The sequence below is a fragment of the Homalodisca vitripennis genome, chromosome 6 (genome assembly GCF_021130785.1).
Source record: "Homalodisca vitripennis isolate AUS2020 chromosome 6, UT_GWSS_2.1, whole genome shotgun sequence".
Lineage (NCBI taxonomy): Eukaryota > Metazoa > Arthropoda > Insecta > Hemiptera > Cicadellidae > Homalodisca > Homalodisca vitripennis.
Window position 1 is genome coordinate 66302477 of NC_060212.1, and position 60948 is coordinate 66363424.

Sequence of the window (60948 nt, forward strand, 5' to 3'; positions counted from 1 at the left end):
CCTTTTACGGGAATATTATTCAAACGTGCGAATTGGAAATTCTGTGATACAACATATCTCAAATTTCCAAACTATTACGCTTCCAATTATGGGATTTATTATACATTTTTAAACAGAAATGTGTGTTTAAAGACGCAAAATTTGATCAAATTTATTACTCATACTATGTCACTGATCTGAAGTATTTCGTACGATAATAGTTAAAATTTTATGTATTCAGTATATAACTGTGTTTGTTTCATACTATATGTTTGATTCGACACATTTAATGAATGGTTTTAAATATATAGTCAAAATCTAAATACTACTTTAGTAAGAAGGAATTAAATTATTTCTCTCTGTAAGTTAGTTGTTCTTGGAAGGAATTCAAATAATGACAAGTACCGCAATTGAAAATAAATTTATGGTGGATATTTAATTTAAAGAGTCACTACAAATAATTACATTAAGGTTTTAGCAAGTTAAACAGTAATTTATAAAATTTAATGGCATTCATTAAGCTTTAAAACATACTATAGTGAATTTTCTTCTAATTAAATTAAATTTATATAACTACGTACACACCAAATTCAGTAATATATTTAGAGAGCTCAAGTGCATACTATTGGCTATTGCTTTTCCAGGGGATACAGTTTTTCTTTCATTTCAAATCTACACAATTATCATAATAAGTGTAATAAGTATAGGATTAAAAAAATGAATCTTCAAATTTACCTTGAATTTTTAATAGCTAACTAGGGAGTTATTAGACAGCAGTAAAGAGTGCTGATTATCTATAAAATGATGATTAGCAATAATAAATAAATATAGTACACAATAAAACTATAATAAGCAATAGAACAGAAATATATTTTCTTATAGAGACGAGAGCTATACAAATACTGAGCATTATCGTGAAGTAATTTGATTTAGAAAAATATGTTTTTGCTGCTATTTTACTACTAAGATATTAATTGTTCATTTATGGCTATTAAAAGTTGTTAAATATCGCATGACTAAGTAAATTACAACAATACAACAGTAATACTAATACTAGCAGTTGATTAAAAACAAATTCAAATTACATGAAAAGATGACTTCATAGTCCTATTTTTCACATAGAAGCCATGTTCAATTCAATTACTTTAAGGCGTGTTGTTTTAGTATACCACAGTTCGTTAAATTGCTCAGTTGTGTACTGATACAACAGGAACGTTTTTTTGTATTACTTCATTAAATTTTATTTTAGTCCAAAAGCGTAAAATAAATAAATGAGAATTCGTACTTATTATTCAACACAAAACAGTCTCAAATGTTTTTAAAACAATGATGCGTGTCGATATATGGGATTTCGTTGAGTGTTAATGGACATTTATATATCGGTGTTATGGGTAGTCATTATAACAACAAGAAAATCGTAGAAAGACAACGTTTGTAAAATTACTGAGTACAATCTGTACATTTTATATGGAAATTTTAACAAGTGACATGTAATATGATTATGCAGCCTAATAAAATGAGTTAAAGAAACTTTGCATGTAACCTCAGCGAAGCCTGTTACGCGACACGTGGTGTAACGTATCTGTGTGTATATAGGCAACATCGAGTTCGATTATGGTTCTGGTCACTCCATGGGTTTTGTTGAGCGTTATTAAAAATTAGTACATCGGTCCTATGGAAAACCATTATGCAAAGAAAAAACTTCACAATAAATTAATTTCTAAAAAAACTAAGTAGGCCTACAATGACATTTTAACACGTGTATCCATAGAGTTAAACTTTTCCATGCAGTTTTAGCGAATCATGTTACGAGAAACGTGTGACGTAATCCTATTTGTACAAAACTCATATTCACAAGTAAGGTTTGCAATATTTCAAGGTTGGATAAGAGCTTATATCATATTTGACATAAAAGTAATATACATGTAATATAAAACAAATACACATTCTCAAAATATAAATTGTCATGTTCTGTCTAGTCCAATTATAGCTTTCAATTCCTAAATATAATAAATAGTTTTTAATCAAATTAACCTCTTACCACTCAACGTAAATAACACAATTTAATTATTCTTGATTAAAACATAAAGAAGTCTTACATTTTACTGACATATTATTTCCTGCGTTTTGTTCCTTTGTACTGAAACAAGAAATCTTTAAGAAAGCACAATGTCTCAGCCAAGAGCACTGTTTTGCAACAATTAAACTTCAGAACCGTATAAACAGTCGTTTTATTGCTAAACTGTTTAAGCTCAACCGAGCGTGCACTAATTATAATGAATCCTTCTTTCAAAGGCGATTAATTATAATTTAGCAGCGCAACGCCCAAAGCGATTTTCTTTAAGAAGCGATTGGTCTTCTTTTACCTCAGCATTAACTTTTAACTTTCTCTCTTCTACAGTAAACAACCCCTTATAATTTAATATAACTTTACAATTTTTAATCTTATTTACTTGTTTAATATTATTTTATACAAATTGTCTAGTCTGTACCGATATTTTTAATTGACTGTACACAGAATTTATAATAGTGATTAAGTCTTTATAAAATGTTAATGATCTATGAGAGGCGGTTCGTGACATAGGTTTACTGAAGGGGTACAATACCCTAATGGTAGAAAATGGCTCCTTTTGAATTTAAAATGTTTATGTTTTTCATGTAAAATTCTTACTTTATTTATAAAAGTTGTAATTTTAGAGAGGTATTGCTATTTTTTATTTGGGTTTTGGGTAGCTTTTGTACATAGCATCCATTGAAATCCATACAAAATGGAAGGCTGCAATTGTAATGCAAAAATTAGTTGAGATCAAGTTTTTATCAGAAAGACTTGTATAAACTCATACTAAATCTAAAATTGAAAACATTTTTCTTTGAAAAAACTAGGAAAGTTCAATCCACCGTTTCCGAGATAACAGTAACGGTGTTCGTTTTAAGGCTTCTGGTTAAACTCGGCAACCTAATCTATTTACGCACCCATTCTTACTTGTACATGGCTTTACGGCATTGAAGGAGTCTGGTAGGGCCATAAAGTTGTCCCATTATTTTTTTGAAGTCCTCATGTTGTTTATGTATGGGTTTAAAAGGTCATAGTTTGATATGTGGCTAAGTTCCTTTGTGTATATGTACACTCGATCTCAGTTCCTTATTTTTATCATTTGTATTCTTATATGTTCATCCATATTTTATCTGTGGGTCACTTTAACTAACTGATTCCACACTTCATCAATATATAACGACATTTCCATCAAAAAGCCTTAAAATACGTAGGTTTAGCATGACGAGGTGTTTCAAAAGGAGCAAAGTTTCGAGCAGTGCGCACGTGTTTAGAGACATTGGGAGATATTTTCTAGTATTTAAATAAATATATTATGTAATTTAAATATGAAAATTATAAATCAAATTATTTACTCGACATTAAGACATTTTTGTACATATATTTAGACGAATTTTATTCTTGTTTGTTTAGTTATTTTTGAATATACCTTACATGTATTTATCGTAAAAGACATAATACACTATTCCTTTTGACAAAAGTGTTAAAAACACGTGAATTAATAATGAGTTGTTACTAAATCCGTGATAAGAGTGCCTTAAAGATTACCTACGTGCATTGAGAATCCTAAGTAGTGAATAATTATTCGCAAATACAGTTTGTTTTTATAAAAAGCTTATTTAGAGAGCGGATATTGCATGAAAGGACCTCAGCCTCAGCTTTACTCTGTTTATAATGAAAGAGGAAGGATTAAACTCGTGAAAGTATTAAAGGGACAAAGTTTCAAACTGAGAATGATGCGGTAGGTTCTTTGTCACTTTTAAATTATTAGAGTTTCTTATTTTACCTGTGATATTTCAAAAAAGATTTACGTTCTTGGAAGATAAGTTTGTGCGACATTTAATATGAAAAGCTACTTGTTATCTTGAAGACTTATTATAATTCTTTTAAGAATTTAACTTCTAGAATAACATTAATGATAGCTGTTATACTTTCTTTGTTCTTGAATTATTACCAATATCACATACAAATAATAAAACAAAACTGCTATTTAATTTTATTACTATATTATTTTAAAACGAATTCTCAAATAAAAGCCCTAACAAAATATACTTGATTAAACCTTCTCTGTGGAAAACCTTTTTCATTTATAAGTTAACATAAAATATTATTTCCACCACGTTGTTGTAACTATAAATAAATATAAGGATTATTGTAGATAGGTTATGAAAATCTGTTAGGCATATGCAGCCCCAATCGTTATATTGCCAAGTGTTTAGAATCCTATTTAAACATAAATTAGAATATAGTTTAATATATCATTCTTTAAACTTTAAATACAATTCTTGCACACTAAATAAAATTAATTCCAATCGTTTAACTTCCTTAAAAAGTACAAATCTGTACTAATTGCAACAGATCTGTTATTTATATCACATGAGATATTAGTTAAAACTTGGCTCAATTGTCTGTAACACGTTTTCGACGGTCTAGACTTTTTTTTACTTTCGATGCAATTTCGACAAAAATTAAAAAGGTCTGTAATTATTTTGAAAGAAACACGTTCTGGAGTGATAAATAGGATCAGTAAATATATTTAAAGCCTTTAAAATGTAGCGGCATGATATTTATAGAGTATTAGAAAACCATTGTTGCATCACCCACCGGTGGGTCACTCCGTCAGTAAAAATTTTACATTACCCACTGGTGGGTCTTGCCGTGGCAATTGTGACTAAATTTACCGCTATGGTTGTGTATGGTTTTATTACTTTTTATACGTATGGGACAAAATTATTAATCGCAAAAGTGCTTGAAAAGTTTGGACACGACAAAAAAAGGGCATGTCTGCTAATAAATAATACCACCCAATCTCTTTCAAAGACATGAGAAATACGCCACCAATGTATACGAAAACATGCGATTAACATTGTTCTCATTGAAGATTCAATTTATACCCACACGTCAATTCAGCTACACGTCTGTAGCTTAGTAACTATGACCATTAAATAGAAACTCGCTAGTGAAGTGTTTTGCTGCACCACTGTTTATTCCAAAATCTTGGAGTTTTTCCATATGCTGTCACAATATTTAAGTGAGGATCCATCTTTATTTATTTTTTATTGATTTTATATCACTTGGTAACAAAATTAATATTGGAAGAATCTGTCGGACTTTTTAAGCGTGATTCGAGTTAACAAACTATTTAATATTCATAAAAGCTTAAAGGATTGTATCACACCATACACGTTCTTAAACCTTATTTTAATATTAATGCTTCTTCCAATCTTCATAAACAATTTAATTTATATTAATTTAAAACAAACTCTCCAATAATATACGTTTTTAATTTTTGTGACGCCTCTCGTACTCAATAAGAACATCTTCGAACCCACATAACTGAATAAAAATAAAAATTATGTGGGTCCGAAGATATTCTAATTGAGTACGAAAGGCCTCACACAAATAAAAAACTTATATTATTGGAGACTTTGTTTTAAATTAATATATAATTTCCAATAAGAAAAGAGCTTCAAGAATGTAAATTTAATTTATGTATTTAAATTTATTAATCCAGTATCCTAGACGTGATATAAATATGTTGTATGGATTCATACACTGGTAAACTGCGGATAAAGCATACGGGTTTACCAGGCGGTTATTTTCGGGTATCTACGTTGAAAAGATTCTTATGTAATTTTAGAGAATGTTAGAGTCTTTTTTTATATTTCCTTGATGTTCAATATATTAAGACTTAGTTTCACCAATATTTCAAATTAAAAATGAAGATTTGGATTGCAGAAGTTAGCTGCAATAGGAAATTGACATATTTCTAGTTTTGTTATAGCTAGATATATCGATAGCTTTTGCATTGAGACATAAGAATAAAATAAATATAAATCGTGGTCGAAAGCTAATAAATGTAGAGAAAAACTCATGCATATGACATTTCCATGTAGCTATAGCGAGTTCAATTGATATTCAACAACCTATATTTTACAATAAGTTTTAGTATTGGGAAGATAATATGGACTAATACACTCACACTTTGCATATATGGAGTGAGATCTTGGGAAAGTTGCGCAAAAAGAAAATGTTTCGTGTTTCAAGTTTAAGAAAAGGCTGTGCAAGGAATTTTCAGAGAGCTAGAATTGCTAACTCTGCTCTGCACCTATTTTCTTGAGGTGTACTACAAATCAAGATGTTATTTGGTTCCCGACAAGGATTTTCAACATTTGAAACCTTGGCAGTATTCAGCGCTTTTGATATGAATACTTTAAATATAACCTACAATTTAAATACAGGAATAATAATTTATTAAAATTTTTCTTATGGAATAAATAGTGATATTCCTTAATCTTTAATAAGGTGTAAGTGCGTCATACAAATTATGCTTCATTGTCAGTTGTGTAGCGTATAAGATGTTCTTGTTGACATTCTTAAACCTTAAATTTGATTTTTAAATTCAGTATAACTGAATAGTGTGGCATGTGACTCACTTTCTTGCTTCCAGCAATTGTCTTTTTTATGCTTAAGCAACATAATTGCTTTCCCTAACATCGGCCCTATTGTCGGCCTATTCACAATGCCATGCAATGTATTTCATTTTGTGTAATGCCGTGTAGCATAACCTTACACAAATTACAATTTTATATTATATCAGTATTCGGTACACGAAGCAAAAAAGCTAAACCAGTTAATTTAGAACACCGCCTATAATAACAAGCGAAATAGTTTTATTAAACAAGAAAGTACCAGAATGTTTAACAGATTCGCAAGAATATAACCAAAGCATGACGTTATGCAAAAGTAGGTAATCATAACTAAGTGTTAGATACTTATTTTTAATCTTATTTCCGTTTTTACCTTATTGCGAAATTGTTACCTGAAATTTAAAAAGACCATGTGTCGCGTAACAAGCATTAAAACAATGTTTAACATAACGGACAAACCGATAATACATCAAAACTACTTAACGGAATTTACTTTCCGTATTACATACTTTTTAATTTAATTTCCATATTTTTCCGTTGCAGTAAATATCTATTTATAAATGAACTGAATAGAATATAAAATGGCATAATTCAAAGATAAATTTATATTATTTAATTAATCCAATATAGATAATGAATATTCGTCCTACTAAGCGACATAAAGCTGTTTGTGTGAAGAGGCGCTACAAAATTCTGTGCTGCTGCCGATACAGTTGAAAGAGAATTAGAACTCACTCTGAATTGTTACTCAAAACAATTACGCTTTGATATACTCCTCGCTGAAAGCCACCCTGTGAAAAAATTCCAAAACCTTCAACCCGGTGATAATTTTACCTTTTTTAGTACCGGTGCTTTGCTGGAATTAATTTGAGCTACTATTTTTTACCTGTTTATAATTGTGTTTAAGCAAAATATTGCAAAACTTTAACAAACAAAATTATTTCTATTAAAAATGTATAACATATATTGCAAAATAAAAACTAAGCATATTCATTTTAGTAATAGGCTTCAGTACTGAATTAAATATTTAAAATTCAAATTGTAAGCTAAATCAGCAGCTTTAGTAATGTTTATTGGGATTTTACAAAACCATTTACTTTTGTCGTAAAATTTAAGCATTAATATCAAAACTCAGTTAATATTACTTACATAATATAAATAAATAAATGAATTGTTTCCAGCTCTTCAATTGATTTGCTAACGCTTAGCTAATATAGGGCTGTCGAAGTGAATCTATTGTACGGGTATGACTTTCAAACTTCTTTAAATATAATTTGAAATCTTTTTTACGTTGATTAATTTTATTAAATAATTACGATTTCTATCGTGTCTAATTTAATTAATCCTTTCTAACTGTACGTTTAACAAAACTCTCTATGACCCCGAACGTAATTTCGTATACGATATCAAAACGCTTAAAAGAATAAATAAAACTTTAGGAATCAAAACAGTTATAAATTTTACTCTATTTAATACCTAAGATATAACTATTCACTTTTCAAAACTATCACTGATGTATTTGTATTTTGTACGAATGTCAAAACCGCCATCTTGTATATGTTGTTAATGGGACTAGTTACATTATCTACCGTATATGCAATAATATTTCCTTGGCATGTGTAATTATTATCCTACTTTATACGTATTAGTATTGTAAAATAGTATTGCGGTAGAAATAAAGGAAATAAAAGTTTAGTAAAAAGTTACCATATATAATTATATATAGCACTCAATCATGCTTTTTTTAATAATTTTTAAAACGTACCCAATCTTAAAACGTGGTATTCGGTTTCAAGAAAATCTATGAGAATACAAGCAGCGAGGAGCGCTTCAGCAGCGGAAGATAAGTAAAGTGTTAGGTTCCCGCGTGAATGGTGACAGCAAAGAGCATGAGTGGTGATAGCTTTCAAGGCGAACGGGAAAGTTGTTCCATGATGAGTGCGATCACGCCATGCCGTGGACGAAAAGTTTCGTGAAAACCGTTGATTCACAATTTGATCTTCAGCATTGCGGTTTCTGAATCTCAGTGAAACGGATTTTTAAACTGTTTCTATGTATTTATTCTTTTATTAATTGTGATAACGTTGTGTTCTCAGGAGCTTAACTGGAAGACAGCAAATGGAAAGAATGGAAGTGTTTTTGATATCTTGGGCTGGTATCTTAAGGAAGATGATGTATGTTAGAACATTGTTACAAGCGATAAACCGAAGGTTCTTCAAATAACAACGACGTCTAAAGCTTATTTGTGGTATGGTGTCACACATTGACAGTCAAAATTAAGTTTAACGCACCCAACTTTAGCAGTAGACATTCGAAGTCGATTTCATGCAGTAAAAATAAAAGTAAATGATTCTCCTATTTTCGAAACCCTCATAAAGAGAAAAATCTAAGTATACAAACAGATTCTTTAACTCATATTAACTGACAAACCCATTTCAATCCAACACCTCGAAGTAAATGTAGATGAACAGCAATACTTATTTATTTATAAAAAACGTCAGATTCAAACAATAATATCATTGATATCTCATAATATAATTAAATGATACATTGATTTACTATAACGACATCATTTATTAAACATAATGTGTGTATTTATTGCTTGTTTAAAAACTTAGTAATAAAAAATTTCTCTTTACAACAGTAATAATAAACATATTTACACATTAAACTATCCATATAACATTAAAATGGCATTAATGTATGGAAATCCTTGATGTTATTCCTTATGTAAATTTTTACCTTATGTGTTTGTATATTTTAGATACACCGATATAAAACTAATAAATAACTTACAAACACTAAATCTGTCCAATAAACAGAGTCAACTGTTCAAAATAGATCAGGCACCCCAAGCGTTCAACTTTGTAAATAGGGCACGCTTAGCAGTATTATTCTAACCATTATTATACGACTAAATTCCCAACATTTTGTATTTTTATAATCCGTAATCCCTTGCCAAACTCATGACAACTTGTACATTGTAGTTTACTTAAGATCAGGTCAAAGATCCCAACAGAAAAACGAAATAGAGACCTATCTTTGGATAACGGATAAGCTTATAATGTATAAAAGGTAACAAGCTGCGTGTAGCTGGGTTGAATAGAAGAGCGGTTGATGGAAATCTGTATCCAAACTTTCCATCTTGCACTTTCAAGACTTGTCTTAGTGTCTGATACCGGATTGTGTTTTAGATAGTGGCAATAACAAAAATAATATACACTACTGGAAATGCCTCTAAATATTGGCATATTGCCTTTGCTTGCTTACGAATTGTTTGATAAAACATACGGTGAGACAGCTCAGTTAAGATTTCTGAGAGAATAAAACAAAAGAGTATTAGAAAGTATGACATGAATCATTTTCTCTGATACAGAATCACTGAATCCTAATTCCGTACATACTTATTGTTACATAGTATAGGAAGTAGGCCTAAGTTCAGCTAAATACATGAGTGAGTGGAAATGTCATTAGACTTAACAGATATGAGTGTGGAGACAAATACATCAATTATAATCAACCCTATTTATTGTGGACTGCTGTTTTTTTGCTATGCTGAACTAAAACTAGGTTCAGTAATACCATTGAAACTCCATCTTCAATAAAAAGCTGAACAAAAAGACTTTTGGCGCTGGTGTGAAAAGTTTTGTTGTAAATCACTTTTCTGTTGCTGTCGCCAAGAAACTTGTTATATCATTAAGGTAACAAAAAGGTTGCTCCTCTTTTCCAATTGTCTGTTAGTAAATCTTTAAAAATACGTAAGCTATTTTAAACTGTTAAATAGCTAACAAAAACACTTGTATTATAATTAGAAAAATTTACGTTATATTTATGCAAATACTTCAGCAAAATTAATCACTTATTCCTTCTGCTTGGAAAGAACAATCCCGTTTTTCTCACAAGGGCGGAGCACGGCATATAATTTACCACCATCCCCGTCGCTGTAATAAATGATCTGGCCAGGTGTATGACAATCTGTCTCACTTTTGTCGTACTTTTCTTTCCACCGTGTTTTTCCAGTGTACCTGATAACGCCTGTTTGTGAAAGCTTTTCAAGTTTTCCCAGCTGGTTTTGTTCCTGAAATTATTTTATAAGATTAATGGCTATATGTCTGTTCAGTTTGACGTAGGCTTTATAGAATTCGGTAAACTCTCCTTCGCCCATTATTTCTCTTTATAAATATGTAGCAAGTTTATCTTTTATTTGAATTAATCGTTTACTGCCACTAAACTGTTTATGACTTTTTAACTAATAATAATATTTTAATATTTTGAAAACTAAAACGTAATTTGAAAGTGTTCATGTCTGAACATAAGAATACAATGGTAATTACATGGCCAATTTCATTACACTTACATATCAAGGCTTGATTTATTGGAATATAATATAAAGGTATGAATACATTACATGACGAGTAGTCTAACAAACTGTTGCGAGCAAATATTTCAAGTATATAGCGACATGTATTACTATGTCATATTATAATGTCATAAGAATTCACCCAGTGTGTTTAAAAATTAATTTATTCTGTAAAATGTATCATCACTATAATGGTTACCTATAAAATTGATTTAATGTTCATTAATAATCAAACCACTGCATAACACGAAGTAAAATCTTTCATCATCGACCTATGTTGTCTACGTAAAAATGAAACTTCATGCAAAATTTCAAGAGATAGGTCTACTCGGGCTCGAAATATCTTATTTAAAGACATACGGAAATGGCAAATGTTAGTGATATAATTCGTTATTGTTCACACAATAACGCTTCTAGATAATATAAAACAAAGCTGTTAGCTTTTTATACTTAGTTTGAAAATGTAGTTAAATTGGTAGAATTTTGTGTTCTATACTTTCTGATAAACTTAAAGTCTGGTACTTTCTTTCACTCTCCAAACGAACTGTTTATGCCGTAGATTACTATGTACAGCCAGACAGCATAAATTAAAAGTAACAAATTTATTTATTTGATTTTATTAATTCTGAAACTAACAATTTCAGTATGAAAGATTCAATTAACATATTATGTATATATGTTATTAAACAGATGTATTAAACTTTTAACATAAGAAGCGGATTTTCCAGATAGGCTTTTAGGTCACGAAATCATTGTAATACTTAACTGAGAAAAATCTTTCTGATATACACGGAATGTCCTATTATCGCTAATGAAAAAGAAAGTAAGAGCCTTAAGAATGTAAACGATTCAATTTATGGATCCACTATTGGTAATATGAATGCCTTAATTTATTCAAGATGAACTAGTTCGTAGCACAATATACAGAATGGATTCAATGCTTAGCATTAGCCTTCATCTTGGATTGAATCGGATTGAACTAGATTTCGTTGTGGATTTATAGCCGAGAGGTTAAGGAATGCATTTTTTAGATTTTTCAATGAATGTTTTAATAAAAATATTAGTATAATAAATATTAAATGCCTCTGGCCACAGTAAACAGTTTTCATCGCCCGAGAGAAATAAAAGTGACACACAAAGACACTTGCCTCACGACTTACTTAGAAATTATGAATATTTCACTGCAATAAAACATAAAAGGGAGTTGAATTTGTGTGCAATCCCTACAAGAACGATATTTAGTTTTGTTCAATTTACTATAACGATGAAATTTTGCACACACACTCTTTATTGACTACATAGAAAAAGAAAACCATTTTCTATTATCAACCACCCATATGTGCTAAAACAGAATTTGAACATCTATAAAGACTATATCTTTATTCTTAAATACTCTGCTGTCCTATAAAGATTCCTCGACAGACTACCAGTACCCAAAATACGTGACACCGGAAGGACTGAAGTAGTCACTTTTTAGTTGAAGAAGACACTTAAGACCAAATTAATGTATAATCATTAACTAGGGAACTATGTAAACACTAATTTGGTACTGGAAGTAAATTTAAATGACCGATTAAATGACCGAAAGTAAACCGATTTTGGCCTAGGTAAACGTTAAGCCATAAGTAAAACTAATATATATTCTATTAATGAGGCAAAAAACTAACAATACTACGATACTAGAAGTAGATTCAAATGACCGCAAGTAATAACTTGTTGACCGAAGTAGACATTTAAGGCCAAATTCCTTAACCGGCAAACGCTGCAATAGCGTCGGAAATACCTTTTGCCGGAAGTAGTATGTAATGTCCGCCACTACGGTACTTGAAATAAATTCCAATAAACGGAAATATACATAACGGACTGAGCGAAGTATCCTTGAGTTACTTGACCGATGAACGCTATTTTAACAAGTTTGTAAAATAATTGATCCGATCCAGAGAAGCTTCTTCTCACACTAAATATGAAATAAGTGCCAGTACAAATTTTATATACATGTTGAAACTCTCGGCAATGAAAAATGAAATGATACGTACAATAAAATGTTTGAATTTTTATTTGCATTTATTATATTTTGTATTTATTATAGATCCCTAACGTATTTCATCATATCTGCTTCAACTAAGATTACTACGGACTTGGTACTCCTCCCATCTAGCTTTAAATATTTAAAGAATTACTGAAATTTTTGGAGCTATTCATTTACATCTTATGGAATGTTCTAGAGAAATTTGTATATATTAATGGTACTCAGAAAAATCTCTGACTTAATAACCTCAAAGTATTGCTCTGAATTCAAATTTTAAATATTATAATATTTATCAGGAGATTGAATTGCTCCAATGACCATCAATCATTTTCAGGAGTGTTTATTATTTATTATAAACGATATGTCTGTTATTCAATAGTATAAAGCAGATAACTGCTAATATACTAATATAAGTGGTGGCATACAAAATTAGTGTTTCCGTCATAACGACACATGCATGTATGCTACATTTAAAACGAGACGTGAATGTCAAAATACAAGAGTCTTCACTAGAAAAGTCAATACTGCAGTGGCTGTGTAAACATACATCTATATCCAGTGTGTACTTTAACAAACAGAACACGTTTGTTTACTCAATGTGCAAACACAAACAAGTAAAAACGTTTTCTGCCAAAAAACACATAAGGACATTTTTGATGTGACTCTGGATTTATATCAGTCAAACTTTGATATCAGCTGATGCCGTTTTATACCTATGTATTATTAAACTACGAGTTTAATAGTTCGTGCGTTTTGTAGGTATAATACGTGATTTTTGATTCTGCAGATATTTTAATGTTAATGCATCTAATATTCGTTTCTAGAAGATAGTTAGTACATGTTGTGGATATTTTGCCATATTTTTTATTAATTCCACTTTAATATTTACGATATTTTCCAGTTATAGAAGTACGAGCTTATTACGTCATCAAAAATGCGACCACTTCAATTTTTCTAAAACCTACTACTACTAACACATATTATATTGGATTTCAGAATGAAAACTAAAATTATTAATGTATTATAGAAGGCAATTAAAACTTGTAAAATGTATTTTACTAATATTTTAAACAAGACCTGAACAGTAAAATAATGTTTACACTACAATTCTCAATTTTATTGAAAGCACTTCAATGTAAATACTTTGTACGAACACTATACACATATTTTTAATTAAGCATTTTTAGCTACTACCTTGAGAAAAATACTAAATATATCTTAGCTATATCTTATTTTGACACCCGAATATTATATGTACCGATAATAATAAGTACAAAAATTATAAAAATATAAGTAAGAAAATGAGTACGAAAAAACCTTAGAATAGTGGTTTAAAGTTAATGTTAGGTTTGTTAAAATGTATAAGGAGTTTCATCCATGCGTCTTGTATTGTGATTGGCACTATTGAAACCAATAAATAAATCACATTCAATATATACATTGCTGACCTTATTTTCTGTAGAAAGTTTTATTATGGTATAATGAAGTTTGCTTCATACTCTGGTTTTGAAATTCTCGTCTTTATCCCTATTTAACCGTGTTAAAAATAAATAGTGCTAACGGAAACAAAAGAATTACTGTACTCTAACTATTGTAGGCTTCCTCCAATATAGCTCTTTACCTGGCTGTTTTTGTATTACTGTCATTTTGTGTATGGATTGACCGTATTACCTCATTGCTTCCTAGTACTCTTTACTGTTAAATAGAACCTGGGAACGAATGCACAAGTTGCTCAAAAAAGGGTTACATTTAAAACGGGTTATTGATTTTTAAGTGTACTGAAAAGTTAAACATAAAGTATTGAAAATACCAGAACTTTCAAGTAAACCCTGTTATACAACAATCATCAAATTTGTTAATGTTTTATAATTTTGTGTTTTGACAGAACAGCAAAATTTGTTAAAGAATTATCAATATGTAAAATTGATTTCCATTTTGAATTAATTTACATACATGCATTTTCGTATTTTCATAGTTGGGTTTTTATTACTCAGCTGTCGCTTCACTTTTTGGTTAAACATCGTCAACACAGACATTATGTTGTATGTACATATATTGTAGGATGCAATAATACACTCGTTTACGAATGTTTATAGTATTTATACATTTAAAGTGTTATGTTGTATCAATGCACTGCGATTTACAAAAATGCATCTGATCCCCTCGTACACCTCAAATTCGCTCACTGTGGCTACTTCTTTCTAAAAATAACATTTGATAATAACAGGGCATAATTTTTTATTCACTCTTGATACCATCTCTGATTAATTTCGAATACAGCTTTTAAGAAAAACAGGAATATCTTTTATTTTGTATTTCAATATTTCTCTAAACAATATTAGGCCTAAAATATTTCTTAAAATGGTTTTAGAACTTTGTCAAATTGAATTCAGAAATAGATAGAAGTTACTAAGGGTAATTTGTAACAATGTAAATGTAGTGGAATACGTTTTAAAGTGTCTATGTGTCTATATTGTAGTATTTATAATTCAAATTACAATAAAATTATACTGTCCTACTATGGGCGTGAATAATTTTGAAAGATAATAGGCAGGTAGATATCAAAATAATAATGACAAAAGAGTATTAAAAAAAACTGGGTTAGTGTATTGTATATAAAGATCGTCAAGATGTTCAAATCATCCGTCAAAGAATCAAGTGTCAAATGAAATGAAATACTCGGTGAAATGGAGCGTGTTGACGCAACAAAGGACTGTTATCTGACCAAGCGCTTCCAGTCGATTGTTGACCTTCGGAACCATCAATGTGCTGCTGTATGGTTTTCGCTAACATCGATTACATTCAATTAAATATTAACGGGTGAAAAAATTGAATTTACCGCAAACTTACTTTATCTTAAATAATTCAATGCTTACTTTATACAAAGAAACTATAAAAATGATTTGTCATCTACTGGGAGATAACTTGTCCTAGAAAAATATAAACAATATTGTTTCTGTATCTATAATCTTACTAAAGAAATTTTAATAAACTGCGATATACTTTAATTTTTATTCAATAAATACTTTAATGGAATATACAATCTTGATTGCAACTTAGTAAAATAAATACTTCAAATTACTAAACTTTAAAAACTATAAATAAAATAAAACCATATATAAAAAAATAAGTGTATACGTGGAATAAAATTATTGGATAATGTTTATGAAATGGGCCATTTGTCGTTGAAAATGGAAATGGCCATTCGTATATTTCGTAATTTAACGTTACATACTTAGTATATTTCTTGAAATACATCCTTATTGTATTAGAAGATTTGAAAATAATGTAAAATAAAATTAATATTTTACGAATCCCAGCTGGTGTAAACCAGCTAAGTGATTTAAAATTATAAATTTAATTATAAAACTGACTATAATGTTTTCAAGCAGGAAAATGTATTTGTTAAATAAATATTAATTAAATAGTTTTTATTTGTTTGATATCGTACTTTGCCCAACAGAGATTTTTGAAAAGCAATCGAGCAAACACAATTTAGTAATCATCAGCACGAATAATAATGTATTTTATACGAAAGAGCAAACCACCAAAGATATGTTCCTCACTAAACATAGTAGTGATAAATCCAGTTATTTGTGTTACCTGAAGAAATAAAGTTGCGAAATATGATTTTAGGAACAATGTTGTGATTGATGGAATGGCGAGTAAGTCACACCTGCATGGCTACATTTGTTACCTCTGCGCTGCTATTCCTTGAGTCACAAACATTCTGAGTTCTTTCGGGTCAAACTCTTAAAATTTTGGATTGTATCCAAACCTTCAGCTTGATATAGTGGAAAGGGTTTGGAGTTCACGTTCCTTTTTATGTAGTCCATACATTACAATTCATTAACAATCGAGCTACATGTAGCCTATGTGTAGGAGTTCAGCGTTCCCTCCTACACCCATTATGTAACACGTTGGTGTATGTGACATAATCTAAAAAGCGATTAAATGTTTAGGACAAGTTAACAAGTAATAGTATTTTAGATAATGCTATGCGATTACTGTTTAGAAACACAAGTGACGTATATATGCATGTTTTCCATTTGTAAAAGATTTTAAAATATTTTCACATTAATTTTTTATAAAAATTATGTAGACATTAAAATATCACACCTTTTGCTGTAAATTATGTAGAGTCTGACCTTAAAATAAAATACTTAACTAAAATTCAGTTTATTTTATTTCTGTAATGTTTTAAAGTTTTTTTTTTTTTTTTAAAGCACGTTAAGTTTATGTTTACCGTAACATACAATGCCATAGATCATTTCTATGAGATAGAAATTGTATGTCAGCTATATTTTTAATGAAGACACAATATTGAAATATCTAGTGGGTAAATATGTATTTGAACCATTCCTTTAATTGATATAATTTAAACATGATTAATATAATCAAACATTTCCTAATTGTCAAATTTGTTGCAATTGTTGTTATTCGTGTTGACTGTCATCAATTTACTCGCTATCATTTTATAAAGGTATCTCTAGTTTATACATAACCATACTATTGAATATTAGAGTTTTGCAATTTTTTTAGAAGACAATCTTGAGTATCACTTCCTAATTTTAACAATTTAAAAGTTCTTGTTAAGCCCTTACTCCAAATATGTATAAAACATACAAATTGTAAGGATTAATGGTGAAAGAGTGATAAAACACTTTAAAACAATTTTTAAACACACTAATGGCCATTTAACCACAGTTTTTAATTCTTATATTTTACGAGGACTTTGGTGAACAAAATTTATTCTTATTTCTTATTATATCAAGAATTTGTTATTAAAAACAGAAGGCTATTTACTTATCAGATCTTAGTCATCAAAACTACAAATGATAACGCTTATCATATTTCGGCATGTCAAAACCAATGTCTAACACACACTGTTCATTAATAAGAAACGTATTTGCTAAGAACCTATACTTAAAACAAAATTTATTGCAGTATAAAATGTTTATTGTAAATACGCGGAAACTACAGAAAATATTTTAGTACATAATAGGAAAGCAATTCAATGGGTCTTTCTACGAACTCACCATGTCTTTGTCTTCATGAAAAATATGGACATGACCTTTTCCACAATGTAGTCAAAGGTCCTTTCGAATTTCCCGCAAATCCACCTAATTGCATTAACTGTACAATCAGCGATGTGAGGGGAACGGCTTTCACTCGTGTCGACAGAGACCGACAGGTGGAAGTGACGGGATAACTCTTTGCGGTGAGCATCGTGTCATAGTCTGGCCGTGACCTTCACCTTCACCTTGACCACGACCTTGACTAGTTCATCACTTTCGCTGTTACTCGCATAGTCTGGCGGACTCACGGCTTTAGATAACGTTTGTAAGAAAGCGTAAGGTCAGTTCCTCATAAAAAATTACCCAGTTTCCGGTCCGCTGGGATCGGGATGGAAATGCCAACCGTATTAACCGCGAAGAGCGGCTCATGACTTTCTATTCCTTTTCATGATATTACTTGTATTAATAGAGGTTTCATTTATTTTTAACTATCTAAAAATGTTTCCACAGAGCTGTATTTGTGTTGAGGGGTTCTATACCTCTAAGTTAAATTTTTATTTTACGTTGATTTAATAAATCTATTTGTATTTCCTGTTAAAATTTATAATGATATTAGAAGTAAAACATAGTATAACACTTTTCAAAAAAAAAAAAAAAACTCACAGGAATGGTGAATTAAAATATAATTATTTTGAAAATTCTCATATCCTGAAAATGTTTACGTAATTAGTGTATACCTTTTTTCAGAAAGGTTTCAAGCTACACCTTTCAATTTTACTAGTTATTTAGTAAAAAAGATGTAGTCTAGTAATATTTTTAGAATATTTATTTATTAAAAAACCTGTTTTTAATTAAAAAATATGTTTAGACGGTATTTATATTTTGGAGAGACAAACAACTCAGGGGAAAAAATGACGCCTGTTGGTAAAATAAAAGCATCAAACTAATTCTATTTGTAGCTCCTGAAAAAGATCATCAAAGTTTGCCCTAAATTAACGTATAAGGATACTTCTAAGAAATGATTAATTTAGATATAATCTTATCATTATTTCAAATTAATCGATAGTTTGGAAAAGACCCTAATACCAATGGAATAATGAATGTCTTATTCAAAATTAAAATAAAACAACTGATTTAACGATTTAGGTTAGTAAATGATCACCTTTATTTAAAGTGCACAACGTGTTGAGTCTTGATATTAAAATCATGAGATATTTCTACCTTACTGTTTAGAGCTATTTTTAGTCAAAATATGTGTGTTTTCTTGTTAATACATAAAGAATTAACTAGTAATAAGAATTTTTGAATGTGACGCAAACTGAAAAATTCTTAATGGGCTGCACGTTTGAGAACTATGATAATTTGATCTCTGCTCAGTAGTGACAAATTTATTAAAGGAACTAAAATCTGCAAATAAAAGATTTTACGCTAAAGTATTGTATGCATTTATGAATTCAATTTGCATATAAGCAAGATGCATGATGTACGATACTTGGGTACCCTTAAATTGTTTCACTTTATAATTTACAGTGACAAATATCCAATCCATTTAATAAAAAATGTTGCTAAATGAATTATTTTGTTTTTAAAACTTGAGTATTTACTTGTAATCAAGAATATTTTAAAGTATTCAAGACAGAGATTATTTCTTCGTATAATTGTGTTCTTTCATTTTCATGTTTGCATTGTTGCGGGACAGTGTAAGCATATATTTGACTATTCGTACCACCTCCCAATTTCGAGAAATTCGAGAACTTGAACTTGGTTATAGTTATTACTAAAGTGTGAATAAATATTAGAATTTACTTACGTTATATATAATCCCAGACTACACACTTTAAATGATAGAGTTGTAATTGAAACAACAACCAACAATCTCTCTCTCTCTCTCTCTCTCTCTCTCTCTCTCTCTCTCTCTCTCTCTCTCTCTCTCTCTCTCTCTCTCTCTCTCTCTCTCTCTCTCTCTCTCTCTCTCTCTCTTTGTTGATTGAGTTGTTGTTGTTGAGTTGTAGTTGTTGTGATTGAGTTGAATGCAATTAAGGATACATCCTACATTGTTAAACATAGCCTTTAGCATATGATTACAATATTAAAAGAAAGCAAGAAAGGTTCGTCCGAAATCATAAAAATGTATAGTTTGTTTATAGTAACAGTAACACTTGGTAGAATGGTTCGTAGTCAGTAGTTTATAATATATGAATGACATATTATGAATCCTAAATATAGCACCAAATATGAATCGTTGTAATCTGCAAAGATTTGATGATTTATCTTGTTGTTTACAACCTTCATATTGCTATTTCATCATATTCTCTCGATTTATACACTTAATCTTTTTACTTTCTATTTTGTATTTATATTATCTTATCGCTTGTGTCAGATATTGCGTAATTTATTGTAAAATGGTTTGTCCATTAATAAATAAATAAATAAGATTTCAGCTTCTTCATAGCTGGGCAGTTACGCAATCCTTAACTGTGAAGTTACGCCAGTGAAGGTTTACACCGCCAATGACAATCACTGGACCGTCAGTGGACAATCGGATATTAACGACTGGTTTTCAAGGCTAATAAAAATAGAACCTTCATTGACTGAGCGTTAGTGAAGCTTAACATTCAAGGAACCGGAAAATGTCTTATCTGTTTGTCTGTCGGATAATGTCTTTGTTTGTCCGCACGATAAATAAAAATACTAACTGACTGTTTTTTCGCGTTCTTTTATACATTGGTAACATCAAAGTTGGTGATGGTGCACCTCACTTCATATGACTTGGCCGAGAGTTAGTGGACATTTTTGTATTTGTCTCATAGGTTACCACGAGCTAACCAATAGCAGAATAAATAAATTTGTCAACATACTGTAAAAAAATATGTTATTGTAACATGTGACACAATAACACATGTATCGTAACAACCATAATAAAATAAGGTATACCTTATAGAAAGCCTGTTAATCAACACGTGGTGTGGTGTACTATTACCTTATCTTAAGGGCAAACTAAAGTGTGGCTAGAGTTTTTCCCGCTAAGAACAATATCAATCTCAATGCACCTTACGGTCTGATTGATGATCGAAGCTTTGTAAGGGATTTCATTTTAAAAATATAATTAGTACGATATTTAAACGCTTTTTAGTTTTTTTGTAAAGTGTTTATGTTTTAAGTATTTAAAAAGTATTTTTTTATGAATAACTTAAAAATTAAAAATAACTAAGAAGTGATTATAAACTTCTTGGTTACATAATTAAAATGAGACAACTTCAATAAGTCTACGAATAAATACAAGGTCGTAACGTTCAATGAGGTGTAAAATTGCTCTTATGGAGCTGCAACCAAGATGGCTACTGGTGTAGTCGGCTCCTAATATATTTAACCCTTTTAGTGCCACAGGTCTGTGTTATCTGCAAATATAATGGTTCGTACTAGTTCTAGGATGATTCGCACTGGTGCTCACAAGGATAAATAGATTATCCCTTCAAAATATTTCTTTCAAAATTCTAATGGTATTGTATACACAGACAAAAAATTGTTCAAGTTTGCTTTCAAAAAACTAAAAGAAAAGTTAACAAACTCATATCATATTTAAATTATAATTTATAATTTGTTTAATAAAACAAAATGGTAAATTTCCATGCGATGATGTACAAACACAGCACGTACATTACAGAGTGATTTATGAAAATAAAGTCACTACTGGGCAGGAAGTAAACAGATAACAGGAAAGCAATTTATTGGAGCGCCTGGTGAGTTACGAGCACAGCAAGTGAAACGTGCAGGGGTTGTCTTCTGCCACAAAGTATACATTACTTCCTTCACGGTGTACTTCAGGGCTCTTTCTTAGCTATGTTTTCTATCAAAATGTAAATACATATATTAAAAATTAATAAATAAAATATATGTTGTCTATAATATAGAATTTAAATTATCGATCGTAAATATTTATATGTTTTACGTTTATAACAGCCAGTGTAATTCATCAATCAGACAATTTGACCTTACTTAAAACAAATCAACAGTGAATGCCTTTGCAATGGTAGTAGCATATGGCTTAGAGTTTAGATACTGGTAAGAAGAAAAGGTTTGGGATGTTTTGGTATCTTACAAAGGCCTTCAAACAGTGTCAGATATCGAAGACTCCACTCTACACTGAAACATATGTGAGTGCGAGCTCTACCACTAAAATGGGTTCAATCCTATTTATCCGGCATCAGTAAGTGTGTAGGGATTAGGGAAGTGAGGTCCAGGTGCCTGACTGTTTTATCACGAGTCCCTCAGGGGCCTACACCGCCCTGGTTTTGTGCCCAATATGATCTGTTCTCTATAGTATATACTCAACCACTTTGACTTCTGATTCTACTATGTATATTGAGGATATTGTAATCGGTTTTGATTGTATGATATGTGATACCCTGGTAGTGACGACAAAATTGCACTCCCTCAATCTTATCAATATCCCAAATCTTATCAATATCTTCAAAACATAAATTTATGACAAATTTAGAAAAATTATTTTATGTACACTTTTTAAAAGCTCATTTTCTATTTAAATGGATGAAAAACCTCTCAAAACGTTAACAAACATTAAATATTTAGGAATCATAACTCGTCAAAACAGAAATTGGACTGGAATAGTGTCTTTGGGAGAATATCATAATAGTTCTTCCTAATGAGATGAATATCTTAGCAAAAAACCTTTAATTATTGAATTTATATTACACATCCTACATGCAAACAATATTGTGATATAAATTTGTCATTTGGGACCAATACGCTAAGGCGCAAATAATAGAATGTTTAAAATAGTGATATAAGTATAATTTAAAGAAGAGGGGTCTATCATACAGGTAGGCTATCATCCATATATATTTTTGAGGTGATTAGTTTTACCAGGTTTTCCGGGAGGATTTATTGCAGGCTGAATAAATCACCTTCAGTGGCACAGAATATAAGTGCAATGTTACTGAATTAATAATTAAGTTTCCTGATTAAATAAAACCCGGGACCGCCCAGTTATGGGTGTCTATTACATGGTTAACTAAAAAAAATCTTTTAAGTTTCATCAATTTTAATATACTACTATGATGCAAATGTATCTAAATATTTTAATTTAATTTTAACATCACGCTTATTAAACGCAAGTTGTGACAATTAAACTAGTAAAATATTGGAGCTTGAGTTTTATATTTTGATTGCAGGTGTCTGTGCTGTGTACATGTCTTTGCGCCCGGATAGCTGCCACCCCTCCCCCTGGCTACGTCAAGCCCCCAGACACAGACGAGGTGAGTACGCTCCTGTATTATCTCAACCTGCACGCCATCAATTTTGTAACTTGCAGCTTGCAAGTTGCAGCTTGCATTGTACACACCATCAAGGCCATAGCGTGCGTGCGTGCGTCACGCTCCGGTTCACGTGGGATTAGCTGTCAGCCCCCTAGCCGTCTGTTGATGGAGTGGGTATGAATGTGCGGCTAGCGTGGTGTGGTAGGGGCGCCGACAGCCATCTCCGGGTTTAATATTGAACGATTCCTTAACGATGTAGGATTAGTTCCATTATATAATTTGTCTTCTAATACAGATTCAGAAATAATTGTTACAATCTTCAAAACAAAAATATAAATAAAACTGGTTGTTTATTGCAGGCCTAATTTTGCTGCAATATAGAGAAAATGTATCTAGTTTTATTTTTATTTCTCCATACTCAAGTTAATATTTTTTACAAGGGAATCTGGTGTAATTTATTAAGTTAAAAGTAATGTTGTATAATTCTCTTCACTTTTATAGTACCGGTAAATATTTATGACATAAAAGAAGAGTCTATTATTGACATAATATTGACTACTTTAGTAGTATTGTGATCATAATGATGGAAATAAATAAATCTTTATCAATGTGAATAATATCAATTTTGGTGTTGCAGTTCTGAGAATTCCGTAGTTACTGAACAAAAGGTTTTATTTGAAGAGCTTATAAAAAGGACACAAAGGGAAGCTTTACAAAAAGTTTCTATCACTCTATTTTTGTATCGCATTTAATATATGGTCAAAATAAAAATTTAAAATTGTATAAATAGAAAAAGAACTTTTTAATCACTTTTATTACAATTTTAGTTAATAGCCAATCTCTGCCATAACCAAGGCTCCTCTCTATTTATCTTAAGAATTTCAAAGAAAATTACATTAAACTCTTCAGTTTTTACATTTTATCGAATATTTATATGAATTTACAGTGATTACTACAATTATAATAACATAAATTTTACAAAATAGCCTTTTTGTGTGCTTTTGCCAGATAATTTAAATGTTGAAAAATACTCACCAGTGCATAAATGCCAAAAAAAGAAGCCACTATTAATTATACTCTTGCTTGCTTAAAAATAGTCGTGAACCTTTTCCCCAACACTTTAACAACCAATAGGAAGCTATAAAATGCAAAAAGAAAAATAAAAAGGCAGTAAAATGTTTTGTACACAATATTTTTTGTGGTGCTATGTTTGGAATTGAATTAGTATGGATGTTTTAGTACGTATAAAACCAGACATGTTATCGCAAACTTCAAAGTTAATTATATATTAAAATTTTGTATTCATTCACTGTATATGAACCTTATATATATATACATGTAAAAACTGTATGTCATTCACCCCGATTCTAATTCATTCCAATTTTGTTCCCATTACTGGCTTTTGTCCCAAAATCTAAAGCTATGAAAAACATAGTTCGTAGATGAGACAGTTTTTGTCTAATGATTACAATTAGTGCATAGCATGAAATACAATATAAGTAACAATGATTATAATTGTTACAACATACAGCCAATAAGCAACTCGTTGAAAAATATTCCAATCTCCTTGGAATTTACATTTAAAAAGTAGTACATTGAGGCCCTGAAGACGGAGAATAAAACTATGTTTGTAAGTTGCGTACTAGTGAAATGAAACAACCTTCTCTGCAACATTCCGTTTTATTTTATAGAACAGCTCCTTATGATTTATTTAAATCCTGAAATATTGAAGGCCAGTGTGGACCAAAATCATTCTTAATGGCTCCACTGAACGTCACACTGTTCTTGAGATAATGTGCCGAAATACACGAAACAAATAGCTACCAAAATCTTGTCTATCCATCCCGATATGCTAATAGTATTTGTGAATATTTTAAGTCCGTAAAATTAAATGCATGCATATTTAGCGCACAGCTGACTCGTTCTTTGCTTGTATCTTTGATATTAATTTTTCAAAGGTATGAAAACTTATAAAACAATGCGGTTCAGCTGTGCAAAGGGGTAAAACTATTGTTACTCTATTTTTTTACTTAGCCAGTTTTAGCACAACCGACGACCGATTTGTTTCATGGTGGAAACCGGAAAAATTTGTAATTTATACAATGCAAATTGGCCCTCACCTACCGCACTAAAATGCCATGGTATTTTGCAGCAATTGGTGTTACCTAACTGTGGTCACTAGAAACGGATGTAGTTTCCGATTTAAGGGTTCCGCTATGTTGACTATTGGAATAAAATCGCAGGAAAAGTGAAAGAATTACTGTCGAAAGTTTCTAAAATATTGTTGTAACAGTTTTCCTGGCTTCTAAAACTATCTATAGAGTTCTAATCGAATGTTTCCCTATGGGAAAACTATCCCTCATATCCAGTGCCAGACCTATTGTAACGCATTGGTGACTAAAATGTTCATATTACCTCACTTTTCTCTTTAGAATCTGTTCTAAGTTTTTTAGTATTAAAATTTGTAAAACCTATCTATTACCATGAAGATACTTTAATTTGGAGTGGCCCAATTTGTGACATAACAATCTGAAGGATCGGGTGTCGTGCGGTTGAGACGCATGCCCGGTGAAATAGGTAGGTCTACTATGGCGAACTTTCGACCAAATAACAGGTCCAGGCTGATATCTCGGTGTCAGGTCGCACTTCCTGGGGGGAAAGTGACCTCGGAGCCTCTCAGTTACCTCCGGGACCCATCATGCTTGTGATCATCCCAGGAGAAACCTGAGTCACTGTTCCGATCTCACCTTGTACTTCAATTGTGACGAGGATGTGGGTCTGGTGATTTAATGGATTCGCGAGCACAATGGCACAATGGTATTTTTGTCACACGCTTACCCGCAAACGATGAGCGGAGCAGGTCATCATCATTGATCTGGTTCCGACTCTGATAGGATTAAAAACTTCATGATCCTGATGACACAAACGAACTCTACGCAGAAATGTTAATGTCTAGCATTCAAAAGTAACTTATAGATCTCCATCGTAGCGTATATTTTTAGGGGGGGTTGTGGTCGAGGTTTCGGTTTTTCAGCTCACCGATTCTCGATGAGGTCAGTAACATTGAGTATATTGCCTTCCCTAAAGGCAAGTTTCTTGAACTCATTGATCAAATTTTTTTAAACAATGCAAAGTATCTTATTCTCATTACATATCTCGTAAACGTACATACGTACGCTACAGACTTAGTTAACAGTAAAAAGTTGAGAAGTGCATTTATACAAGACGAAGTATTTAATATTTTATTATTTACAGAAAATATTTAGCACATAAAAGGACAAAATATTCTATTAATTTTCTGTCCTATCTTGCTTTGTATTTTTTAGCTCTCTCTTTTTCTTAACAAAAGAAGCGAATATTACTCGTATAAACAGCAACCTATGCAGTCTTGTGTCCACCTAAGTTTAGGCAAGAAACAAGTATGCGCAGTTTTACAGGTGTTCAAATAGTTACAGTTTTAATGTTTTAGGTTTTAAACGTTATGCAAACTAATGTAATAACACGTAAAAACCCCCAACGTACTCTTTAGCTTGCATGGATAAAAATAACTGATCTAATAGTGTAATTTTACTTGAAAATTAACAGTATTTATATAGTATTACATTTTATTTCTCACTTATTTCTAACCGATCACAATAAATAAAACCAAAAATTTTGCATTCTTGCGTTATTTCTTTTACTGAATATTTTTTGTACATGTAGTTTCTTGTGGAACTAGTACTAGATAAAGTTTACACAACAGACGTTATTGCAATGAGGTAAAAACAATTCCACGTCTTAACTATCAAATTTGGAAAAAATAGGGGAAATTTCTTTGTGGAATTATGAAGTTAAACCTTAGGCAGTATTATTATTCTGAGTTCAAAAATTGGATTTTTACAAGCTTAAGTATGTCAATATTCACCCTTTGCTTATTTTACTGTTATCAATCTGTTATCACTTCAGACTGTTGTCACAGGTATGTTTCATAAGCAGTAACGACTTAACTTTACTTTTGGGAATACAAACCACTTTAGTTTATCGTAAATATTAATATAAATAACCATTAAGATTTATTTGTATATATTTTCCGGGATGTGGCTGTATACTTCAACAGTAATCTACATGTGTAAAATTCTCTACGTGTATAAAAATAAATACGAACACCAGATATCTTTTGGGGATAGTAAACATATTATTAGCCCGTGTATATTATATTAACCCTCCATCAGGCGCTTAAAATTAGAAACACCATCAGGCGCTCACGGAGGTTTCCTCCAGGTTAGCGAATAATGGATATCATAGTCGTTTAAACTGTTTTTATTTGTTTAAATATTCATACTGATTTAATTACAATATAATATATTCGTTTTTAGAAATTAAATAAAAATTACTCTCTCATGTAATGAATTTTTCCAAATAAGATATTCAAAATCTTAAAAAATGTTACTGTATAATAACAACATGATTTATTTTAAGGAATAATGCAATTAATTGTAAAAATGTTCAACCCACTGTAATAATATATGGAAATTAATTTAGTTTTTAACTTCTTACAAAAACAACTTACTTCAATTCTTGACATATTATACAATTGTAATGTCAATTATTACTCTAAAATCAAAATTTATTCTTTACTAAAATTTTTTTAAACACTACACAAAGTTTCAAAACATTTTCCTTCTGGTTCTTATAACGACAATGTTCACTCCATAAAAAGTACTGAAATGTTCCCTAGCACACGGGTACTGTACTGACAAGTCTCTCATCTTCATTCTCCATTTCACAAAATTCAAATAAAATATATTGTAAAACTAAAAAAGAAACCATCACAGGTCACACATTTAGGCGCAAACGGATTATTACTCCATAAAAACTAAACACTATAAGGCGCTCACGGAGATTTCGTCCAAGCACTACAAACACAACATCGGGCGCTCACGGAGGAATCGTACAGTCTCGCACGGAAGTAGACCTCATACTGACAGATTTTGACAAAGATAAGCGGGAGGCTATTGTTTCGCTTCCCTGAAAGATGCTCGTGAAGTACACTGCGGGAAACGACTGCCAACATCAGAAAAGTATTACTATTTTTAATAATAAAAAATACACGGAGGAAAACTCCGTTTAGCGCCCGATGTAGAGTTAATAAATAAGATATGTAAGTAAACTTTAGATAATTAGAATACATTACTAACAATTCTAATATTTACAACGAAAAACATATCTCTATACTGGATTTAACGGAGAGATGAATAATAATAATGTATCTCCTTAACACGTATCAAAGTGCGGAAAGAGTGATAGTGGAACGGGTCGTTTCCATATTTAAATTTGTGAGAGGCCTCGCATATCACATCATCTCTGGGCTGGGTCGGTGGTGTGAAAGTGAAATGGATTAGAGTGCCGCGCAGTAAACACCTAGACGCGCCTGAACGCGCCTGGTCCGTGTATGACGTCATCAGGTGCCAAGCGACTGGTCTCGGAGTCAAAGGTGGCATACATTAAACTGTAAGGAGTAGAACTTGGTTAAACCTGTCACGATCGGCCGCCCATCACTGAGTTTATTGGTAGGAAGAATTTTATCACTCACTGGAGTCAGGAATTAGTGTGTCTGAAATTAGGATTTAAATGGATTCAAATTGGACACAGCATATTTGAATTCATCAATTTAGCTCAAACTCTAAGTAGTTTTCTACATTTAGGTATTTGGAACGAAGGTCTCTTAAAAAAATCAGCACATGAATAATTAATTTATCATTGGGAAATTATAATCATTCGAAACATAAATTACAACATAACCTAGTATTTCTTGTAATCGGCAAACGGATGAACCATCTTTACTAAGAATGAAATCTTTCGCTAGTCATGCTAGTTTTAGTGGAATATTGGAGGGTCTCAGAAGAGTTTCAATTATTAAAAGAATTTTAGAAGAAGCTTAGTCTGGGATTTGTTTTTTATCTTGATAAACTTAAAACCAACAATTAGACACATGATTACACGCAGTTATATTAACGTCTGAAAACTAATAAATATATTGCACGTCACTGCTTTGTATTTGGTTTGTTGACGCTAATTGACATATAGGTACGTGTATGGCGGTTGGTTTTAGGTGTGGTAGACTAAAAAAATATTACGTAAGAAAACATTATCATTTTAAGTTTGGGATGCTTTTTATAACCCCCACTTCATCTTCCACAAAAATTACCATGACTGACGAGTGGTTTCTTTCTTAAGACAAATTTATACATTGATTTCAAGAATAAAGATATTGTGTTCTTTTGCAATGCAAATTGACTCGGCTTCTGCACTATAAATATATTACCTTTTCATTTAAATCATTATTAGATGATGTCCTTCAGAGTGAAAAATGCTACTGATGATGACGACTGAAGGATCTATTAAAGGCTAAGGAATCACTTGAAGTGAAACTTAAAAATGAAATGTATTTCAATCTAAAAAAATACCATGTTTCAGGAATTAATTGTCTTCCATGATATATTTAGTTTATTTTGATTAAACCTAAATAAGGATTTCTTCCAACTTTTGCAATGAGAGTTTTTTGTCAGGGATCATCCCTCCCACTCTATCAAATGCTTACGGTAAAAAACAGTTTTAAAGCTGTACCTCGTAACGTAGGAGACGAATTATTTCATTCAAAAGACAAAACATGTTTATATTATGTCTAGGATACTTGACTCAAAGTAATGAAAATATATACTGAACTCAATTGTGAATTAATTATCCTCGTAGATATCATTGAAACTACCAAAGTAGTACAAGTTAGAAAAAATTTAAACAAAGTTTGTCTAATCAAATTTTGAATGGAATATAAAAAAGGAAATAATTAATCCGCTTGGTTCATATTCATTATAGGGCTGTTGTCGTCTTTGGGCCTATTTATTTAACTTACTTTCTCAGCGTACAAAGTAAATATACATGTATATATATATATATATATATATATATATATATATATATATATTTAATAATTTTATAAATACTGGAATATTAATACTTATATAATAAACAAAATATTAGCCATGCTTCTTAAGTGTTGAGCAAGATATAAAGAACATTTATCACACACTAATAGCACTAATAACGCACACAATAGCAAATAACACCTTAAATTAATAAAATATGTAATATAACAAATCCAATAAATTTAATTATATGTGACTTACTTCACATGAATGAAAATAAATAAAAACTAATTATGAAGCAAACCAATTAATTGAAAACTCCATTCTATTTACTTCACAATTTATTGCAGTTACACCCTTGTAGACCCGTCTAATTTAGTATACTGGCTGACATGTTTTCGAATTTCTGTATATACATCTTTACATCACATGCTATTTTATTATTATTTATAGAAAAATATATTTAAGTATTTACTGTAGAGTCAACTGACGATGAAACCTTTGTTTACGAAAGGCTCAGTTCAAAAAATAAAATGTGTTGGAAACTTGTGTTTACTCACTTCTAGTTATACATTTATTTCCAATTGCTCCAAGGGTCTAAATTAATTTTTTTTTAGCTTATCTGCATGTAAGGCCAACTTGACGACTTTCTCCTTCTTCATCTTCTATTCAAGATTTTATTACTCAATTCGATACAAAGAGTGGTCGGCAATGACCAACTGTGGTCAGAGAAGCACTTCTTCGCGGTGGTATAATTCTTTGAAGTAATTTGCGGTGTTTCTTCACGTGGTTAAGCTCATGATGTGCCATAATTATCGGCCATACTGTGGTTAAGTATGTCTGACCAGTGTATAAAAGAAGTAAATTACAACGTAGATTGAGTTATGATTCATTGATCAACGTTTTAAATTATTTAAATACGATCCGATTTATAATATGAGGGTTTTTTAAGTTGAAATTGAAATAGTTGAAATATTTTTAAACATTTTATGCAAATAAGATTTGTCTTTACTTGATTCTACAGATAAGAGTGAACCATTTAGATAAAATTTTTTTCGGGATTGTTAACTAAATAAATTGAAGTGATTTTTTAAATTTTAAAATTACATCTACTTTAGCAAAATTATAAAAAGAAGATTTCATCGATTAAATTAAAATCCGAAGATATAAAATGAAGAAAGAATGCTTTGGGTCTATGTTTATGCTTATAAAAGAAAGATAGGCTGTGACGAAAAAATATTTTAAAGTGGATTATCTAACATATTATATGAGCTTTATAATTAATTATAAATATTATTTAAAAAATCAAGAATGGTATGGAGATAGTATATTGATTGAATTAAAACTATACTTAATTATTATCAGCTTATGAGTGGTACAATTATTGTTAATATGAATTGCAATTATGAACTATTCCGGAGGAAAAGATAATTAAGTAAATAAAAAGAACGTACTTGAATTTTTTTCTTTGCCTTATATCTCAGTTTTAGATTACAAATGTCTTTTCTTGGTATCGGTTTTCTTATCATATGTCATAAAAATAATGCCAATTATAAATTTAATTAATATTTTATCTATCGTCCAATTTATATTTTAAAAAATAAATGTTAAATTTATAACGTATTATAAACAAATACTTAAGAAATTATTCTGTCGGTGTTTCCAAAGGAGTTTTGTTGACAAAGGTCTTTAAGAAATTGGATAGATTGTGTCAGCGCAACAATGTATTAGAATAGTAAACATTGTAATAACACTATAAAATAGTATTGATAACCTGGTTAACCTTTAGGCATGCTTGCTTTAAATTCACCACAAATAAAAAGTTAATGCAATTTAAATGATATCAAACGATTAACTTATTTAAATTTGTAACTTTAATTAGGTTAGTATGATTAACCAACTGTAGGAAGTGTGAGAAATAATTAATGTAACGTATATACAAACTAAATTCAGTCGAAATTTGAAAATGAAATACTATCAACTTATTTTCCAACCAGAATAAATCAGAATTTATTAAATATATATATATAGAAACCAATCAGATTAATTATATCACTTACGTTGATTAGCTCGTAGTTAATTAAGTTTGCTTTGAAAAGTATGGAGATTAAACTTTACAAAAGGTTTAGTCCATTACTTCACCCAATTTAATGCCACCTAAGGGATATCACTATCCTAGATAGACCACAATCCAAGATACTGAGAGCGCTCATTGTCTTGATGAAGACATCCTGACGCACGTCCGAGCTCCTGCACGTAGCATTTCCATTGTCTCCAATATGGCGTCAACAGAACCCAGCACGTAGCACGTCCAGTGGTCTCGCTCACTTCGCTCGCTCACTCACGATCATCTGTCTGCCTGTCTCCCCGTCCCTGTCTCCAGCTTTGTCCCTGTTCGGGAATAGCTACTTTCGTATTTGTGCCAGTTACAGATAAACATCCGGTTTTATATTCCTATTCATTTATTATGTCTCCGGTCGTCAAGCCCTGGGCGAATATATGATACACAATGTGTAGATAATTGAAATACACTGTGTAATCCGTATAGGTTCAACAAAACCTTAAAACAAGTCATTAACTAATAACCGAGTGACTATGGAAACCCACACCTTAACGTGGAATCCGAACCATTCAGGTACTGGTCCGATTGGTGGAACAATGTCGGCCGGCTCTCTATAATGGCCATGGTCCCATTGATGTTCTCTTCTCAACCCTACTTATCTAGTAATACACAAACTCGTTCGTGATCAGATGTACGTTTAACTTTATACGAGTGATCAAACATGTCACTTAAAAATGTGCTAAATAACTGGATTCATAAGTATCTGGATTACAGTACTAAACCACAATGCTAAGAATTGCGAGTTGCTAATAGTTTTAATTCAACGTAACTCTGTTTTATTACGTTTGATTTGTAAGATAATCGCGCGAGCTATATTTATTTTACTTGTTAAATCCCGAAGTTTGTGTTTTATTTTTCTATACATTCTCTATTTTTGTTTACCTATAGACAGACATAATAAGTGCAATTTATGCACACTATCAAGAAATATAACAGAATACTGTACATGTGTATGACTTGATAAAGGTTACCTGCACCTATTCATATTTACCCTGAGTGCACACGATATTTGGGACAGAAAATAATACATCGATCGTTTAGTTAGACTTACTAAACAATTTCCAATAGTTGAACTACACACCAACTGTAATCTAAATATACAATTTTTAAATAATTACTTTTAGATTTTGCTCAGGAAAATACTAAGATGACAATATCACTATACATGTGAATATCACTTTTCATGAATATGAGGAATCCTAAAGGTTACAAAAAGAATTCCACATTCTAATGAATACATGAGAAGACTCCATGTCCTTTTATTTATATAATTGAAAAATCAAGACCGTCTAAAGCATATGGTTAAGCTGGCAAGGTAATTTATTTTTAATAAGTAATACAAGTTATTTAACAAGCCATAAATAATTTAAAGTATAATACATTAATTTAGAAAACTATAGGGATGACATATGGCCTCTTATTACCTCTCCTCCTCTCAAAAATTGGTTTAATGAACTTGAACTGTACACGTAGGATGAAAAGGTAGATTATAAAAAAAACAATGCTGGTAAATAAATGAATGAAGCTATAGCCTCAAAACAACAAGCTAGTGAAGAAATACCGTTAGAAACTGTCGCATTAGTATCCAGACTAAATACAATTAAATAAACTTATAAATATTGGTATCGAAAGAGCGTAAACAACAATAAAAATGCCTTTTGCTATTTATTCTGCTATAAAGACGACATTGCAGGTAAAGATAAAATGTTATATATTTGCTTTAAATAAATCAATAAAAAATTATAACTTCATAACATGTGTTTAAATGTTACTGAAAAATTTAATAAAATTAACTTTATTGGAGTCAATTAAAAACTTCGAAATATCTTCCGTAGAATCGGAGTTGGATGGATTGGATCTGGATGCCTCTCAGGGGTGACCATGTCGATAATTTTCCCCTATGTGTTTTTACGCACAGACACTCAGCACCTCGTCAGGAAGCACGAAGTTGTATCCGGGGTGTCCCTGAGTGAAATGGGTCCTAGGATGTTTAAAGCTATTAGTTAAATGTAGGTAACTAAGTCAAGCGATTTTTACTAAGAGATCTAAGTGCTTATAAACACATTTGTTCCTCGATTATAGGGCTTCTAAATGTTTTGAAGTGTTATATTATATTAAGATGAAAATATTGAGAGTTATTTTATCATCAGTGTTGTTCAAATCAAATAATATACTAATAACGCATTTTCTGTTTGTGATTTGTAAGCGATAGATAAGCGAATTTCAGACGTTGACGGCTACATATGAAAACTAATTTCGTCTGACTGACCCGGAGGAGATATTTTATTTTTGACAGGGCATAATGAAAGGTCATTCTAATTTCCTTTCTTCATTTACTTGGAAGTGGACTACTGCAATAAGTGAGAAGACCAATTAGGTTCTTTGTAGCTTACTAAAGATCTAACCAGGAATGGCAAAGACCAGAGATGATGCTCCATGATATATGAACATATCTCATTTATCTCTAATGTCAACTTTTCTTTAAAAAGGAAACAAAAGTATAGTAATATATAGTAGAGGTTAGAAAGGAACGAAACATCTTTAAGTGTTAATATTATTTAAACCTAGCTTTCGATTTTCAAGTTTGATACACATGCTCTTATGTATCTCAAATAATAAGAATATTTTATATTCTTATTTCCTGAGAAGCGATGGAAATAGCTAGTTGACTCGTGCTACAAACGCAGTGCATCCGGTGACAGTGACTAAATCATTAAAATTAGTTTTCTTCAGTACAAAAAGTGGCCTCCGAAATTACAGGACATTAGTGTCCAAATACACTGACCAATTCCGACCACCTCTCCGCTCACTGCGGTGTTGGTGGGAGGTCTTTCCTGTCACCTGGTGTTAATTTTGGATCTGGGCCATTTCCGCACAGGTATTTAACTAGAAAATAATTTGTATCAATATCTAATGCTGGAATAATCTTGTATAACTATTTTATATGTACTAAAGAAAGCATCACATTAATTTAACTAATATACCATAACACCATTAAAATCTGAATTAGCTCTTAGAAATTTTATTGTGTTCATTAAACATATTACTTACACATTAATTTAAAAAAAATTACATCTTCTTCGTTCAATATTATCAAGAACCCAACTAAATCTACTTAAATTATGTAGTTTTTTGACTGCCTGTTTGTCCGTATATGCCATTTGGCCGTCCTAGAGACTAAAACAGGTAAATAGATTTTTATTGGTCAAAAACACTTACGTTGAATAAACAAATTTGTAAACTAACCTAAAACTTTACTATCTTAAAATCTTAGGAGTTAAACAAAGAATAAAGTTGCTTGAAATTCCTTGGCAATTGAAATAAATGTTAATTTAGATTTATTTTTAAAGGTAGCTGAAATAAGAATAAGGTCCAAAACTGAACGAGAACCATCTTGAAAACTTTTACTGTTCAGGATGAACTCAACTACGCCACGTGCAAGTACTGTTATTGTACCAAGTTTAGTGTAAACATTTTTAAAATTACGTTGTTATGGTGTTAAAAATTATGAAATGCATATTACATGTTGATATGTATATATCTAAAATTACCTCTTAGATTTCATCTAACTCTAAAGTATAATTAAAAATAACTTCTTTTTTACAACAAACATTTTATTAATATTATTAGACCAAACATAAATAAACTGAAAATGTAAACATTCTAAACTAACAATCAGCTGATCATAAAACCTGTGATTTGACATTAATAGCACTCCTATAAACTCATTGAAATTTCTAACGTTATGTCTCTAAACATTTGGTGACAGGTATAATTGACTTTCGAAGTAGTCACCAAAAAACACGTTTAACAGAAAGTTTACACCTTCTGATACATTTCGGAAAACTTTCTCGCATTTTCGATTGTGACCTGCTTGTGTATAGTCGGATAGAACGCACTGCGAAAGCGTGCAAACCAATCGTGCTCACATTTTCTGCTCGTAGCATCCTGACCAAAAATTTTATGGCATGTTATCCAATTTAAAGCAGAGTGTAATGATGTGCCGTCTGTTCATGGCCTCTGTGGACTGATATGTACAATGATACCTTTTCCTTTCTTAACATGTTATGTGCTTTCACTCATGACAACATTTAATTACGTGAGGGAATGCTAAAAATCTCAAATAGGTTTTCTTCAATAATAATGTAAATAAATAATTGTGAACTTATACAATGAACTCTCCACCACCAAACTCAGCATATACATCAAGCTCAAAATAAAATGATTCAATCTCTTCAGTCAATCCAGGAATGGACAGATTATTTCACCCTTCCTTTAATTCTTTTCCTGTTCTATACGTTCTATATTAGCTGAGCATTATCTCTTGTTAACTTGATAGGCTAGAACTTTACATATTTATGTTTGTTGGTTCGCAAAGTATCTCGGAAACTAAGAGACCTGTAGATTTGATATTTTACATGAAGTTCATTTCTTTCCGAGGAACGAGAAGTTGAGTTCAAAGTTGGTTCGTGCCACTCCATGGGATTTATCTGACTATTAACAAAGTAAAAAGTAAAAAAGTAAAGAATGTCTTATTTTACCAGGCGACGTCAGGGCTAAGAAGCCCTCTCTAACACTTAACCTGGGGACCAACGGTTTAAAGGTGACTTCCGAACCACCACCAATGGCCGGGCAGGCGGGCCGCTTGCAAGGACAGGATCGCTCAGCGGTCACCTGTCCAAGCAGCGGCCACGCTCTGCGTTGCTTGATCTGGTTATCTTGCGATAACCGCCAAAGGTAATATAGAGGATTATACCTCGAGAAAGAATTGAGCTATAAACTTACACTTTTTTACATTTTTCATAGCTATTATTAGTGTAAAACATTCCTCTTTTAAATATCTGAGTGTTTGTTCGCCTTTGTGTTTTTTCCGGTAGATGTCAAAACGAATTGCTGTTAGGACTGGAAGATTAGGATGTAATGTAATTTATTCATAAAATATTTTTTAGACGGGCATATGGCTGAGACTTACTAAGTATCGACAGGATATATTGATATCGACTTCACCAAAAGACTTTATATTTTCCATAAAACTTAATTTCTACGTAGAAAAAAATCGATTAAGATGCACAAGAATTAGCTGAGCATGATTGAACACGGAATAAGCTGACAGATGATGGTCATATGTGTTATGGTTAACATTCTCTTCGATTGCCTGTATGTATCCCTCCGCAAGACATCTTAATTTAAATAATTTATAGACCTGAGCTAATCTTGTTAAGTGCATTTGGTGAAGCGTACTAATACCTTGTGTTGATTAAAATATTGATTAAAAAAGTCAGAGGTTATAATAATGGTGGTTACTGCCCCGCGTTTTAAAGCATCGTGCGTTTATGGTGACCGGGAGTTGATGGCGAAAGTGGATCCCACCGCTTTCACGGGGTCCCCGCCTTGCGCAACCAGGGCAGATTTTATGATCCAATCCCAATATAACAGACTTAATGATATCCGGTACGCACACGGGTTTATCTACAGGTCAGAATGTTAATTAGTATCCTTAATTGATGATTACATCCAATAAGGTTAACATCTACATCTAACAATACTTTAATTATACGTTGTCAGTTACGTACTTCATTATAGGTTTTCTACTCCTTCTACATTAATTTAATGACGTTCAATCTTCATATTGTAAAATCGGTTCATTAAAACACTGGAATTTATGCATATTTACATGATATGTACGTGTGATTTTATTTATTTTACGAGATTTTCTTTCGAACTGAACGAATGATCCCTTTTTTAATAAAGGACAATTACTTTGTGTAATTAATCAGGATTAATTCCCTTTACTATTATGTTTAAGTTGTTTAGCTTCACATTTTTACCATAAATAGACGACATAGGACAGTCAAAATAAATACCAGCGTTTTGATAAATAACAACCATACATAATATACTGAATAATAATGTTATGGTCGTTAAAAATATTACATTTTAAGCTTATGGGCTGTACAATGTTTTATTATGTTAACCCTTATCGATTCATATTCTTTAAATAGAAAAATTAAGTAAACACACTACACTGCGATTTCACACTACGTTCTTGGATTCAGCAAAAAGTGATTACATTACAACGATTTAATACTAACTACATAATAATGTTTGGCAAATAAAAAAAGCTTGTTTAATAAATAATGTCGTTTAAAATGAACTGTTTAAAACACAAACTCTCTCAGCCTGGATGAAAATTGTTCAGACAATAGTTTAACAAGTCGATCCTGCATTAACGTCTAAAACGTAAGTCAGTTAAATAAGGTGTTTGTTGTATCTGATGTGGATGTATCCATTCAATTTTCGTTTTTCAAACAGTCTTTTATGAATGTATCTATTTCATGTTTTATTTATAGTCTTTTAAGTTAAACGGTTATTCTGATAACCGTTTAATTTTGAAAAACTGAAATACGTTTTTACATTCAAATTATATAATCTGATAAATAAAGATTTGTTTTAATTAGATTACATCGTACTACGTGCATTCTTCAAAGTGTTTATAGAGAATATCTAAAGATTAATTTAATAAAGAATATCTATTATGTGTCTTTATTTGTATCAAGAAAGATGAAACAAAAGATAAGGATTGGTGGAGTGGAAGGTCATCACCAAATATTGCTCTTAACGTATCAATCGGATCTCCAAGAAATATCTGAGAAGAAAGAGGATATTGCCGAGGACCCAGTGAGCTTTCTGAAGGGCACTTGGACTGTCCACATGAGCAAACACACCCTTGACCCTTCCTGCAGAGTCTGCCCTACCCTCCCTTGACCATCTTTATATCTAATAGATTATAGAAGGAGACATTTAGTTCTATATTTATTTCTTCTTCTAATCAAAAAGAACACATCCTTTCGTTCTATCTTCAATACTATACAAAGCTTTCGTGAAAAACGCTTGATGAAAATCTATTGAATTCTGTTACGAAAGTGTGTATATATATATATATATACATACACACACATATATATATATATATATATATATATATAAACATATGCAATGTTTTATAACAAATAATGATTATTGGAGTTACTGTTTAAAACACAACTCTCTTAATCTGGACAAAGATATATTTAATGACAGTAATATAATAATAATATAATTAATAATTTGATTTAATATATATTCATCAATATTTAATAAGTAAATAAATATATTTAAACAGGCACATATGTATATATATATATATATATATATATATATATATATATACATACATATGTGTATATATAGGCTATATATTTTTATATATAGTTATTAGTTATACATACATATTATTATATAAATATTATATATGCCGACACTGAATTATACATAAATGTATTTAGAGTAGATGTAAACTATATAAGTGAGTGCCGAAAAATATGAGAGCTGTTAATGTTCTTATTTGTTAAACTTAAAATAATAAAACTATACTTATACATGTTTAAATAATCAACCCTGGTACTAATACAAGACAAAAAAAGTACTACAAACAATTATTATTAAAATATACCACGCTTATTCAAAATTAAATATATATTACTTTACTAAGAAACTTTGTCTGAGAAAAAGTAATCTAAATTGAAAAAAAAACAGGTAATTTTGAGTTGTTTCTTATTTTTCCAAATGGTTCTATATAAGTGAATTGTGTCAGAGTACTACGATTAACTTTTTAATCTAGATATCTTTTCTATCCTTAGATCTTATTACTCCTTATAGTGAACATCCCTCTCTTCTTTAAATAATAACCATTCGATGGCACCAGCTCTAAATTCAATCAAGAGACCAGACTCATACATAGTTCTCTTAGGACAAGAAGCTTAGAAAATTGCACATAGTCCTATAAGAACCTTTGCGCATTATATTTTGGATGTGACAGAATATTTTGGATGGGTAACGTTGGGAGTAGGGATTCATGAGATTGAGGGGAAAATTGGCATATCACCTAAAAAAAGGAGAAGCCAGCTCTGAACCAGCCTCTCCAGTCAAAGCAGGGAGGGGGTAGCACACCATTATGTCAAGGCTAGTAAGAACCTTTGACTCTTAGAGAACAAACACAACTCCAACAGTCATCTTCCACAGTACACTAGACCTATCGAATTACCCTTGCACCCCCGAATCTCGAAATTTGTGGTTAGTGATGTGCCGCTCCTGGACATCCATAAGGTTACCCAGTTAGATTTTCTGTACCCACTGTGGATTCAACTAGAAGGTATAAACTAGCCAGAAGTGAACCCTAATGGGGAAACGATTAGACTCGTACGTTACTTTATCTTAAAACCCAGAACGTTCTAATAGCCTAATGAATGAACATGTAAGAGAATCATCCGGTAAGTAAGGTTACAGGCTGGTACTCTTGCTGAGGTATGATCTTAACCACCGTGTAAACTATGGCAAGGAAACGGAAGAGAACGAGTAGCCTCAATCATTAGTGACTCATAGACGGGCGACGTTGTAATGATAATCGTTCACATTCCGTTTCCAACCGTTTACAAAGTGGAAGCTGCAATAAGCAATCTCCATAAATGGTAAGGGCATTAACGCCGCTGTGATGTATTGCGGAATCGTTCGTAGAAACAGGAACGTAATTTATGTGAAAACAGATGTGACACAATGCGTGTGTAATTATAATTTAAGAAGCGTATTAATCTATAATTAAAGCAGGAGTGGATAGGCATTTCTTTATACTATTTCAGGATGAACCGAAAAATTGCTCACATTTATGCCATTAATATTGTAAATTAACAAGCTTCTAAAGATATTTCGATCTGTCTCTTAATCACACTAAACGCAGTGGAAATATTTCAATAAAACTTTGCATTAAAATTCCTTTTATACGAGAATAAAAAGTTTAACTTTTAAATTCCAGAATACCGAAAATTAATCGAAATAAAAGATATTTTCTGTAATTATTGGCAATACTTTCAACAAATTATCAAGTCACAGAACGCGGCGTGTCAAGCATTGTTCTAGTACTTTGTATTTGCACTAAAAAAATATCAGCTGTCATAGACTGATGAAAATAATAATGATTAGTAATCCTAACTTTTATATGGATGGGGAGGAGCAAAAACGATGTTTAGCTTTTAGTTTATTCTGGACATTTACTTAATGAAAATAATTTTGAATGTAAACGTGTTGTACTCAAAATTGGTTTCTTTTGATGTCTTGGGCCAATATAATTGCAGTAGCTGAAGGAACAAAACATAAGAAACGGACACTAACACGATTCAACAAACCATTTCCTCCGTGACTACAATTTGAGGAAACAGACAAGTGCAGTGAGTCCGTGACCACAGCAAGTGACCGCAAAGCAATAGTTTACACACTAAGTTATCTTTTTTTACAGAAAAATCATATAGGGAATATTTCCCGCTTCCACTTTTAACAGATGAGGACTATGAAAAAAATTTAGTATATAAATATTATCGATATAAACAGTCACCCTTTTAAGAGTAAGCATAATTAGTAAATTTAGGATTAATATTGCTCAAAAAACTTCCCAGAGACTATTACATGTATATATAATTCAACATAACCAAGATCAATTCGAAAATTGCTTAAAACTGAAAGAAATACCATTTCGATAAAAATACTACAACTGATTGATATTTAATACATTTTATGAATGTTGAAATCATACTTCAGATAATTGGAATATATAGACATTCATACGGTCTAATTATAAGATAAATCCCTCTATCTGACTTTAAAATTATATTTCTGTGTCGAAACTGTTTTCCATAACAGATGATGAAAAATTTTTTGTTTACGATATTCATTCGATTATTATTATTATTATTGGTTTCTTTATGAACAATGAAGATATTTAACCTAAATATGTGACAGGTCTCTTTCCGTTTCATAAACATTACATCACTCCCATCGTATTAAATCATAATTTCTATTATTATTTATCTATCTATATATATAAAAATGAATGTTTGTATGTTTGTCCTTTATGGAATCGTGAACTATTGGACCGATCATGATGAAAATTTGTACGTATATGTATTTTTCCACGGAGAAGGTTTATAAGCTATGCCCATCCCTTTCCCGATTCAGGATTCCGCCCCACTGGTTACAGAAATACCCATAAGAAATGCATTGCAGCAAACATATGTTAACGTCTTTTCAAATTTTTAATCAGCTGTTCTTTGTAAACATATATTACACTTATAGTTTTAAAGCATAGAGTAAGCTTAAGAGAAACGACAAATTTTGTTTTAAACTGTTTTTGCAATCACTGTTAAACATAGACTTTACTATCCAGATAATACAATTCAAATTTGACGTAAAAATTCACCTTTAACTGCAATATTTATTTAATATAAACCATGCTCATGCTTGATCAGAAGAGTAATGCAGATATCATAATTACTATCTTACGTTGGCTACAAATATAAAGAATGTTATAAAATCAACCTTAGTTGTTTTTTTTGACAGAAGTATGGTTCTCAAAACTCCGTGTGTACATATTCTCTCGATCGAGACAACAAAGCAAGCTCAATCGTGGCATCGGAGATATAACTAATTTAATCTAAAATTTATTATAGTAAAAAAAAAAAAATTACTAAGTAATATAAGGACTTCGGTTCTTAAGATTTGCGTGCGAAGCCGTGGGTAACAGCTAGATAGAGGCAGGAATATGGTACATACCTTCATAATACGCCCAAGAGGCTCACGATGGAACGACTATCAATTATCTCAGCAATGTTTAGAATGTGATAGAAAAAGAATAAGTGAATATAGTGTACTGTTTTCAACGGGAAATTGCGTGCGAAGCCGCGGGCAACTTTTGCAAAAAATTATTGAAATGCGCAGCAAAGCGCGCCGGGCCCGCTATCTATATATATATAAATGAATATTTGTTTGTATGTCCTTTATAGAATCATAAACTATTTGACCGATCATTATGAAAATTTGTATGTATATGTATTTTTCGACGGAGAAGGTTTATATGCTATGCCTATTGATGTATCTCGCCACCAGGCGGCACTGCAAAAGTTAAAAGTTTTTAAAGCACCTGTACACTATAAACTGCGATCGCGAGACAGTTAAGTATATTAAATAGCGAAAAATTATTTGAAGGCGCTAAGCTTTGATGTATATTTGTCTTCAAAATACATTTCTGCTTGAACTTAAAGCTTGAGTGTTAGACCACTTTATAATAAAGTACATGTACGTAGACAATGGCTATAAACATACACTTTTGACAGATTTTCTTGATCGTGGCAACAATACAAACTCTACATCGTCGTTGGAAATATAATTCACTTGAACCAGAAGTGCACATACACGGACAAAGCTTACGAAAAGCGTGCGAAGCCGCGGGAAACAGCTAGTTATATTATATTTATTCTTATTATTATTATAAATCTTCAGCTTGGTTTTGCAAACGTTTTGAACTAAATTAGTAAAGAATTTCTAGTTTTACAAATAATTTTAATGGAAGAATAATTATTTTGAATACTCAGTGTTAGTAACCCTATTCCAGGCCAGGTTCACTCGGCGCTCTAACTTATCAGAAGCACAGCTTGCACGCCTTGGCTGGCGGTGAGCAACAGGTGGTTCAGATCTCACGTTAGGCCTTGAACAATGGCAGCGAAAGTCTTTCTCAAATTAACCAGGACCATTTTAACCGTGTACGTCTGCGACAGCTTGCCACCGCGCCACGCAGGATCAGCGGAGAAAGCTAGCCTCTGGGTAGTTTCCGACCGACCGACCGACAATGAGTCATCGCCACGCAGAGCCTCCAGGCTATTACCTTGCGGTCGAAGAGGTAAATGTACCAGTGGACAGAAGATGACATAATCTGTCAGCGTTGACCACTACATGACAATTTCCGCACATATTTCCGCCATAATCAAGCCGTCCGTCACCGTGACATTGTGGTTGACATATAAATTTAAATACTCACTTTCTCAATGCTACGGTGTTTGGTTATGTCAACGCTACTGTATGTTGTTATACGTTTCCTACAATTTATTGCCGTTAAGAATCACAGATTATGTGTGGTGACTTGTTGAACAGTCAATGAACTGAACAGATATATACCGGTGTTTTTATATTGTAGTGATAACAATTATGAACTCAGTTATTGTCAAATAAGCGAAATCAACGGAGTATCGTAAAGCACGACGGACCGTAACAAAAGTCTTACCAACAAAAAACTTCATCGCATGTTTTACTACGTCACATGATAAAATTCATATTATTATCATCTGTATACACATTACACATTTCTTTATCCTGGCGATCTTCTGTTTGCCTCCATTGTTGGTCTTGTACAAAATGAATGGAAAAATATTGCGGTTTTATTTTAAATTTTAATTTTGATCTGTTGGTACCAGAATTGTTAGAGTTCCTCCTTGACGAAAAGGAACCTATGTACCAAGTTTCCAGACTCTAGGACCATTCTATCAAGGGTTATCGTATAGACGGACGGAATAGCAGACAATCGGACAGCGACACAATTTAAGAATGGTCTATTTGGTTTACATCGTATAAACGACAAATATTAATTACAATTAATATTAAATTGAGCAGGCATTAAAGCCTAATATCGGTAAAAACATACATTATTTTTTTAAAGTTGTGATTAAAATTGCAAATTAAATTATTTAATTATAAAAACGTTTTTGAGCGATTAATTTATTAATTTGCATATGGTATTAGATGTGGCTTCGCGCAATATTAAAAAAATAATTATATTATTAAATTTATGACATCGTCAAATTTGAATTTATGACGTCGCTTGAATTTTGCTTCTGATATTCGGAGAAGAGTGTGCTATTCCTTTGCTTTTATGTGCATATCCTTATGTGCAAAAATGTACAGTTTTGTTCATCAATGTGAGTTTTAAAACATTGTTTAAATATTATTTACACCGCATTAGATAATTTATTTGTCACTGGTGCAATTTTCTTACATTTAAATGTAACCTACTGTTTCTGCTACTTTTGTGAATTTTAGTTAAAAGTGTAACCAGCTGTTCAATGTCAGCTAAGATTCAATGACGAGTTAGAAATATTATAATTATTTTCCAGATTCATTAAATATTCAGAGAAACCTTTCTAATCTTTTTCGCCTTTTAACCCTTCCTTGGACTTTGACTAATATTTCAAAACCAAAATTAACCAAAACGACCCGGCCGTTGTTAATATTTATTTAATATTAACAATAAAAACACTCAAAAATATATTTTTTCGCACTATACATACTTTTTTTACCTTATGTTATTACAATATTGATATATCGTACTTAGAAAACTACCCCAGTTCTTAGCGAAGCTGATAGTGACAACCGTATTAAAATCAGTTGAGAAGTGTAGAAAATATCGATGCACAAACATAACAACACAAAAAGCAACTATAATTAATACTATACATTGATACTGATATGGATTGTACTACATTTTTCTAATCAATGATAAAGACAGACATTCAGACTCTCTGAGATATTGCTGATAGCACAACACATCTCACTATTACATCAATGTTACTTACTATCCTTTCAAATTAAGAAAAATGTCAGTAATTAAAATGTATTGTGTTTCAATCTTGTGCTATCCATATAATGTATGTCACTATACGAATTACTGAAGAATGGGGAACATTGATAATATAATATGGTACCTACGTAGGCTTTTGAATATCCCGCAATCTTATCGTAGATAAACATTGATTTTTATTTTTATTATTGGTATGATGGTATACTGATTGGGATTATAAGTACTGATTTCATGGCACTATACAAATGCATTGAAATGAGTATTAATACGCTCCTATAGCAAGTAGAGCTGAGGAATTCAATAGTTAAGTAACGTCCTGTGGTGGTTTTAGGCCGAAAATTTAAATAAAAGGACAAGTTATAAAAATTGGAAGGTGAACCACTGATTTAACTTATAAATATGTATTTATATAAAAAAGACAGGCATAAAATATTTAACACTTTATTGCTACTAAAGCATGTGTCGTCCATGACTGTATATAAGTAGTATATTTTATCATCTTGCACAAGAGAGGATTTCTTTCTCACTTCCATCTTTGTAAATGTTAAGTTATGGCAATGCTTGTCACTAATAGGAAGAATATACCAGTACAATGTATTTTATTATTTTCAAATTATATTTAATAAGTTTTGCTTTTATGTGAGAAATTTTTAAACGAGACTTCTTATTATGAATGTCTTATTATTTTCCTCATCATTTGGGATTGACAAATGCGTTTTGTAAAGGGAGAATATTTGTTCATAAAATTTGTTTTATAAAGGCATACTGAATAAAATAGATATACATTAAGTAATTTTTTTTAACGACTGTAGCTCCAATAATACTATAAATTGACAGCTGTGAAGGTACAGCAGTCTAAAAACCCCAGTTTTAGGTTACACAATTCACAAATGACAGCTGTTTTTCAGACTTAAGAGATGTATAAAATCAAATATCGCACAATTCTACTTTGTTCAGTGCGCTAACCTCAAACCTTTCAATAAATTCAAAAGACGTTCGTGTCAGCAACAGCTGTTTATGGTACGTAAACTGAACAGTATGATTATTCTGCATTATCATGCAACATTATTCTTTACGTGGAGCAAAATTGACTTTAGGCGCTTAATCGTAAAATAAAATTGAACACAACAAACAATCACTTTTGCTTATAGTATGAAAACAGTAAAAATTCCTCCTTGTAGAGCATTCTTCATTGGATTTATACTACCCTAAAACACTATTTAATTGGTGAAGTATTCATTTACTAAGTTTAACTTTCACAACTTGAGCCAAGACAAGAATATTTAACCATCTAGAACAAGACCTACATTGTATATATTTGTTAATAAATTGTAATCCTCATAAATACTTTGTAGAGGGTTATTTTTTCATTACAGAATACCGCACTGATGGCCATAATCCGACTCTATACTTGTGATAGGTCCCTTTTAATGTTAATTATTTAAGGTGGTTAAAATTGTCATAATAAAATCCATCTGTAAAGTTCTTTCACTTAAAATACAAATTCAATATATCCTAATAAATCTTTTAAATTTAAAGGGTTTTGATAATTATTCTAACACTTTTTAGGAACATATTTCTTTATAGAGAAACAAGTATTTTTGAAAATAATACAATTCAAATAAATTTGAAGAGAGTTTATTTTTAGAGACATTTTGTTATCTGTTTGTTGGCTTTTTAGAAATGAAAATTATAAATTTAAAATTTTAGGGTTTAAACTATAAATATATCCCCTCTTTGAAATAAATGTTGTTAGAATATCCAAGGGAAATTACTGCATTTCGGTATATACATACATTTATGGGAGATTAACAAAAACGTATTTAAAGGAAATAAAAATGATAAAGGGCTGCTTTACGAGGAAATGAATTATAAATAATGCACAAAGTGAAATTGACAATGGGCAAAGGTAAATGAAAAAGGCTTGAGTGCGCTTTGTGCTCGGAATAAAGCAAAGCAAGGAGATAAAAACCACGCACTCTAAATTGCTTCTCTAAACAAACACCCACGTTGATGATCGCTGTGAGCCTTATGGCTTTGTCTGTGACTTTACTGTATCAAATTAAAAGACTCGTTTCTGCTCTATTTAATCCACTGAGCAGTCTTGTGATTAATTACATTTCAAAAACAGTTCAAGTTCACATACACTTGCATCAGTCTAAAATATTTTTTTCTGAATGGGATCTTTTATATTTTAGCGTATGACTGTGTGTGATAAGTTTTCACTAAAACAATAAGATTAGCTAAGAAGTTCACAAAACTGATTACATATTGTTATAACTAATTACTTATAACACAGAGTTTATAAAAGATGAAGGTAAAAAGTTAATAAATTGAATTCTTTAAAATTAATTTAAAATGAACGGATAGTACATTATAATATTAGCAATCACTTATTATTATCTTGGTGAACCATGCACTAGCCTTACGTAACGTGATTCAAGTAAATTATATTACACAGTTAATATCATGTTTGTTAGGGGTAGTTACAGAATTTCATATTAGAAATCCAATAATGTTGGAAACAAAATTAGTTGTAATGATACAAGGTTAAGCACCGCTAGATTTCGGGTCAGCGCTGGAACTTTCACGTTCACCCTATAGCGGATAATATAAAAGAGGGATTCCAAATTGACCAATTGTATTATTTTCAATTTAAGTAGAGATGTAATAGAGGTCAAGTTACATAACATATTTTAACGTTCCAGGTTAACTTTCAAAAATTTATTAAAAAGTTATCGTGCATACAGATGGACGTGCTCGAAAACAGAAAAGGTAGTCTATTATCAATCGGTGGGAGAGATACTACTATTAACTTCTTAGTGGTTATTTTTTAAACGTGTGGATATTTTTAAGAATATAATTTTGATAGGACTAATTTACTATCAGTAAATTTATTTTAATATTTCTTACACAACTTCTGTACCCGAGTGGAAAAATAAGTTGAAAACTATGATAATAAATAAAAACGTACATTAGGAGTGACAAAAATCTATGGATTATCAGTTGGCATACTTAAAATATATATTAGTATACATAGATATTGTTGTACATTTCAATATTAAATATATACTACTAAATTTCTTATTACAGCACTGTTATCATTTGTGATTATATATTCCAAATTTAAAGCCGAGTTTGTAAAACTGGTCAAATATGTTAAGTAACAGACAGGGGAGAAAAATAATGAACAGAAATTCTTTACATAATATCCATGGTTGTCTATAAGTGTTTCTATCAGTTATCCAAACCAACAAACGTTGAAAAGGCCTTTATTGTTTGCATGCATGAAGTAGCTTTATAGGAATGTAACCATTCAAAAAGATTAACTTTATCACTCGTGTTGAAACTTATTGTGATATATCATTTTATCGTCATAATGTCTACAAATGTTTACAATCTACAAAACATTTCGGTTTCGATTATTCAAAGTTTTTTACTTTTTTACATATATTGAGACTTCTAATTACCAATATGTCATTTTGAATACCGATGTAGAGGTAGAAATGTTGAATTACGAAATGTAAATTCTTCGTTACTTCGATCGTAAATAATCGTGCGTTGATTTTCGATACTCAGGTAACTAGATTAAACACACGGAATACTTCGAGCCTGCATGAGAGGTTTCACGTTATCGACACAATAGACATCTTCCAGGACCGGAGAACGAATCCGAATCTATTAATGTCTACTATTTTATATACCGGTATATAGATAGAGTTTTCGAGTTCTCTTATGGCAGTTACCATGTATACAGACAAACAGAAATATGGTTTCGTTCACCACTAACGGGTGGGAGAAGCTTTGTTCAGCCAAAAACGCCAGGAACCCCGCGCTTCTAAATTGTGCAATATATACGAATACGACATAAACATTATTATTTTCCAAACAGAAATAAATCTAAAGTTATTAATAATTTACACTGGTTTTGAGTGTGAATATGTATTTGAACACTCGCAGTATATTTGCACCATGACTTCTTTGCAGCACAATCTATGTTCTTGCTAGTTTCAAGAGCATTAATTTCTTCTACAAACGAACTACAAAGACTATGTTTAAATTTTCGATGAGTTATTTACTTTTTCGCCTGTCAGTTATTAATCCTCTCAGAGAGGAATTTTATCCGCACTTTGTAAAATTATCAAGGCATGATGTGAAGAAATTAGAAGTCATTACTGAAGTCAAGAGTTGATGATTACTTCTCATATGGAGTTTCATACGTTGGCAGCTCTCTTGCATACCAAACTCGTTTTTCCATCCTCGCACGAATGCTGTAACACGTATTTTGTCATAGCTTACAGGTAATTTTAATTTAAATTATTATATTAAACACTGTTATGCATATTGTTATTAGATCATTGGTATAACAGTACAGTATTTAGTTTGCTACGTAGAAACATGGAGTATATTATAAATTTCGATGCAATAATAAATTCATATTTCTCAATCTCCAGGTATGATATAAAAAAACTCTGATACCCAATCATTACTTGCACCAAACCGGTTGACTGGTTGACGCTTCCTTATTCCTCTTGTCCAGACCCACACCTCCATTCACCTGTTCTATTATTCATTTCATAACCATCATATTTCTGTTATAAAGTATGAGGTTTTTACCTGACTTACGCTGCTCACTTTCCTCGCTACGCCTCATTGTCATATGTAACTTCACTTGTTTGACGCCAATATGCTGAACGCGGGTTCAAGTAAATTTTTTTATCAGTTACATGAAACCACGGTTCATTATGCCTTCCTAGTTTCATTTTAAATCTTACATAGGAATGAAACTATATTCTAAATAACGGCACATATTTTATAAATATGTGCTTCTTTTCATAAATGAAACGGATATCGCCTTGGGGACTCAAATTCAAATATCAGTACCCATTTAGAGGTAAAACTAACAAACGCTTAATAATTTTATCAAACAGTGTATAACTTTTAGATATTTTTATTTAAAATTTACTTGAATCTCTTGATAACCTAATTAGGAAACATATATTTGGTGTTTTTACTTTAAAAAGTAAAATAGATTATTTTAAATACGTATAAAAGTTACATGCAACTTCAATGCAGGAATGATCCTTTAAATGCAACATTTATAAATTTGACCAGTGATAAAAAAGGACTTCTCAGCAGAGGAAGTCCGAGGAACAGAGAGTAGAAGCGTTCAGTGAATCAATAATGTATTAATGAAGCGAAAGGAAATGGAGTGTTGTTACAAATGGCCACCGGTGAATCAGGTCAAAGTAATTCTTTTTCTTAACTGTGTTTGCCCATTAGAGCCTTGTGTATCGGAGAGTGTCACATCTCTGTTCGGTTAAGACGTTATTTTATGACTATCAAGCAGTTTATACAATCAATCTTTACGCTAATATCCTTTAACAATGCATTATATACTTTTATATATATATTTATTTATCTCTATTTCATAGATTGTAAATAGACAATGTGGTTTAGTGCTAAGGCATGTTCTTAAAATGAGTAGATGAATTATTGCTATACTGCAATATTATAGTATTGCAATATAAAAATATTGTATGTAAAATTTCTTCTAACAATTAGTTACAACTAGACCAGAAACATACTTGCTTAATTAAATTCGAGCAAACAGTTGGAAATGAAACGTATCCGTGGTTTCAAATTTCCTGGAATTTGTTTTGCCGAAATGGCTTTCACCGAGGAGTGTATGAAAGCGTTTTGTTTCGAGTAACAATTCGGGATGAGTTTTAATTCTCTTTCAACTGTATCGGCAGCGGCACAGAATCTACTATTGTTCAGCCGCTCTTTATATTACAGCTTTATGTCGTTTAGTAGGGCGGAGATTCATTATATATATATATTGGATTAATTAAATAAATTAAACCTACTTTTGAATTACGACAGTCCGCATTGTACTTCATTTATTTATTAATACACATGTACTACAATCTACTGACGTGGAAGGTTGTTAAATATTATTACTAATACCACACATTTTTAAAATAACCATTTATGTACATCCACTATGTGTTAAATAAAATGTCTATATTATTATATTGTGCCAAAACGAAGTTATTTTTCGACGTAAATGTAGCATTACAAAAAGATATACTACAGCCTATCACATGAAGAGGGTTGCACCCTTCCATAACGTACATAATTACGTGCCGATACTTATGAGTCATTAAATACTTAGAATATTAAGAATGTGTATAAAGTATACAAGCGCTCACAGAAGGAGAATGGTGGAAGAAAATAATTTAAATTAATTTTTTTATGGATCATAAAATAAACTGGTATTGCTACAGATATAATTCCATGGAAACTGTTAAAATTAAATACCAACGAGAAATTTATGGTAAATAAATTTGACTTGGTAAAGTTAAACCCATCTACTGCGATACATTGGTAACAACGGTAAATAATTGACTCATAAAAATTAACCGAGGTATCCGCAGAAGACGCTCTTCGACAACGATTACTAATTCGCTTCTAGGAGCATGACCATTTTCCAACACACAATTCTTGATATTTCAATGAAATGTGTGTGATATTTCAAAATGATTGGGGAGTAAATGAGCATGTAATTGATGCTTAAGGGAGTAAACATTTGTTGGACCACTTTATTGTAATAAATTAGACCTAAAGATGGAAAACTAAGGTTTACTGAGAGAGCAACGAATATTCGTGTAATCGTATCCTTTAAAAATTTTGACATGCTATTTTTAATAAAGAAAAGTATTACGCAACACAGATTTTAATTCATCCCTTTTTGGGTTTCAACAATAAGATCTCCTGTCTCGAAGAAGAAGCTTTGCTAGATTCTTACGTAATGTTTTCCAATCTTACAAGTCAGGCGCGTTGTATCTAATCTTTCGGAATAATGATTTCATCCAGCATCAATTTCACAGATGCGAACATTCGGTTCAATTCTTGATGTAAATTCAGGGAGTGTGGCGCAATCTACGTTATTATGTATGACAACTAGGACTGTACCTTATATAAAGGGTACATGTTTATTTGCCCACCTCGTGACAGAATATGCAAACTGATGAATTAATGTCTGGCTGCCCTGAATGCATTATTCAATTCTATTACGTTTTACCATCATATAGTTCAATTCCGATTCAACACATCCTGCCTAGTAATGTTTTTCCGTAACATGTCAGGTAACATTTCTTTAGCATGCTATTTAGTAATTTATTACTGTAAAATGCAATAAAATAAAGAAATTAAAAAACTATTTAAAATCTTAGCCAAATACTTATTGGTCTATTTCAGACAATTATAGTTTCCATATCGCATACATTAAAGCATAAATAGACCTTAAACCTTAGCGAACGCAATTTCATCATAGTTGATAATTATTTCTAGCAAATTTTACTTTTTATATATTTATTTAATTTTAAATGTTTAACTTCCCTTTCAGCACCCTCCCAAATACGAGTTTGGCTATGATGTGAACGACGGGTATGGTGGCTCCCAAGGCCATCTGGAGACCCGAGACGGGGAGTATGCCCTGGGGAAGTACTACGTGAATCTTCCGAGCAACGAGCAGAAGGTCGACTACTTCGCAGACGACTGGGGCTTCCATCCTCTGGTGGAGTACAAAACATCATCAGGGTCATCGTCCATGAGCACGCAGTTCGCTTTGGGAGAGAAGGCAGTTGCAGCGCTCTCTCGGCAATATGGAGTTGTAAGTGAAAATATACAATAACTATCGTGTTGAAATGTAATAATTTCAGTTGCATGTAATATTTAGGGTGGGGGTAGGGACCTTATATAAATCGTATGAACAGTTGTATTTAAACATTGTAGGTTTGATAACTTACTAAATTAATTGGTCCTGACACAATGAACGGTTTTGTATATATATATATATATATATATATATATATATATATATATATATATATATATATATATATATATTTACATTTTTAAAATAGCTTTTATTTAATTGGATATTTAAGTACAAAGACCCAATTTTTAGAACCCTAAAGTAGGAAAGCAGAAAAATTACTTTGTGCATAAAAGAGAACAATTGAATATCTATGCTAAAAAATAATAATATTTGTTGAAGAAATCTTAAGACTGTAGCAGTTGTATATTGGAATATTTAAAAGCAATAGTAAAATCCCTTTAATCAGTGACTATAGCTCTTTATTAGATAACACCAAGTATAATACAAAGCCTATTATATTTTTGATACATGGAGAAAGTCAATACAGTCTAATAACTAATGGGGCTGCATGTATGTAGTTTAGAAACAGAAGAAGCCATGTTTTAGGTAAATATTAGTATCCCTAGGAATGTCTATGTAAAATCGGTCCAGTAGTTTTTGTGATTGAGTAACAAACATACGAAAATACAGGTATACATCATTAGATTTATGTAATTTTTATTCTTAACACATAGCAAAGTTGATGCTGCTTTTATTAGTTATCGATTGAGCGTCATATACATTAAATACTTTGAATTTTAATATCAGCATTTAAAATAAATTTGATCCTGGTACATTCCCATCACAACATGAATTACGGAACGATTTAAGTGAAAAAAGATATATATATCACTTAAAACGCTTAAATAAGGCTACTTTTGTTTTAAACTAAATTTAAGCAACATTTTATCTGGATCAACAATTTCTAGCGTGATGGAAGAACAAAAATTCATATATCAGAACTTACACAATTATTAGGATTGTCTCAGCACCAAAACACTTGATCTGAAACATTTCGTATATATCTCTGTTGTAGACATGTTCTTGAAATATATATTTCTCAGCCGTCTTATGGTGTTAAATTGCCTATCCTCAAGGGAATATCTGTTTTACAGAATCATATTTCGTGATCATATTTAACAAAAGAATTTTATTTAGACAAGGATATAAACAAATTAAACTTTTAATTTAAGTTAATTTTTATTTGTTTACCTAGGTATTTTTAGATAAAGAAATACAGCCTTCCCTGGTCAATATAACATCATTTATATGAACGTATCTTACGATTGATAAATTAATTTATATGTATCTATGTTCATCTCTTCTTTCCAATAAGACTTTAACATTTCTCTTTAACTATTCAAAATTGTTGTATGAATAGACGGCTCTTATTTAAAAAACAAAAATGTTTTAGCACTTAGTTTAAGGTTAGTGCCCCAAGAGAATTTGTATTATATATATATATATATATATATATATATATATATATATATATATATATATATATACACACGTGAACACTTACCAACATTATTAATTGTATAACAAACCCATCCACTCATTAAAACCAATTAGTCCTGAACTAAATATGCAGTACTGCTAAAAAAACTAACTTAATTACTCAGAAGACCTTATAAAAATTATTGAAATGTGAACGTTTAAAATAGACTGTTGTGGTTTTTATATTCATTGCTTTATTTTGTTATTTTTATTTTGATGAGAGAAATTAATATAAATATTAAAATACGGTTTTCCTAATCGTTCTAGGATACTAAACTAATACTAATACTTTCCAGTATTACCTTAAGAATGGTGGTCGGTATTTAAAGCCAATACACAAATAAAGTAACAAAATACTGTTACATCATTGTTATTAATATATTTTTGTTAAACGAAAAGTAATAAAAGTAGTACTAAACTAAGTAAAATAAAAAAGTACTAGTAACACTTAAGTAATTCTTTTTAACATTTCGAATTTATTCGAAATGGCATTTTAGTTGTGTGGCATTAAAAAAATTAACAATACTTCCCTTTATGTAGGATGGATGAACTATACTGTGAATCCATAATAAAATGTTGAATTTATTTAATTATAATATGTATAAATGAACTAAAATATTGTATAAATTCTATGAGCATAATGCGCAGTTTTTAACATAGTATATCAGGGGATATACTTAATTTTCTCAGCCAGGAGTCCGGACAGTATAAGGCACATATTATTGAAGATTTATTATAATTTCCGAAGTTTTAACCTACTGTATTTTCTAAGGAATATCGTGTAACTTCGATGTATATATGAATAAATAATGATAGAACACTATTTATGCATGGCTGGGGTCAAAATCACAGGCTGGGGTCAGATCACCATAGGCAAAATCTAAAAACATGCTTTGTTAAAGGCTATAGTAAAGGGTTCTACGTAAAATGTCCTTACCATATTTAACCCATGCTTGTGTATGAATTCCATGTTTATTCTATTTATGTGAATCTAATGAGTTCAATCAGTAACGTACGAGTCTGCCATAAAATTATTTTAAGGTTCAGTACAGTTTGCCATACATGTTTTGAGTCCTTTATTGCTTAAGGATAAATCATCGAGGGTTAGAACTCAGATACAAATACCCTTTCTTTTGTGAAGCTCAAAATATCTGACATACATTGTTTACTATTTGGGAAGACAATAAAAAGGCTAAGCAAAACCAACTGAGCCCTATAACTTCTTAGCATAATATATGCGTGATACACCACTTTGTGTCAGAAACGAGGTTGATATTATTCTACTTTATTTTATTAAGTAGGAATACCCTATTATATTATCCTTGATAACAAAAGACAATTTATTATAGTAAATACTTTTTTAATATCTAAATTGGTAGGTATATTCCAATATATTATTAGGTTCAAGGCTATTAGACAAGGATAGATTAAATGCCTTATACGCAGTTACTATTCTTATCCCTTATGTTTGACTGAACAAAAACATTTATTGTGATTTGGTTTTACCTCTTTCACTTTCATTTTTCTGTTGAAGGCACCACCTCTTGAGATATTGAAAACCAAGGTGACGCAAACTCTGGTGGCCGGTACAGGACCTCAAGTGTCTCTCCCAGGAGCGGCGGGGTTCATTCCAGGTCCTTCTGACACCCCTGTACACAATTCGCTGGAAGGGGAATCTTACTCAACTACAACTTCTTCACCTTCAACCCTCCAAATTGGCGTATTTCCGAGCACTCAAAGATACGAATACACTTCTGGAGTTAACCGTCAACGCATCCCAGTAAGGGTAGGTGTTTCCACAGTATCGCCTGGTACCTACACATCAGGAGTTCTCTCTACCACTGAGAACTATCCAACTGACGGCTTGAAAACCTTTGAATCGCAGAAGCAACCAGCTGATGGTGGAGGGTTGAAGAATTATGGAACAAGCGAGGAAACAGTGAGCAATGAAGGTTTGCAAAGTTTTGATTCCCAAAAGGAATCGGCTGTTGACGGAAGATTACAAAGTTTTACATTTCAAAAACAAACCGTGAATAGTGAAGGTTTGAACAATTATGAACTGAAAAAGCAAACAAATTATTATCAAAATGGGGGTTCAGGATCTTTAGGATATGGTACCACTGGTTCATCTATTTACCAAGAGTACAGCTCTACTTCATCACCATTATTGAACTACCAGACAAATTCATTTACAGTTCCTGATTCTGGTGAAATAGTCTACAACAAACCAGCGCAATCTTCAGCTTTATCTGAAAGTCAGGGTAACCAGATTACTTCCTATCTCGCCGACTCTAACTCTGCAGTAGATGTAACTGGGAGGGAGCCTCCTCAGAGAGTTTCTGGTCTTCGTGGTAATGCAGCCAACACACAAATATCGGCTTTTCTCGTTGGTGAGGGAGGAAATCAGTACGAAGAAAACGAGATAAGAAATGAATACAACAATCGATATGTATCGTCCACAACGCAAAGGCCTCTAAAGACGATTTTGAGACCTATTGTAGTATCTGAGTCAGGAGAAAGTGATTCGTCATTAGCCCTGTACAGTGGACCTTCGCAACATGGATTGACTTCATCTCAAGGACAACGTCAGAAGAAAATTGGGAAGCTTTATCATAGAGAAGGCGGGTTAAAATCCACTGAGGATTATAGCTCGTCATCCCTCTCGAGCTTGGCAGTGGATTTGGATGAATCCAAAGAAAACGAATACTACTCTACCCCAGCTCCTACACCAGAACCAGTGTTAGTGACTCCTAGAGTGGAGGCTTCTCGTCTTACCTCTTCTGGTAACATCCTTGCTCCTATACAAGCAGGAGTATCCATATCAAACCACCAACATCAGGAGGAAGATTGTGATGAAAAGGAAGTACACGTAAAGAGTAAATCCAATTTACCCTCGAGCGGGCCGGATATTGAGAAACAAGTTTTGCACGAGGAAGCAGTCTACAAAACTACAGTTGATATCCAGAAATCAATTCCGTTCGAAATACATCCCGATGAGAATGACAGTCAAAGCTCTTTAGAACAGTATAAAGAGGGGTCCAATGAACAATATCAACAAAATTCTCAGGAAAGTAATTCTCAAGAAAACCAAAGCACTCGTGAAGAGTACAGGCATAACAATCAAGCCATTAGTGAAGCTTATCATGAAAGCTATCCTAATGGTTATCAGAGTGCATCTCAACAGTCATCTATCGAAGAAGGTACTACAAATTCCGGAGCTTATGGCCAAAATACATATGAAACTCACTCAAGTGAAGAATACAACCAAAATCCTTCTATCGGAAATCGCGATGAACAGTATCAGCAACATTCATCAGAATATCAAGCCCCTGGGCCACTAGTACCTCCTGTCAGAGTTGCATTCGATGGAGCTAGTCAGTATAACAATAATAACTTTCTTCAAAAAGTAATTTACGCTTATCACAGAATGGCAAATAATCAGTACAAGCAGCAAACAGACAACAATGGTTACCAGGCCAATTTGGCATTGCCCACTCAACCTCTCTTTGTCCCCAATCGTCTGTACTATGTTTATTTACAAAGGTACAATCCATACATCAATCGTTATGGCAGTCAAAGCCAACTCTACACTAATTACCGACCGGCTACCACGGTTACTCCATTGATCAATACAAGTTCTGATTTGTATGGTTATGGCCAAAGTCAAACTCAGGAAAATAATGGGTATGTAGTTTCCTCAGGAGAAAGAACATACTTACAAGAATCTCAGAATGGAGGGAGTAAAAGTTTTAACGGAAATGGAGGTTATGCATCTTATGTCAATCACGAAGAAATTAGACAAAGTGATACATACGATCAAAGTAACATTGGTGCCTTGAACCTACATAACACCTATGAAGAATCCAGCAAAGACCATCACGCAAGTGGTGTTGCATACAATGCTCAAGCTTCGAGCTCAGAAGAGAACCAAAGAGATGTTCAGGGGCTTCGTAACAGTTTTGATCAAGCCAAGGGGGGTGCAGGTAACTTAGCCGTAGCTGCTACTCCTGTTGCATATGGAAGTGATGGATATCAATCTCAAAATGTCGCCCTAGAATTTGCATCTCATTTAAACTCGTTGGGAAATGCAGCTAGAGGTTTGATAGCGGAGTCTGCTGTACATCCGGACAACCAACATGTCCAATACTCCACTGGTCAAGGTGAGAACAGTCAGTCTTTGGAACAAGAGGGCTACTCTCAAAATGCAAACAGAGGCCTGCATCAAGAGCAAGAATTCCACAGTCAGATACCTCAAGAGAAGTTCATTGATGAAATACCGAATGATGTGCAACAAAACCAGAATATTTTATTGAAAGAAGTACCTGTGCCACAATACGTTGAAAGAACAAAATTGGTGGAGGTGGAGAAGCCTGTTCATATAGCCCATCCTGTACCCATAGAGTTCACAAAGGTTGTGGAGAGACCTGTTCCAGTTGCACATCCTGTTCCAGTTCCACAAACGCAGTACATCGAGAAACCAGTAGCAGTTCCACAGCCAGTTCCAGTTGAAGTGACCAGAATAGTCGAAAAACCTGTACCAGTTCCACACCCCGTGCCTGTGGAGTACACAAAGGTGGTAGCTGTTGAGAAACCTGTGGCAGTACCACATCCGGTTCCATATGCTGTCACGAAACTGGTAACTGTCGACCGCCCTGTCGCTTACCCGCAGCCGGTTCCTCTCCCATATGCTGTTCCTCACCCAGTGGGAGTACCTGTTCCTCATCTCGTACCCTACCCCCACGTTGTCCCATTGCCGGTCAAGAACTCCCGCCCTATCTACCTCTACAGGAAGTCGTCTGGAGGACATCTCTTGCACCGAGATAACCACCAGGCTAAATTGAATTTCCGGCCGAGTCAACCTGTGTTCACGTCCCAGTATCCTCCACAGACATACCACATCACCGAGTACCTCAGGACACCACATGCCAAGAGTAGAGCCCACGGCAGGAAGCTGTGTATAGAGTACGGAGGATTCAAGCCACCACTTGTACCATCAGTGCAGGTAGACGATGAGCCTAAAGCGACCTACGGACCACCAGCTAAGGAAAGAAACTAAGTCATTTTATGTGTTTGTACATTTCTGTAATAAGATAGCAATACTCCATGTATATAGTAGATTATAAGTACTAATTATTTATAGTAAGAGTAGTAAATTTAATACCTGTAATATCAAATTACACACTGTATTTTGAAATAATAAACGAACACACTTTTATAATTGTTAAAATGTGAGTTATTTCCTTTACGTTGTTTGTAATAAATATTATATTTTTTATTTTAAACCTTTATATTGATTTTTAAAACTGACTTATGTTGTTTTGTCTATGAGGACTATTACGTTATGTAATCTTGCAAAATGGTACGGCTATTTTTAATTTGTTATCCTTGTTTTAAATACATAATATTAATGTTGATTTATTGTTTATATTAGGACACATGAATCTGTTACAAGTATAGAACTTTATGTTGACCTTAAGTAATAAATTGTTGCCATAATGTTAAATAGTATAATGATTATGTGATGTAAATGTAGTCAATAAAGTGTATTGTTGTGTTTGAAATCATTCCATCTGAAATTTACTTTCCTAAATCTTAAATTTTAATAATTTACAATGTTTTCCCATAAAGAGTGATCAGCCACCTAAAGAGTTGAGAGAGAGTTTTAATAAACGATTATAATTTTCTTAGTGCAAATAAAACTGAATTTAAAATTCCATTATATTGTATAAAAACGGCAGATTTATGATCATTGAGATATTTTGTTACAGTTATAATAATTATACTGCTGTTACTACACTAAGCATTGGACAGGTTAACCGTTGCAGATCGAATATCGGTGTTATATTATACCGACCTATCGGTACTTTTAGTGGCTCTTTTAACAGTAGGATTACCACGTATCTCAATTTCCGTCGACGTATGACCTAATTTCATAAAACTTTCTATTCATAAGTGTTTATAATAATGTTACTTTACAAATAGGTGTTTTAACACGGCATTAATTTAAATACGGGTAGGAATTTAACAATTATTAAAATATCATATAGACTAACTTTAATATTTTGGATTGATTACCATA

The 60948-nt window shown here is 31.7% G+C and overlaps 1 protein-coding gene across 1 annotated transcript; it reads left to right on the forward strand.

Moving 5' to 3' along the window:
• The first annotated feature begins 37465 nt into the window (after nt 1-37465).
• Nucleotides 37466-60372, forward strand: LOC124365415. Its single transcript, XM_046821396.1, has 7 exons — nt 37466-37647; nt 38730-38916; nt 43649-43707; nt 43812-43933; nt 44992-45005; nt 53076-53342; nt 56404-60372. The coding sequence occupies exons 1-7, from the start codon at nt 37466-37468 to the stop codon at nt 59923-59925; spliced, it is 4353 nt and encodes a 1450-aa protein (XP_046677352.1). The 3' UTR covers nt 59926-60372.
• The last annotated feature ends 576 nt before the right edge of the window (nt 60373-60948 follow it).

Excerpts from the sequence above, each read along its gene's own strand:
- LOC124365415 (XM_046821396.1), top strand. The coding sequence starts at position 37,466 with ATGGTGGTTACTGCCCCGCGTTTTAAAGCATCGTGCGTTTATGGTGAC. Across the intron at positions 38,917-43,648 it reads CCCTTGACCCTTCCTGCAGA|GCCAGGTTCACTCGGCGCTC; the intron begins GTCTGCCCTACC and ends ACCCTATTCCAG. Across the intron at positions 53,343-56,403 it reads TCTCTCGGCAATATGGAGTT|GCACCACCTCTTGAGATATT; the intron begins GTAAGTGAAAAT and ends TTTCTGTTGAAG.